The 72,089-nt window shown below is 34.6% G+C and overlaps 5 protein-coding genes across 6 annotated transcripts; 2 read left to right on the top strand and 3 right to left on the bottom strand.

The window, feature by feature from the left end:
* The first annotated feature begins 16,592 nt into the window (after window positions 1-16,592).
* Window positions 16,593-17,424, top strand: LOC125216900 (brassinosteroid-responsive RING protein 1-like). Its single transcript, XM_048118686.1, has one exon. The coding sequence runs from the start codon at window positions 16,650-16,652 to the stop codon at window positions 17,133-17,135; it is 486 nt and encodes a 161-aa protein (XP_047974643.1). The 5' UTR covers window positions 16,593-16,649; the 3' UTR covers window positions 17,136-17,424.
* A 6,243-nt stretch (window positions 17,425-23,667) lies between these two features.
* Window positions 23,668-24,291, bottom strand: LOC125210233. The gene has a single exon (XM_048109801.1). The coding sequence runs from the start codon at window positions 24,289-24,291 to the stop codon at window positions 23,668-23,670; it is 624 nt and encodes a 207-aa protein (XP_047965758.1).
* A 5,627-nt stretch (window positions 24,292-29,918) lies between these two features.
* LOC125214772 lies at window positions 29,919-34,681 on the bottom strand. Its single transcript, XM_048115923.1, has 8 exons — window positions 34,467-34,681; window positions 34,327-34,348; window positions 32,080-32,136; window positions 31,899-31,980; window positions 31,049-31,144; window positions 30,746-30,870; window positions 30,648-30,666; window positions 29,919-30,469 (listed from the first exon to the last, which is right to left on the bottom strand). The coding sequence occupies exons 1-8, from the start codon at window positions 34,564-34,566 to the stop codon at window positions 30,209-30,211; spliced, it is 762 nt and encodes a 253-aa protein (XP_047971880.1). The 5' UTR covers window positions 34,567-34,681; the 3' UTR covers window positions 29,919-30,208.
* Window positions 34,682-37,355: 2,674 nt separating this feature from the next.
* On the top strand, window positions 37,356-39,231 carry LOC125216368 (zinc finger protein CONSTANS-like). Of its 2 annotated transcripts, none has more exons than XM_048118058.1 (4): window positions 37,356-38,050; window positions 38,135-38,314; window positions 38,517-38,645; window positions 38,911-39,231. In XM_048118058.1, the coding sequence occupies exons 1-4, from the start codon at window positions 37,586-37,588 to the stop codon at window positions 39,004-39,006; spliced, it is 870 nt and encodes a 289-aa protein (XP_047974015.1). In that variant the 5' UTR covers window positions 37,356-37,585; the 3' UTR covers window positions 39,007-39,231. The 2 variants fall into 2 exon arrangements, with proteins under 2 accessions (XP_047974015.1, XP_047974014.1); XM_048118057.1 differs by having other exon boundaries at window positions 38,899-39,231.
* An 8,549-nt stretch (window positions 39,232-47,780) lies between these two features.
* On the bottom strand, window positions 47,781-49,957 carry LOC125211002. Its single transcript, XM_048110672.1, has 5 exons — window positions 49,829-49,957; window positions 49,041-49,236; window positions 48,608-48,745; window positions 48,108-48,176; window positions 47,781-48,032 (listed from the first exon to the last, which is right to left on the bottom strand). The coding sequence occupies exons 2-5, from the start codon at window positions 49,224-49,226 to the stop codon at window positions 47,946-47,948; spliced, it is 480 nt and encodes a 159-aa protein (XP_047966629.1). The 5' UTR covers window positions 49,227-49,236; window positions 49,829-49,957; the 3' UTR covers window positions 47,781-47,945.
* Window positions 49,958-72,089: the final 22,132 nt, after the last annotated feature.

The following is a 72,089-nucleotide window of genomic DNA, read 5'->3' as shown; positions in this document are numbered from 1 at the left end:
AGAAACTAGAATTCACATAGCATTTGCATCATACGCTCTCTCCTCTCTCCGCATTGTTTTTCTGTCGAAAGCTCTGTCCTCTCCTTCATCCAGTTCGGAGCTCATTTGATAGCGGGTGCTGCTTCATCAGAGACGTAGCCGTTTTATTTTTGGGGACGAAACGCCAATCCGAAGAGCACTACCGGGGCGTATCTCGTCTTGCGGAAAGAGGACTCCTCGACTCGGCTAAATACTTTACGGTTTATTGTTTTGAATTCTTCATTGTAATTTCGTTTCAGTTTACTTTTCTTTATTCCTTCTTTTGGATTGTATTACGCCCGACTAGTGTTTATCTCTTGTAATCACATAATCACCAACAAAAAACAATCGTGATATTGTCATAAATGCAATTAATAATATTGTTCTTTGATAACTAAACGTTTACTATTAAATCAAACTACTCCATACAATATCTCTATTTTTTTCATTTATTCACCGTTAGTGATGATTTGTTATCTTGCAATATATTTTTTAAAATATTTTTAGACATCTTTAATAAGGGAATTCAACAATTATTGTGAAATTTTAGGGCGTAAAATACAGTATGTAATAAAAATCCTAAAATTTGTACAATTTGCAATAGAACAGATGTATAATATGGAATACTACTAGAGTACTAGGTATCGGTCCACATTGACAACAATTAATGTCGAAGTTAGAAAAAACTAAAAAAGCAATAAAATGTTTGTTTGAAGAAGTTTTGACTAAGACCAATGGGAAAAACTTGCGATTAACAATACAAGAGAAAGAACTACTACTAATTTATTTCGAGTTGCAATTATCATGTTTTCTATTTATTGAACAAGTTTCTATGTTCTAGGGATCCCACATTGTTTTTCAATCACTCGCAACAAATCACTTGTACGTAATTAAGGGAATGGTACACATCATGTCTCATATGCACTATTCACTAATCTATTACCCTCGTTAGGCGGCGCAATATGCAAACAAGTATCTATCACCTCACATGCTTCTAGTTCCTAGACTTTTCAATCGACGCTCTGCTTCTAAATTCGAGTCAAAGAGATATAATATTACTCCATCCGTCCCACATTTGGAGTCACTTATTGTTATGGCTCGGGTTTTAAGAAAGAGTTGAAGTGTGTAATAAATGAAGTGAGATGATAGAGTTAGTTAAAGGTGGGTCCCTTTTGACTTTTGATTTTTGTTTTAGTTTATTTTAATGTAGATAATGACATTTTGATGTAATTTTGATGAAGAATGGGGTAAAATTGTATGACCAAATATGGAAAATTCTAAAAGTGACTTTTAAACTGGGACGGACTTTTATGGCAAGAAGTGACTCTTAATCTGGGACGGAGGGAGTATGCGCTAATACTGAACTAGGATATCACATAACTTACCACTCAAATCACGTCAAAAATTGTGAGTAATACTTAAGAACAAAAATTGTAATCGAACTAATTTCTTAAGAGCTAGTCATCCCAATACATTGATTCAAGTCCAATCAGTGTCTCTAGAATCTTAAACCATCATTACTAATTCATAAAGAGGAAGTTCTTCTAGTTATTCCCTTTAATCTTTAACAGATTGGTTTATGAGAATATCTTTTTCGGATAACATTATTTTATGTTAATTTATGTACTTTTTGTGCATCTATATGTTTATGTTAGATATTTGTACACGTATTATATTAATATAGTAATTGTGCGTGATATATTGTCTTATTGATATATGATCATGTTAGTACTTCAATGTACAACTACGACCACCCTATACTATTAAATCTTAAAATATACGGATGAGATTAAAATTTACAAATTTTACTAAATAGTAGACAAAATATGATCTGCAAAAGGATACGATAGTCAGTAATAATTTTTATGGTTTTTTTTATATCAATAGTGTATTACAAATATCAATATAATGACATGAAAATTTCAACACATATACTTGAAAATATCAACAAAGTTTTATTGATATTGTACACGCATTATATAAAAAAAATTTGGTGCATTTATTGATATAAAATTTGCTTATCAACATGTATGAAAATAAAAATAAAAATGATAAAATTTCAACATCCGATTATCGTCGGAACATATGCAATTGGTATCTCGTTAAAATCCTTATAAAAAAACCTTTTAATTTTGATATATTTTTTACGAAAAAATAATTTAAATCAAGAGAGTTACGTAAATTTAAAATTTTAAAATAATCTTGAGGACAGAAAAAGTAGTTAATTTTAACTACTATATATAAGAATTGTTAATACTCTTTAAGTTTAGTTTATAACTTTTATTTCAAACTACTACATCTTATAATATAATGACTAAGATTTGATCTTAATTTATGATTGCTAATTAGTTAGCAATTGATCATAACCCGTATTATATAATATGATAGGTGTATTAATATTTCAATAAGTTTTGAAATATATGAACTATACAACAAATATTGTCAAATTTGTCGTTTGAATATAAATTACTTTTAAATCAAAGAAAGTTATGAAAATCTTAAAGTTGTGAGATATTTTGAAGAGATTGAATATTTTTTGTAATTACTAAACTATCTTTATATTACTTGTATTCTAAAAATGTTTGTATGGACATATATGTGAGATACTTTGGACATCAAGTAGATGGGCCAATATAGGAAGAAAGGTGATGATGGAAGCACGCGCAAACCACGTGAAGGGACCTTTAAATTTTGTCTGCCAATGGAAGAAGAAGAGAAGCGGTGGTCCTTCCTCCGCCGCTTACCCTCGCAAACGCTATTTGTTTTGGCTTTTTTACATGGGAATTCAACAGTGTCTAAACGGTGACGTTTCAATCGATTTTTGTTCTTTACCCTACACATATCCTTTTTTACAAGAAACATCTCCCCTCTGGAATGGATTGCAAAAAGTTCAAACTCATAAAATATGTAGTGGCTGTATTGAATAACTTTTTTAATAGTTAAACACAAAAAGTTACTATTGCAACAAAGAGGATTGACCGCAACTTCTACTACGAGTAATTTGAAACTAGAATTCCTTGTAATGCAAAAGCACGCTAATAATTGATAAAATACAAATTGTAATAGATGCTGTAGTTTTATACTCCCTCCGTCCCAAGAAAGATGACTCATTTCTTGGGCGGCACGAGATTTTATGCAACTTTAATTGTAATAGATGCTGTAGTTTTATACTCCCTCCGTCCCAAGGAAGATGACCCACTTCTTGGGCGGCACGAGATTTTATGCAACTTTATTTTGTGTGTTGAGAGGAGAGAGTAAAGTAAGAGAGAGAGAATAAAGTAGAGATAAAGATGTTTCCATTTTAAGTAATGGATCATCTTAGTTGGGATAAACTAAAAAGGAAAATGGGTCATCTTCAATGGGACGGAGGGAGTACTATAAGTTAATTGGAAAAAATATTACTCCGTATGAAATTTTTAAACAGTAGTCTTATAATTGATATAAATGAATTAGAGAAGGTGTGCTTGGGAAGAACACTGAAGACAGAAAGAAAAGGGGAGATAGGCGACGCGGAAGACTGGTGTAGATTTTAATTTTTAATTTTTTTAACTAATAAATTTAAGGTGAAGTTTTAATTAGCCACATGTGTTTTAATTTTTAATTTAAAGAAAAATAAAAAAATCTAAAATTCATTTTATTTTATTTACTATTCTTGGATTCATCATTGTATTTCATTACATTTATTTACTCAGTATAACATAATACAAAATGAACCTAAGTGTATGCACAGTAAATTTCTTAATTATGTTTCATTCCTTTAAAATAAATATAATCATGTTTTTTTGGTGCGACCGTAGATATACCAAACCTGTTTTTGGCGGAATCGGACTAATCTACTCGATCGGATTTGCGAATTAAGGCCGAAAGTCCGAAAGTCTCCTAAAGAGTTGCCTAAGCAATTGAATACTATGCCACGATGCTAAATCAATAATAAAATGACACATATTAAAATGATTTTTAAAACAGAATCTCTGTTTTTTATCCGTAGTTTTTGCACGAGCGGTTTTGCTAATTTACTAGTGCCTCAAAGAATAAAAATTAATAGTTTGAAGCAATTAGCATCTTAAATTTTTCGATTAACTGGATTTCGGATTATATTTTCTGACTTTCTTAAATTAGAAATGGAATCATCAATCAGGGAAATGCGAAACCAATATACAATATTGAAAGTGATACGTATCAAACAATCAATAAAGAAAAAAAATACAAAGTTTGTTTGCATTTGATGTTGGTTAGAGGTCTATATCTTTATTAAACCTCACCAAAAAACTTTCATAAATTTTGGTTCATAAGGCAGGAAAATACAGACATTTTGTGGGTCGGTCATAAATATCATCTATTCTCGAATAAATTCTGTTTGAAAGAACAATATAGAACATGTCATATAATAAATGAGATAAAGTTCATTTGTACTATTGAAATTTAAGTCAATGGCCAGCCTACTTGCATACAAGTTAAAGAATCTGAAAAGAATAGAATAATGAGCGTGTATTGGTCTAATGGTAGAATGATTAATGACTTATACCATTAAAGATTGCAAATTTGAGTTTATTATAATGCGACTTTTAAAATTTATATTCATACCATTACGCTCGTTTTGCCTACATGGAAATCGTAAATGCACACATGGCCATTGAAAATAAAGTTAAACATAATAGAAATAGAAAATATAAGCAATTAAATATACTAAAATAATTATACTTTATAAGACAATTTTTAATAAGAAAATTAATATTAGTCAAATATGAAAAAATGTATTATGAGAAAAAATAGAAATAATAAATATTTTAAATTGTACTCCTTGTTAGCTTGTAGTACTTCCTTGTTTTAATGTACGTAGATTCGCCAATAGTTGGTAGCTTTTGTGTTTTATCTTAACAAAAAGACGTTTATATATATTGTCAGTCACAAGTAGGATGTTTTCTTTCTTTTTTTTAATACTTAAAAAATTGTCTAATACTCCCTCCGTGCCGCTTTAGCAGTCTCATTGACTTTTCTACTCTCGTTTTGTAAAAATGATAATAAATAATAAAAATGGAGAAATAATAAAGTAAAAAAGAGAATAACGTAGAGAAGATTCTTATCTACATTATTCTCTTTTTTTCTTTATTATTTATCCACTTTTACTATTTATTATCATTTTTACAAAACGAGCGTAGAAAAGTCAATGGGACTGCTAAAGCGGGACGGAGGGAGTACATTTTTTTGGTTAATTAAAAACGCTAATTTATCTTTCTAATTATATCACCTTCCATTAGTTCTAGATTTTAAAAAATGTCTTTAATATTTGTGTTCACCTGAAATAAAGCATGCAAATGAAAGCGTCCTAATAAAACAAAAGTTAAAGTGTAGCAAACAATTGTGTCCTTAAGTTAATGCATTTTTCTTTGCACTGTCAATTTTAGCTATTTAAAAAAAAAAATTAACTTAAGTAATTATGTCTCTTATTTTATGTCCTCATAAATTAAGCTTGTTGCAGTGTAAGAATCCAACTTTAAGAACTTAGACTATTTGACATACGGAGACGTAAAAGAATCATACAACTAATCTAAAAATAATAATCTTAATCATGAGTACAAAAATTTGGTGCAAAATTAGTAAAGGAAAAGATTAATAGAGAGAATAAAAATCGAAATGTTGGTAATGGAAAATAGAATTTAATTTAATAGAGCGAGAAAAGTATAATTATATTTTGTACACTATTTGTTAGCTTTTGTATTAGATTACCTCCCTCATCAAGTAAACCCCATTAATTAATCCCAAGGGGTATTATTTTAATTTCTGCTTCTCTATTGATGACCGATTGTTAGTAGGTTCAGTTAAATCAATGCTATAAATGTTATTCTTCCATTGTAGTCACTTGACTTTTATCTATACTTCTTTCAATTAACAAATTAAGAATCCCACATTAATAGACAATAGACTTTTTAAAATTAATTAACTTCTATTTTCTATTACAAAATCGATCTTAATCCAAGAAGGATATATTTTTATATGAAAGATTCCGAATGAGATTTTTTGTGTCAGTCTTATTAGTTCACAATGTGAAAATGAGACTTATTTTACTAAGATAGGGACATAAAATTGTTCCTTTTTTAAAAGAAATTATGGCATCCATAATACTTGCAATACAAGGAACGGTTTTCAAAACACCATAGAAAGTCATACTTATCCGTTTCCCATAAATTATGAACATATATAGTCATGATATTCTACTTTCTTGGTCGCCGTACTAGTTTAGATATCATATTTTTTTATAATATTTATACTGTTTTCTTAATTAGTTGACTTACATTGTATTTCATTTTGCCTAAAGTGGAAGGTTAAGTAACATGATAAGAAAATGAAAAAATCATTATTGATTCACTTTCATATTTGATTTTGCCTAAGTGACCAAGCGAGAATCTATTTCAGACTAATTTTATACTATGCTGGTAAAGAATATTTAATAATTAATACTATTTGTTGGGTCTAATCTAATTCATTATAGACCAAACAAGATCACGTGCAAAATAAATAAAAAAAATCCCTAAAATAGAGTTGGGCTTGTTAATTATTTTGTGTTGGGCGGCCTGATTATCAGCTACAAATGTTGTTAAGTTTTTCTTCAATATGGTAGTCAAACTACATGATTTTCCATGCACAATAATTTCGAATCATGATCACATTTTTCTTACTAAGTTTTGGGGTGAATTGACATGTTAAGTGGCACGTCTCCTAAGCACAACTTTGCGTATCATCCTCAAACAGCCTGACAATGAAAGGTGGTAAATCGAAGTATTGAGCAATATTTGCAGTCTGATAAACTTATGTGGATTCCCTTGCCCAAAGATTTTATAGTCTCCAATTTATAAAAAAAAAAAGCTAAAAAGAGCTTGAGTTAAGAGATTGGCGAGCAAAAAAAGTTCTACAAACAAACAATACAACTAAACAAACTCCCATGATTCGATTGGAATCCTATGATATGACGGGATTGCCAGAAAAGCAAAACCGGCCTTGATTGGCACACGCACATAAAAGCCTAAACCCTAGTTCAGTCATTCCTGAAAATTTGATACATATTTTTATTTTCATCCATCCCATAAAATTGATCACATCTAACTCATTTCCACTCTATTTCATTATAAACTAATATTTAAAAATAGGACTTATATTTCACTAATTTTTTCAATCCATTTTCTATTATACATTTCTTAAAATCCGTGAATGATCAAAAGTGACAAAATTAAAGGACGGAGAGAGTAGTTAATTTATATATTCATACCCTAAATTTAATCGTTTCACCCTGATTATTTTTATCCATTTATTTTCTTCCCACATTCCCTATAGTTCCTATTTAATTTTCTCAATATTAATTCACCTGAGTTAAATTTGAAGTTTGAACATCTATATTTATTTTATAAAGTCAATAATGTGTCTTATGTACATTTAAAATCTTCCAACGATTATACGGAGTAGTATTAAATAAGAAATTTAAAATACATGAAAATTGTTTAGGAAAAAATAAATATAATTATGCTTGGTTAGGCCGACCAGTTGGGCTGCAAAATTTAAAAATGCCCAACACGACCCACTTCAGTCATGGATCTAATTGAGCTAGGCCTCCAGTTGACTGGAACTCATCGTTTCTGGGTTAGGCTGGGTCAACCTCGCCAATTTGACAATTTTACTCTCAAGGACTTCATTTTATGTTGGTGCTAAAAAGCCAAGATAACTCCATCCACTAAAAATAGATATAATTATATATAATATAAATTTTAATATAAAATTAATAAAATCAGAGAGAGGGAGACAAGTAAGAGATGAGTACTATTAGTGGATTATATGGTCTACATTATTAATAGTATTTAAATGTTTAAAACTTTATGTATTTAGAAAGTAGTCTAATTTTGGTGGATGGCTCAAAGTGATAAAACTTATCTATTTTTTATGAACGATAGAAGTAATATATAAATTCCAATTTACGATTATTTTCCTTTTTCCGTTGTTCTGAATTTGTTGCTCTTCTTGTTGGGTGTTAGCCATATCCCAACAATACTATTTCTTCTTGTATACGATCACTAGATAGCTTGGAATTGTGTTATGAAAAAATCCTCAAATATTGACGAAAAGAGGAGAAAAATTCGCCCAACTCAGGGAGAGTGAAGGGAGCGAAAATTATATACTCGCTCCGCTTCCAAAGAGTATGAACTATTTCCTTTATCGTTCGTTTCTGGAAAAGTATGAACTTTCTAGTTTTAGAAAATTCAAACAACAAATTACCCTTACACATCATTTTATTTATAACTTATAAAATTGTCATTAACATCTTATATCATTACAATAGTGTCGACCTCACTCTCCACTAACATTATTGATCTATTTCCACTGTCATCTCTCTCTCTCTTACTTTTCCCTAAATTTTATTATAACCCGTGCCTATCCCATTGTTCACACTCTTCGGGACGGAAAGAGTGGGATTATATTCTTTTTTTCTCATCTATTCATTTATTTATAAAATTATATTGAGCCAGTTAGGAATCTATGGAGGTTGAAGTTGGGCCATGCCTATTTGGCTTTAATCAAAATAATGACACAAATACAAACTTTAATTAGAATTGATAACTCAGATTTTAATTTATACTAGTATTACACCTGTGCGATGCACAGACTAAATTTTTTTTAAATATTGATTTTAGATTGTAAATTAATTAAAAGAAATTAGAAACAATATCATTATATAAAATTGTAAACAAAATAACTATGAATTATACAACTAAAACATACCATAAGCTTGAAATAATTAATAACAAATTATTAAAATTTGGAGAGCACTGATTCACAATACATGAATGGTGACATTTAAAACATCATTTGGTTAACCTCTAAGAAGAAAAAATGAATCCACTTACAACACCTATAACAAAAGATTCTAATTACTATAATAGCTACAAAATTATTCTCGCCCCAAATAAACCATAAAAAAGACTCAGGTGTCCTATCAGAATTGCCATAAAAATTGGCCAACGGCGAATGAGAAACATAAACAAAAATATTTGCATCACAAACACAACTCACCTTCCCTTCCGATTTCTACATATCATCATCATATATAATCAATTTCAACCGGAAACAACAAAAGAGTTCTCTGTAACCGACTACCCTATAAACTCCGATGTACTCAAGAACTTTATCAAAATCGACGACATCTCACCTATAGATCTTGCATCCATGTATTCATAATACTTATGACATTTTTATTGCACATTTTCATTCTATGATAATATTAGGGCTGGCAATTTTTGACACGACACGATAACACGACACGAATTGGCACGAAATTAATGGGTTTGGGTAAGAGCTTATCGTGTTCGTGTCCTTATCGGGTCGACCCATTAAGGACACGAAAATTTCGTGTCGTGTTCGTGTTATCCGCTAACAATGCGTGTTCGTGTCGTGTTCATGTCGTGTTCGTGTCGTGTTCGTGTTATCCGTTAACACATAATATTTTAATATTATTATTCTTATTATTTCATTTTTCAATACTTATTTTCGTGTCATTAATGGGTTCGTGTCGTGTTCGTGTCGTGTTGACCCGAAACGGTTCGTGTCGTTAATGGGTTCGTGTCGTGTTCGTATCGTGTTCGTGTCTGAGGGTAGCGGGTCGTGTTCGTGTTCGTGTTCGTGTTTGAGGTTTTCTTAACGGGTCGTGTTCGTGTTTTTTGTTATCGTGTTCGTGTCGTTATCGTGTCGACACGATAACGACCCGACACGCACGATTTGCCACCCCTAGATAATATCACATATTTATAGCAAAAAAATACAAAGATAGATTGATTCAAATTTATACTAAATTATTATTAGTTCAATTCTCTACCCCTTTATCTAATTTAATGGGGACAATTATTGCAACTATTTTCTTCCTTGGGCCAATTTAAACGTCTTTAAGCATTTAACCTTTTATATATGTATAGATAGTAAACCTCACACTCACTCCACTTAATCACACGTAGTATGAAGATTATTCCTAAGATGATTCAAGCCTACATGCAATTACTAAACTCGACCCCATCGTTGAAAATGCGAAGCCTTTTGTGCATCCCGGGGCATGTCTAATAGGGCTCAACGGGCGTTCGGAAGTTGGCACCTGCATAAACTGCTGCTAAACCAAGTTCCTCCTCAATCCTCAACAGCTGCCCACAAACACACAACATCATGTGGTTAACTAAGTATTAGCCATGAGTTTGGCAGAATTTCGGCTCCTACTTGAACATCTCCATAACTGCAGCACAATCATAACACAAAATGCATATTTTAAAAATAAATAAATTAACTTCAATGGGCTAATGAGACGTAAGATGGTGGTGGTAGTTTCAAGTATCTCTTAGATTCAGTACATACTCCATTGAAGGTGGAATGATTAACCTCTTCTTATCACCAACACGCATACCTGAAGATATCATATTTTGAGATCAAGGTTATAAATCAAGGCTAAGGACATTGATATTTGATTAATAACAAAAGCAAATACACTAATAATAATAATCAGTTTCAGAAGTACATACCAACAATACCAACATTCCATCCGTCGATATATGCTTTATCACCTAAATGTAGATAGAACGAAAATGATGATAAGAAAACATCTCAAAAAAAATGTCATTTCGGCTTCTCTCTTCACTGAAGTCAGAATTCAACTGGGATGGATGGTATATTTGATGTTATTAATTAATACTGTAGCAGTTTATTGATGAAATGTAGTGGAAGACAGTTAATGGTAAGGGAAGAGTGCACAGATATTTGTGAATTCATAAATATCCTCCCACTACCACTTACGTCCCACGTTTATTAAAAGAATATTCCCAAAACTATGTCAAATTAAATTAATCAAAGAAACTACAACAAATTAAATTAATCAAAACCTTATTATTTTCATTAATATTACAAATTTTTTATAATGACAATATTGTGAATATTCCCAAAATTCCCCTTTTATATATTGTATAAATTTATTTATCTTTGAGGATATTATATGATTCTAAAACTAATACACTAAGAAAAAAATATCTAAAATTAAGAATCATTTTATAGAGGATTTATTTATGAGAGTTTATGTTTGAAAGCCTTTTTGGCCGGAAAAGCCCGATGGATTAACCTGAAGTCCAGTAAATTAAGATTATGGTTGAAAGTTTATAATCTCAAAAATTCATAACACAAATAATCCACATCTAAGCAACCCGATTATCCGAGGGATTGGTCCATACTCCGAACCCAAACGAATTAGCGCAGTTGACATCCTCACGTGCCACGGTGACCCACTTTTCTCACTATTGTCTCTGCTAATATCGTTATCTAAATTGCACTCCTTAGATCTCAAATATACCACTTCTCTATTTAGAAATAGGGCCGCTAATTGTTTTATTTATTAATATGGGGCTCAGTGGCTGCCCTCTAGTGATCATTATCCGTATCGTAATTTTTTAATTTAATATTAGCTGGTGATTTAATTAATAATAAATGTATTCGACTGTTCGTGAACAAGACTTGATTTCAAATCTAATATGCTATGGAAAAGCCAGATATGAGGAGACTACTAGTCTACTTATAAAACCCTTAATCACATTGCTAATATATAATTATTGTTCCAGTTCCTTCCATGATCATGTCCCTTTAAAGCATTATAAAAATTGATTAAGCAAATTAAGGTGAATTCGAGAATACACACAGCATGATGTGGTGGGTGAAGTTAGCTCTCTTATAGTAATTGATTACTTACTAAAGTTCCTCTCACATATATCGAACCAAATGAATTACTTGGAAGGAAATAGAATAACATCGACCTCCAAATTCTCATTTTTGCTAGGGCAATAGTTGGAATATGATTTAGTATCACTTTGTAAATAATATAATACTCTCCCCGTCCATTATTAATATAGTTTTTGTGAATAAATTGAATTTTAAAACTATTAGTTATTAATTAAAATTTTAATTGGATTATTGTTGGTTATTTTCGCGCTGACAAATAGAAAAGTGAAAGGAAAACATGGTGGACTGTGTTGTCAAATATGAAAAGAAACAAATTTTTGTGGACGAGAACGAAATTGAAAAAAAAAAACTATTACTTGTGAAGGAGTGAGTATAGTACATTGTAAATTATAAATGAATATATTTCCAATTTTTATTAAATTGTTTACTAGAAATCCAAATGCATATTATAATGTGCATTTATAAAGTCGAGCAATTAAAAAAATATTACCTACAATCATTTAATGACAGACGCATACAATATTGCAATACTATTACCAAGAAAAAACGTGTGACTTCTAGTATATGCTTGGGGTATTGATAGGTATGTCCCACTAAGTTCATGATTAAAATTATTAATATCATGTGGAAATGGTTGCTTTAAAATTGAATAATTTCGAATTTGAAGTAGATGATTACTAGGTATCCCATGGGAAGTTACGCCACCAACAAACAAATTTCCTAAATTGCTTACATCTATTGAAAAAGCAAAAGATTAGATGTGGACATTCCTCCAACACATACTCCAAATCATGAGTCAAGGAAACCACAAATCCATAAGAGCAACTCCAAGGGAGAGGGTAAATGGAGAGGTAAAGAGAAATAACTACCATTTTTACCTCTTCTTCATAAAATTTCATGCTCCAAGGGAAAGGGTATTTGAGGAGGTATTATACCTTCTTTTATTTTGAGGAGGTATCTTTACCTCTTCTTGATAGAAAAGGTATAAAGTTAGTTATTTTATTTGCTTTTTGAATTTACCTTCTTTCCTTGGAGTCCATTACTTTTTAAGAAGGTATAATAACCTTTTTGAGGAGGTAAATGAGAAATATACCTTCTCAATATACCTTTCCCCCTTGGAGATGCTCTAACAAAAGCGATATTGTTTCTCTTTAGTTTACATTCATTCTCATCTATGTGACTATGTCAATCTACATCACTCGATATTGTTAGGTTCGATTGGTAGTCATGATAAGATATGTCAAAATAAATAAAAAAATTCGTCATAAAATTCAAGATAAAAAATAGTACTTCTATATATTATAAAAATTAATGTAAAAATAAGTGAAATATTTAGTGGTGGTCTTGTTTTTAGTATGGCTGCAATCTGCATCCGTCCATTTTAGATGGATTAAGTCACAAGTTTGAAATCAACCTATAGTGAAGTAAAATTATATCGAATTAAATTGGAGTAATATTATTTCGATATAAATTTTTGAGACGTTTTTCAGTTCCCACTGGCCAATATATTAATTAAGCAACCAAAATTTTAATCAAGGTAGGTGGGAGAAATTTCACAAGCTGTTTATCACTAGGGTTTCAATATATAAAATTTTAATTAGTTAGTGGGCCATCTAAAAAGAGTCTACACTTGAATGGGTTTATTCTGAAAACTAAACGTGATTAAGCAGTGATTAAGTATTATAATGGAAAGTATTTTGTTAATTTAAAAGATGGGCAACGGCCTTCTCATCAATATTATATGCTTGTTATATTTGCTTCCTTAACTTCATCGTGTCAAAAATTCTCTTTAATATGTCACAATCTTTTGTATCCTACTCATAATCTCTTCCAATTGCATTCTACGCTCACATTTACTATTGAATTCTTGTGGCATCTCACTCTTCCACTATGCATCAAGTTGCTAATTGTTGGTCGAGACTTCATAGAGATATGCTCCATAAGCATTGATTCAAAGATTCTAGTTACAATCCTCATGTTCTTCTCGTGGAGGCAACCTCCCATAGCCCAATAGACGACAAAGATTTCATTGGGGCCCTCACCTTAGCTTACTATAATGTCTTTAACCTTCTTCTACTAAATAAATATGACAATAACTATTACTCCCTCCTATCCATATTAGAATTCTCATTTTTTCATTGGCGCAGGTTTTATGAAATTCTTTAATTTTGTAAATGAAAATGGTAGAAAAAATTAGTGGAATGTGAGTCCTACTTTTATATATCAAATCTATAATAAAATGTGAATAGAGTGAGTTAGTGGAATATGAGGTCCACTTGCCGCATAAAAATGACAAAATGAACTTCTAATGGAGACCAGAGAGAGTATATGATTATTTGGATATGAGTATAATCTTATTAAATAATGGAGTACAATAACTTACACCTGTATATGTATGCAAGATTGATTCTTACGTACTTACATCTTCTAAGCTCCGACTGATATGCTCGTCGTGCCTCTATGATGCGTGTCATAGTCGTTGACAGGATATCTTGCTCTGAAAATCCGGCCCCCCATGCAACTTCTAACTTGGAGCCGGAGAATCTACTCCCTGGCCCCGGCTTTCTTCTTCTAAGTTTGCACACATGCGTGATCACATCATGGTCCATGGCAAGTCCGGAATATATTTTTTTTTCAGAAAAAGTAAATAATAAAAAATCATGAAAAATGACTATATATAAATGCTATTAGTTTGACTAGCTTAATAGGTCAGTCTAGACATCGTCTCATAATCAAGACCTAGTTTTATAATTGATCGTTATTGCAAATATGTGACGTACTATTTATGACTAGTATTTTGGGTGAATATGAAACATATGCATGTTCAGAAATTTGGTAAACTAACAGCTACTTTAAAGTGGGAACGTGGATTTTGTTTATTTATAATTATAATTGAGTATTATTCTGAGCCAACAAAATTTATGATAATTAATTAACAGTGTTTAATTCTCGCGTATTGTGTAGTCTTATTGTAAGCTTGTCCATTTCCTACTTAATGGTAGTCTCTTTTAATGCATTTTTTTAATGGGTAAATTAATGAACATATACTTACACGTAGCACCACGATGTACTCAAACCCGAAATATTTGGCTTTTGATGCTTTCTTATGTAATCGCTACGTGGAGCACAAGCTGATGGGGTTTTTTTTTTTCCATATACCTGTAATTAATTGCAGTTAATCTAATTAATAATTAAAAAGCAAAATCTTGATTAATATTTTGAACAGACAGTGTCACAAGTCAAGTTGGCTGGATATTGGAATTTAATTCAATTAAACATATTCACGACAACAGTCAATTTTTTATGCACTAATATGTATATTTCACAAATTGTTGGTATCAATTGAATAGTATACAATTTAACTAATTAAGGCATGTTTAATTTCTTGTACAAATTTTTTTATGGATATATATTCGTCGAGAAACGAAAAAGATGGTGGTTTCACACATGCCTACCATCCAACACAAGTAACAACAAAACTGCAGAGTATATAAACCTATTACGATCAAGACGGCTGGGATTAATTTAAAGACTTAAAACAATAGAATATAAAATTTACAAGAGAATTTGATGAGGTTATATGTATGTAGCTTGGGTACGACTTTCGACTTGCTAGGTCCAAGTACATGGCAAATATCCTTTCGAATAAATTAATTAACACCTAATTTGACAAAGAGTACGACTTAATCTCATCAATTCTAATAATCATTTACCGATTAATAAAAAACAGAAAATCCTAATTGAGTTAGTGAATTAGTTAATTAGTGGTAGTTAATTATCTTAAACATATATATAGTTCCACGCGGCTAAATAAAATAAATTAAAAATTAAAAAAATAAACTGATAAAAGCTGTAAAAGGTTTAAAGTGGGACATGTTATTCCCGTGTGGTTAAAATATTCAAATATTCGTGAACACAATGTAAGACATATCATTAATTCATTATATGTCTATATAAATTTCGAGTGTTGGCGCCTCGATTCTGATCAAGAAGAAATTTGTTTTGTTTGTGTGGAGATATTTACAAAATGAGATGAACTCAACTGCTTGGATATGATTTTGTTTTTTCAACTAAAGAGTGAAACTTTGTACTACTAGATATTCTAATAATTATGAATTTAGAATAAACAATAGAAATTTGGTTTTTAGCTGTTTGTTCTATATTACAATAACGATAATAAAGTTGACTAGTTAATAATTGCACTTTATTTTGTGCTGTAACGATCACTTTTTTGGCTCCTTTTTAAAGCGTCATCTTTTTTCTAAGTCAGTCACACCTATAATTTAATATTACTCGTAATACTTGTTTGCAATAGTTTATGTTGAATAAGTTCTAAATAGCTAATTGAATATGTCTATGTTGTATCTCTGTAAATAATTGTAACATTAGAAATCAAATACTGAAATAGAGAGAATAAAACTCCCCCGCCCTTCTACCTATTGCATAATAAAATCTAACAATCTGCGAAAAAGAGAGTTAATTTAATTTAAATATACTACTAATACTCATAGTCTTTTATGTTTGGAATAAAACACTTCATAGAGAAAGTGAATTATAAAAAGGGTCCCTCAACTATAACCTGGAGTGACATCTAATTAATGAATCATTTAATTTTTGGGGCTGAAAATAAATGAAAGCACGCACACGTTCAAAATTGTACAACAACTAAGACTCCATGCCCACTTTCGTCATTACTTCACGCACACGTTCAAAATTGTACAACAACTAAAACTCCATGCCCACTTTCGTCATTTCACTTCAGCCCTTCCATTTCTATATAAACACACAGTGAAATTTCATTTCAACTTCCAAATATTTTTCACACAATACACGCACTAACAGAAACCAAAAACACCCAAATTTCGCTCATTTTTTCATTCTTGAGAATGGGATTTCCAGTTGCATACACTGATCCAATTCCCAAATTTGTGGTATATATACTGATGGTATTAGGATTTGTGCAGAAATTTGTGTGCGCTCTGCTATCTTTTTTACGGCTGGGGAATTTTCTGGAGCCGGAAACGGCGTCGTATGCGCCGCCCGATTATTCTAGCGCGGCGCTGATCCGCGAGCTGCTGCCGGTGGTCAAGTTTGCAGATTTGGAGCAGGATCTTGACTCGCCGGAGAGCTGCGCGGTGTGCCTGAACGAATTCGGCGGCGAGGACGAGATCCGGCGGCTGAGGAACTGCCGGCACATATTCCACCGGAGCTGCGTCGATCGGTGGATGGACCACGATCGGCAGACGTGCCCGCTCTGTCGCATGCCGTTCATACCGGAGGAAATGCTGGAGGCATTCGACGAGCGAATATGGCTTGCCTCCGGCATCTCCCACCTTTACGCCGACTATTCGCTAATTACGGCTGGTTTGTAGATATTCCAACAGTCCGCGATTGGGAGTCCCAGTTGAGTTGGAGACGAATTTTAAAAATACCACAAGAAAAGCGGATGATAAAATTAAAATGTGTCTCATTTTTATGCAGTAGTAATAAAATGTAAGTAGAATGAATTAGTGGAATGCAGACGCACCCACATGGACTCGTAATTACCGACGTAGTGAGTATTTTTTTTCTTCATTTGTTTTGAAATGTATATATTATATGGAGGAAAAGTTGAAAAATTATGGCATTTCGAAATGAAAGAAGCACAAGTTTTTTTTTGAAGATCAGTTTCTTTGTTGGATGATATGATTTGAAGAATCATATAGTAGTTGTATAAATTATGTTTTTCACGTGAGCCCTGAGAATAATGCATTGAACAAACTAAGTGAATGAATAGAAATATTATAGCACTGGTTACCACGTTTACACATGCATGTAAATATGTAATTAATATGCAAAATAATCCCTTCTTCCATGATTAAGTGTCACTCTTTGACTAGGCACGTGTTTTAATAAATGTAAATAAAAGTTGGTTGAAAAAGTTAGTAGAATGTGAGACCCACTTTTTTATATATGTTTTATGGTAAAAATGAAGTGTGATAATGTATTGGGGGACAAACCAAAATAGAAAAGAGTGACAATTAATCGGGGACGGAGGAGTAATATTGAAAGGTGGTTGGTGACTTAGGTGAGACCAACATATTCATGGGATAGTAATAGTCAATTTCATAGAGAAGTTCTGAATATGGTTAGAGACTGTATTTCGAAACGAAGAATTGTGAATGTGGGTCCAATCCAAGTGAATAACATTAGTGGATGTGTTTTTGTAATGTGATTTAGCATATTTGTTATTGAATAATGGTAATAAAAGTGGTCCTACCTAATTAGAAATAAGTTAGTGATCTAGCGCGCGGTTACGCCGGATATTGTCCTTCCTCTTTAATGACTCTCTATTTTATTTGTGCTTATCCTAATCAAGTTGTAATTGAGATCATTTTCTCATCTATAATGATGCAGAACAATGATAATAAGATGTTATTGTGTAAAGAAGTTTATGTATATTCCTTTATAAAAATGACAAAGTGATGGAGTGGTGCAAGAAATCTAATATTTTTCTTAAATATGTGTAAAGATGTCAATAATATGGAGTAATAAAGATTGTAACGTGGTGACCATGAGGTCACGGGTTCAAACTCCGCCATTCGTTGGATGATTTTTTGCCTAATCCACAAACCCAGTCGAACATGATTAGTTAGATTCGTTCAGTATACATGTGGTTAAAACAAAAAAAATGTAATTAAATTGTATAACACTTTGATATAAGTTTAAGTTTAACTAATTAGGTAATTTAATATATATTATAACTGGATAAGAGCATCTATTACGGTTGCCTAATTTGACTAATTTACAAATTTGGCATTATTGTGCATCTATTACGGTTGCCTAATTTGACTAATTTACAAATTTGGAAAATGGTCAAGAGGAGCAATACCAGAATTAAGGGTCTAAAGGCGATATGAACTACGTAGCTCAAGTAAATGCGGCTAGCAGTTGGAATCCAAATGAAAATTGGAACCCGAGAAGATATAGAGATGCACCCTAAAAAGACCACCCTATTTTCAGATGATGAGAGGTTAAACCAAATCAACCTATTCGAGCTAAAAAGAATTGTTGGGAAATTTTAATATGGTCCAACATAATCGTCTAAAGATTGTATAATATTTATGACTATTTATTGATTGACCCGATTACGTGATCTACTAAGGTTATATAACTTACAAGTTACAAGGTAAAAACGATTATCTATAAAAGTATGACTATTGAGCAGATACTACTTTGGATAACTTTAATTTTGCTATGGGTGAAATTAGAGTTATAATAAAGTTAGGGACTTGTTCTCTAAATACATGGTTATGATCCTCAAGTGCAACCTATAGATAGGTCAATAGATTCTCATTCCTATTGATCAGACGTATAATACTAATTCACTTATTACAGAGAATTTGTGAATGCGTTGACACTTGAAAGACTAATTTTCATACTTCAGAATCATCAAGAACATCAAACACCAAGAATCTGAATCCATATATGCTTTCGTTTTATGTTTATCTATCATATTCGACATGTATGATTTATATAATATTTCATGTGAATCATTAATTTGATTCCAACACGAACTCCTAACCACGACGATAGGGAGATCATGTTAATTTTAGAACAACGCTTATTTAGAGGGCCTGGGTCACGTGCGTAAAAACGAGTTGGTGAGGATAAAATGGTCATTCTTGCTTTTTACAAACTTCATACGTCAGTTACCTGTGAAATGAAACTATGCTATCAAATGGAATAACTTTTTTATTTGCTCCTTATCGCGACTCTTTTACCAAACGAGCACTGAACATAAATAAAAGTAAAACTATGAAATTTGAACCGGAATTTTTACTAAACCAGTTTGTTTGGCACTAAATTGCAGCCATAACGTGGCCCTATAAATTTTCTGTTAAAAAACCGTGATTTATTTAAATTTGTGAACTGAGTTCATGAATACGGGTGGGTTTAATTATCTGCCTTTTTTTGCATTTTGCATTTTCCTGCATCTAACTCTTGAATTTTCAATGATTGGGAAATATTATTAGTAATGATCAGGAATTTTCAGAAAATCAGTTTATTTATGTTTTCTGACATTATTTGACATGCCAGTTAAAGTTATATTTTTCGAAGCAATATTACATGACATTCACATAAAGTTGAATGTGAGCAACAACTTTTCTAATTGGAAATAATGATTATATAATCAAATTACTAACTTATGACTGTATCTATTGACTATTGTTGATAAACTATATTAGTGAATGATTTCGACACATATATTGCTGCTACACTAGTTTATTTATAAGAAATGTAGAGTTACTTTAAAAAGTTAAATAATTTGGGAGGTAACCAGTTTAATTTATTTATCGCATTTCGTAACGTGTGATATGAAAATAGTACAAATTGTTTTCTGCTAACTTAATTTTAATTTTAGGTTTCAACCCCATTTTTATGGTAAATAATGAATATTAGTGGGTGAATATAAACACTACCTCCTTCTTTTAAACAAATATGACTGGAGTAATACATATTTTAATACATAATATAAAATAACAGAAAAAATATGTTAAAATTGAACTAAACAGGATGATGACCGAATGAGAGACATATATAACTTGTGTCCGCAGATGATTCCTCATGAGAAATTTTCCTTTGCAATGAGGAAATTCAAATGAGTAAATTGGGCCAATGTCAGTGGGCCTCAAGAAAGGAAAAAAATTAAATACAATGGGCTCATGAACTGGAGTTCAAAATGGGCCGATAATTGCCCACTAAAATAAAGTTTAGGCTGCCAATTAAGTTCAGTCTATCAGCTCCTGAAATGAGCCTACACTTTCAATGATGAATGAAGAGCTCCTTAAAACGAATCTAAACTTTCAATAAAGAAAAAGAAATGACTCATTGGTACAAGTTTAAACTATGAATGATGAATTGAAGAAGGATGAATTGGTACAGTCATAAACTATTTATCAAATTGAAGATCATACAGGTTGCGTAACGAAATATTCGATAAGTACTTAACATGATAGGGGTATTGGAAGATACGATTAAGTTACAATAAAATAGGAATAGATTTATTTTGATTTAAGTATTTAACCTTATGGATATGCCCATATACTTTGTAGGACTAGAATTAGATTAGGATCATGAGCCGGGCGAGAGATTGGGGGAGGGGAGGCGGAGGAAGGTGAAGGAAGAAGCAGCGTCGCGGAGAAAGCTGACGGAGGCAGTGGAGAGGACGAAGACGGAGAATGAAGGGTGGTATTGGGGATGAAGAGTGCTAGTTTAGTGTTGGGGAAGAAGAAGTGGCGGGCCGGCGGCGGATGAAGGCATGTGAGGAGGCGAAGAGGGGTAGTTTAGTATGAGAAAATTGTTTTCAGCCCTACTCCCATTCAACCAAACACTCCAAATTGGGCTATACTACTTTCTTGGGCTCAACCAAACAACTAACAACTCTACCCACCCACTCATGAAAAGCCCATTTACCACATACCCCTGAAAATAATTTTTTGGCCTACCAGACGGGCCCTTAGAAAACACCAAAGCACTTACAGCGGAAGAACTTAAAGAAAACAGAAAGAGCAACTTGAAAGCGATAAAATCCTAGTTAGACTTATACAAGAAAACAAGAGCACATAGCCTATGTCGCAGCCAGCGACAACTACCAGCAATAATTGCCCAAACCTAAAACTAGAAAGTTGTAAAAGTTTTAGGGACCAAGCCAATTTACCAGAACGAGTATCCTTCGTTAAGGAATACTCGTCTTACCTCAAGGCCTGTACCAGAGGCCGAGTCTTACTCTGACGAGCCCACCTCCTTTTAATTTGCGACTCGGTGTGCCCGAATGTTCCCCCCGTGGCTCTGATAAAACTGTAGGGATGAGACCATTCGGGATTCACTGATTACCGAGACCTGTTTTATTACACCGCAAGTCAGACATGTTCAATCTCCCAAGAACACAGGCCAATTACAATCAAAGATTAGAATCAAGATATCTATTACAAGCTAAAGCTCTATTATCACTAGTTAGATTCTCCACAGAATCTAACTTGAATCTAGGCACCACTTATAATAACCCTGCACATTAACCACACACGTTGGTAACACCAAAAACTAGATCCAAAACAGATCTAAGTAAGCTACTAAGGGAGACAGAGTCATGAAGATGTAGGATTTTGGCTCAGGTTGCACACGCAACTTCACAGGACCAAAGACCTCCCCTATCTTCACCAACAAGTCAAAATGGAGCACCGTGAGACCAATCGAACCCCAAAGCCTAGGGAGCCACCGATTGCTACTTCGCACCGGCCAACTTCCACACGAAATCACCACCACGCCTTTGAATCACCGCCTAATCCTCTAGGAGTCACAGATCTCTCTGATCACAAGAAATCCCTCGAAGATCTTCACCCAATCGACACAGATCTGGAACTCAACCGTTCGATCTCAAGTCAAACCGATCTATCAACACAGAGGTTGAAGGATCTACGCTCTTCACTCACTAAACCAGAGGGAGAGAGTGACTGGAGAAGAAGATCGGCGAAGATCAAAGAAGGGAGAGAGTGACTGGACATCGCATAATGAGAGAAGTGAGATAGAGTATTGTTTATCTCAGTAAACAAACACAACCATCAATCCAACGGTCAGCAGACGCAATCCTCGTGGAGGTGCCACACGGCAGCAATCGGTCACCCCCATGTAAGTAACGGGCCACAAAATTGGGCCATCACAAATAGATCTGGGCCTCACAATTAATTCAGCCCAGTAAATTAATTCTCAAGGTCAATCCCAATTTGGGTCCATTTGTCTCACAACTACCTCATTCTTTTAAAACAAAAATGGTAGGAGTATTATATATTTTAATACATAATTGATAAAGCATGGAAGTATATTGAAATGGAACTAAACATGATGATGACCTAACGGGAGACATTTATAACTTGTGTCCGAAGATGATTCCTCATGAGAAATTTTCCTTGGCAATGATTTGGGTGATGACTACACAAATTGAAATAAGCCAACTTAAATATTGGGCTCAGGTATTGGCATGACTTCCAAATATAGATCTTTAAAAAGTACGTTGAGAAAGAGAAAAGAGAAAGGAGGCGTTTCTAATGAGTAAATTGGGCCAATGTCAGCGGGGCCTTAAGAAAGGAAAATAAATAAATACAACAGGCTCATGAATTTGAGTTCAAAATGGGCCGATAATTGCCCACTAAAATAAAGCTTAGGCTGCCAATTAAGTTCAGTCAATCTAAAGATATGGAAGCTCCAAAATGGGCCTAAACTTTCGAGGATGAATGAAGAGCTCTTTGAAATGAATTTAAACATTCAATAAAGAAAAAGAAATGACTCATTGGTACAAGTTTAAATTATGAACGATGAATTGAAGAAGCTCTATGATACAAGCATAAACTATTTATCAAATTGAAGATTGTGCAAGTTATGTATCGCAATGTTCAATACATTTTGATATTTTGCCTTATGGATATATCCATATACTTTGTAGGATTAGAATTAGATTAGGATCATATTCTGCCTATATAAAGAACCTTGATACGTTTTAAGAAAGATAACCAAACATATTACAATGAAGTCTTAATTTAAAGTTTTGTAACAAGGGTATGTATAGAATGATGAGGAAATCTTTAAGAACAATAATAGCCAACACATTGAATAACGATTAGACTTGCAAAGTTCACAAATAATACTATAATAGAGATCTCTTTTATCCTTACATTCAATCACAAGAAACAGATGGAATATTACATACTCCACATAGCAATATGAGCAAAGAGATGAGTTTTAGTCTTCCATACACACTCACAAGAAACAGATCGAATACACAACTTACTGGAAAAGCATAGCAATACCCCTATAATAAGATATATTGTTCTCACAAGCAATGAGACAAAAGAGAGAAAGCAGACATACTTAAATAGTAGCGGTTAAGAAGAACCATATCCCGTACTTGAAAACCATCTGGCCAATCATGATTGCGGCCTTCTTCCTCCAAGCCGCCGACTCCTGTGTTTGAACGGGCTCCTCGAACAAGCACGGCTCCTCGAAATTGAAGCTGATGTTGAGCCTTGCGTCTCGAGCACCCGCCACCACGAAGCCATGCTCTACAACACCCCCAGCCCAAGAGTTGAAGAGACTTTGAGCTGAGATCTCGACTTGCCCCAGAAACTTCCGGCCTCGTGTGCGGGCACAATAGAGTTTTACCGCCACCGTTAGTGGTTTCTGAGCTCCGGTGAAAGCCGACTCGCATATCATGTATTTCACAGGGAAATTCCAGCTAGGGTTTACGCCTCCGAGTGAGTCAACGTTGGTTTTCTTGGTCGTGTGTTTTTCAGCGTTGAGAGAAACCTCGGCGTAAACCTTCATCCTCCCCAAATTCCGGATGTCATCCAGGTTTTCAGCTGAAACAACGGTTAGAGTGAAATTTCGGATCTGCTCCATTTGGAAATTGAAAAACATTGTGAGCAAGCTAGCATCAACTGAATCCAAAACCTTGAGTAGGGTATAAATATAACGGAAAAGTCTTGGCTTGGCCATTTGTTAAATACTCCATTTCACTAGGCGCAGCCACGTGGTTGGCCAGAATTGTTCATCATCTTTTTCAATTTTGGGTTTTAGATTAGATACTTTGTGAACTGTGAATGTGGTTGAGGGGATTAAATATGACTACAGTAAAAGTTGGATGTAATTACACCATGCATATAAAGAGTTCTACTAACGTTTCAAATTAGTACAAAGGTTCTAAGTTCACTGTCGTACAAAAAATTTAATAAGTGTTTTAAATTTATACTTTCCGTCTAAATCATTTAACACTGTTAACTTTTTATTATTTTATATTATTCCCTTCAGTAATTAAAAATTCCATTACTTTTCTTAATTGCTGTCGAAAACTAGACTGTGCTAAATGAAAATGATCCCGGCGATGTGCTTTCAATTATGTTCTTCTGAATTGGTGTTATTAGTCTTGTTCTTGTTTTCCTAATTTCTTTCTTTGTTGTTTTATTTTATTTGAATTTTACTATTTATGAATGAATTAGCCATAATATTAGAATACATCCTTAGGTGCTACAGAAGCAACAAAATTTCCAGTATCTAAATGTAACAAGCTCAATGTGTACTATTCTCTGGTAGAATTTAATTAGTTAAAACAAGTAAGAAGCAAATAAAAGACAACATGAAAGGAGCAAGTCAAAATTAAAATGAACATATTTGTCTTAAACATACTGCTATAGAGAATTTCCATGTATTGTGGCCGATGGAGGTGTTTGCATTCACTAATGAAAAAGTTGATGAGGAATTACCACTAGTCCAACATAATCAACTAAACCAATTCTGCTAGGAAATATAGAGAGAGAATGCAGTAAAAAATAATAAAAGTTAAATTTAGAACACTAATTAAATTTATTGTATGTTATATGGAATAATTTTGAATTTGAAACACTAATTAAATAAGTGTTAAATAATTTAGATGGAATGTATCCATTTGAAACACTAATTAAATTTATTGTATGTTATATTTGAATTTATTTTATTTTTACTAATTTAAAACATTGACTAAATATTTTATTTATGTATGATGTAATTATTCATAAAAATTGATAGGATCCTAAGAATGTGCCTTAATCCTAAACAAGTGTCATAATTGCATTTTTATTTTCATAATCATTTCGTATTGTTAATTAATCAATGAAACAATATCATTTCATAAACAAAAAAATTAGAATTGTAAATAATAATGTTTCATTCGTCTAACCATAAACGAATCATTTTTCCTTCTTAGGATGTCTCACTTCTACTATAAGTGAATTATTTCTCTTTTTGGCAATATTTTCATTCTATTGCTCTTTTCTTTTTCAGTACTCTATTTTTTTCTCTAATATTTTACTCTCTCCACTTAATTATTTAAATAGTATTATTTTTTAAAATCATGTGCTAAAAAACATCTCACTTATAGCAGACAAAGAGAATAACAATTTGTTACACAACTAAATTTACAAAGTAAATAAATTAAAAATTAAATCAGCACAAACAAATACAATGATTATATATTCGAATCTCTACTACAAAATAACATCGTTTTAGTAATAATATATGCAATTTAATACTTAAAACATCATCAATTAAAAAAAAGGAAAAGTTAAGTGGTTCCAAAAATAAAGCATGAAAAAACAATAGATTGATAGAGCCTTTCAACCAAAAACAAATCGTTGGAATTGTTTTGTAATTAACATAGATTAATAAAAGAAAATGATAATTGGAGATTCTCTTACTTTTCATTTTTGCAAGATTGGTGACGCGTAGCTGATATGACCAGAAAGATTGAGGAAATGAAAAGTCTCAAGTCATTAATTCAATTTTTCAGGTCATTATATGTGAAGTGTTGTGTCATTGTCAATGAAGTGTTGTGTGGTTTAATTATATGCCAAATTTTGCTAATTTTAAATGTTTCTTCATAGTACTCCTATTACTTTAAAAAATTACAATTGTATTTTGTAATATTTGAAATTTTGTAACAAATGATACCTCTACTGAATGTAGGCTAAAGTAGACACATTAATTTATTAGATAAAAACTATAGAGTGAAGTGAGCTATGCTTGAATAGAATAATAGAACTGAACATAAATAAGAAGTCTTGCGTCAAGTTTTCATGACACGTTGAAACAGTCAAACAATGTGTGCTTATGTTATTTAAACTCAAACAAAATCTAATCTATCTACCAAACTCCATTCTTTAGTACAGTATATACTTTTATTCTCTTCTTTGCCTATATTTATGCGCAAAAAATGTAGATTTATTAAATGCAACATTGCACTATCTTTGTTAGATTATGACCGAGTCTACATCTACTTAAGGCTTAAGCTGATATAGCTATTTTGTGACACGACTAAATTGATTCCTGCAAGTGAGTGGATGATCCACTGCTGAGGCGAAAACAGCAGAGGTGCGGTGTGAATAAATGATTGTGTTTCAATCCTTAATTTCTAATAGAGCTACTTTAGTTTTCTTCTACCTTATAAATTCAACTTTATACAAAATAAAGATGCTTTGTATTAATTGTGCTTGAAATTTCTAAAATCACAAATAATTTAATATAGTATATAAGCTTATAAATTATCCAATCCTGCTACTATAGTTATATAACATTATATTAACTACATGAGGGATCTTTCAAAATTTATAAATTATTTTATATATGAAATTATATATTTAAATAACAATAAATTATCACATTGTACAAGATTATTGAACGGTAAATAATCACATACAATCTTGAAAAAGTATAACACCCCCTTTGTCATATGGTAAATGAGATTAGTGGCAAAGCTAGAATTTTTTTATAAGAGGCCTCCCAAATTTTGGGTTTCGTTATCATCAAAAAAACTACAGCATAAACTATATGGGTCGTGGGAAAAATGAATAATGAGAGCGAAATTTCAATTCAAAAGATTTGCTTTTTGGGAAAACGATTTTGGTTAGAGCATCCGCAATGGTGCTTAGGCCAGCCATTCTCTCATCTGCCACGTCAGCAACACTAAAAAAACCACCTGCCACGTCAGATTTAGGCCAGCCATAGGCCAGCCGCAATAAAAACAATTCAAAATATACTACATTTACGGAATTAAAATTACGATTAAAATACGGAATTAAATTTAGACACGTGTACGGGAAAATTCATTAATTGCATTTAAAAAAGTTACATAGATAAAAAAAAGTACATGCATAATAAAGAAAAAAACTATCGTCGTGCAGTCCTCCGTGCCCACAACTCTTCAATTATATCCTTTTGGAGTTGAATATGAGCATCCACTTGGCGCATGCCGGCAAATTCCTTGAGTCGACCGGCTTCATCGAGAGGTACCCCCGTCGTACACTAGGGGTGGCCGCTCCGTGGCTTGGACCGGCTTCATCGCCACCGACCCAACTAGCCGGGCTTGTACGCCTTCGTCTTCGACGATCATGTTGTGCAGATAATGCAGGCGTACATTATCTCGGAAACGCATCCGACATCCCACAAACGCGTTGGGCCCTTGATTGCCGCCCATCGAGACCGGAGCACACCAAATGCGCGCTCCACGTCCTTGCGCGCCGACTCCTGTCGTTGCGCAAAGTAGGCCTTCTTTTCATCACTTGTTTGTCGGATCGTCTTGACAAAGACCGGCCACCGAGGGTATATCCCATCCGCCAAGTAGTAGCCCATATCATGCCGGTTGCCGTTGGCCACAAATGAGACGGCTGGACCGACGCCCTGGCACTTCTCGTTGAAGAGGGGAGACGAGTTCAGGACGTTGAGGTCGTTGTTCGACCCGGCTACCCCAAAATACGCATGCCGATCCACAGCCCGGTAATCAGCTACGGCCTCGAGGATTATCGTGGGGTTCTTTGACTTGTAGCCGGTCGTGTAGGTCCCCTTCCAGGCAGTCGGACAGCTTCTTCCACTCCCAATGCATACAGTCTATGCTGCCTAACATCCCGGGGAACCCATGCTTCTCCCCGTGCATCCGCATCAAATTCCGACAATCTTCGGGAGTAGGGCTTCAAGGTACCGCTCACCGAAAATGCCGATCACGCCCCCACGTAACTCCTTCAGACATTTCAGGGCTAACGACTCACCGATGTGGAGGTACTCATCCCACATGTCTGCCGCGCCTCCGTAGGCCAACTGCCCGATTGCCGCCGTGCACTTTTGGATAGGGGTGTGGCCGGGTCTGCTAGCCGCATCGTGCCTGAAGCGGAAACACATATATTGACGCTCCAATGCCCTAACGATGCGCATAAACAACTCCCTGCGCATTCTGAAACGCCGCCGGAACATGTTGGCGGGAAACCGCGGGTACTCTGCGAAGTAGTCCTCGTACAGCCGCTGATGTGCAGCTACGTGATCCCGATCAATCACCGCTCGGTGGTGGACAACTCGTGGAGGGCGAGGTATCGCCTGCTGTTCCACCATACGCATGTACCGCTCCATCCCGCGGTTCATGTAGGCCTCCATAGCCTCGTTCATCCTCCGTTCGTACTCCTCGGGATCCCCACCACTACCGCTACCGCTACCACCCGCGTGATCCATCGCTCGATGATGCTCTTGAACAGTAAAGTTAGAGAGAGAGAAAACTCGTTAAAACAAGTGGTGCAAATGAAAATGAAACGAAAATCGCGTTTATATATGATTTAAAAAAAAAAAAAAAAAAAAAAAAAAAAAAAAAAAAAACGAAAATCGGCGCGCCGATCGCTGGCCGATCGGGCCTCCACAATGGCGGCTAGCGTTTCGGCTAGCGACGAGCGATCGGCGAGCCCACGCCGATCCGCTCGCCGATTTTGCGCTGGCCGACTGCAATGGTTCGGCTAGCCGATCGGCCAGCGTGACGAATCGGCTAGCCGGTCGCTAGCCGACCATTGCGAATGCTCTTAGTGTTGTTTAGTAATTAAATTATGAGAGAACAAAATAAAAGGAAGAAACGAAAAGAAATAAGATAAAGTAAATGAAATAAAAAAATATTATTCTTTTGACAATAAAGAAAATGCATCATGTTAATTGGAATGGTCAAAAGAGAAATACGATTAACCATTAACCATTATACTTGATATTTAGCTTCATTGGAGTATAATTTTATTGGTATTTTAATATTTTAAGAGTGAAAATAGCAAAATATTGAAACTAAGATTATTGTTTTATGGAATGATAATGATAATCTATAATCTATAAATATATAAAGCAGTTATAGTTTTTTATGGGGAAATTTTGAGGGGAATACTTGGGGGGAATCGTTCACCAATTTGCGAGAAGTATGTAGGATTTTTTAATTGCATTATCAAAACTGCCTTCTACATCTTTAAAACCGATAGTTAATAGTAGCATTTCGATACTAAAGTTTATTTTATCAATAAAGCAACTTGAAAGAGAGGTTTTCAGCATTAATTAAAGCAACCTGAAAGAGGGGTTTTCAGCATTTAAGACTTCAACCGAGATCAACAAGAGAAACTAAACACAAAAGCTAAACCGAAGAAAAGATTAACTAAATTGAGACTCTTATACGCAGTAACCGCTCCCAACGGCTCTATTCATTTTAATTCACTACCAAACCAGGCACTTTAAAATCTTGGTCCGAAATATAGGTTGCAATTGCTAAGAACAAAAAAATACATGATGCCTAGTTAGCCTGTGCATAAGTTGAACCAAAACACATGATTTCAAGTCAAGGCTTTACAAAATTAGGTCTTACACCGCAAACAAATGTTGTCCAGTAATTTATAGGTACAAACACAAACAACGAAGACGCATGCAACACTAAACAAGGACTCCGAAACATTGGTACCAGCAAATTAAAAAAATGTGCAAGACTATTTAATCACCGATATGAATAACTATCCACACCTTCATCATGTACTCCAAGCACTCTGTCTCCAACCAGTGACCCAACAATACAGAAAATCGATTTCCACTTCAGAAGTGAAGCTCACCTCTGATAGCCTGCAGGGGGGTACCCGGCAGGAGGATAGCCACTGGGAGGTGGGTAACCAGCACCCTGTGGAGGAGGATAATTATGCTGACCGTGCGCAGGTGGAGGATACGCTGGCTGCCCATATGCAGGTGGGGGGTATCCGACAGTAGAGGGATACGGCTGATCAAGGCGTGACATTTGCAGCATAGGTGGAACTGTCATCGGTTGTGGGCCAAACTTGCCATCACGCTTGTCCATTTCAATCTTGTGTTGTGTCTGATATTCAGAAAGGGGAAATAACATTTTCAGAGAAGAGCACATGATCCAAAACTATCAATGTCGGGGTTTCTAACTGATGCATCGGCAACAGCTTCACCGTTTTTTCAATGCAGTTAAGCTATCAAGCGAGTAGTTTAAGATATTAAATCTACATATCTACTGGTATGAGGCTTACCTGCATACATGCACAAACCCTGCAAAAAAACCGAATATGCTCAGTAGGGGATACATGCTAAAGATTAACATTCATAACATATGATATAATTTTCTTACGTGCAATACACCATATCAGACAAGCAAGACAGAATCTGAGAAGCCTCTGAGATCTCTTCACTTCCAACAATCATAGCAACGATGGAGAAAATGCAAGCAATTTGTTGGAGGCAAAACATGAAACCCTAGATACATAACTAGCAGTTGATCAAGCTGTATACCACTCAAGAATTCATATCCAGTAAGGTCGAATGGAAAGTGCAAATGAGATTGATTGGTTTTGTGCACACACAGAAGCTCATGTGTGTGTGGGGGGGGGGGGAGGGGGGGAGAGAGAGAGAGAGAGAGAGAGAGAGAGAGTACAATGATGCAATTATCACACTGAGTTGTCTGTATGTTGAATTCATCTTGCAACAAAAACCGAGTAGAGGCAACTGAATTTCCAAAGCACAGGACAACCTGAAATTGCATTGCAATTTATTTTAGACTTTTAGTATCTGAAATGCTGGGTCGCAGGAGTGAAAAAGACATACAGGAGAACACAACAATAATTGCACTTAATATACATTGGAGAAGAGGGAAAAGAGACTCAGAAAGCCATTGAGCAACAAGATTATGAGTTTACAGACCTCAAAAAATTTACATCACAGTCAGAGACTTAGAATGAAGTTTTTTTTTCCTTATTGTAAATGAAAATAAATAAATAAATAATTATGAACAGTTGATACTTTCAGGAGCAAAAGATTGTGGATGGATTATAACTAAAGTTCTATACTTACAGCATAAATTACCAAACCCTATTTAAACATAAATGGTGGATAAATAAAAAATATAGAAACAAGTATCATAGCTGGAGAAATTTTCAGTAGCTTTATAGAATTGCTGCTATAATAATATCACTAATCTCAAAGCTCAAAAGTTTGTGAATTGCAATTGATTCTTCCAAAATTACTTGAATCATCCTCATGATACATGTACATAGATCATAGAAAGAAACCGATGCGAGCATAGATGAGTATCAAGGCTCGAAAAAAACTATTTATAGGATGCTAGAGTTGAAAGGAGGGTACTCATTCCTCAAATAGCTAAAGATAAAATAGGAATGATTCTTCATGCTTCAGGGAAACTCTATTGACACAGAAAAGAAGTTCTATAACAGTACAAAGCATCTTGGCTCATTATTACGATAAAGATCCTCCAAGCCTGATATTACCTCAGTTGCAAGGCAAAATTGTGGACAGCGACTTTCACCACATCGCCCACTGCAAGGCATATATCCAGCACAGCACACATACCTATCACAAGATTACAAGAAATGGAAAAACCATTATATATATATAACGGAAATAGGTGGTAGTGATTACAATCTAGAAGATGGAAGGGATTTTAATTACCGGGACATGTCATTGTAGAGTGCTCTTTTGCGGAGCATATAAGACACGCAGGGTCCACTGTAATTTGGAAAGCTCGAAGAATTACTTAAAATTCTCAAAATTAATTTTCACACATGAGTGGGTGCAGAATCAAAGGCAGAGCAAAAAAACTTTTTTTAATGATTGGCTAACTATTATGAGATTGCAACAAAACCACACACCAGATGCACGTAAAGTAGTAGGTACTGGAAAAAATGAAAATTAACATCACCAACATAAATCTTAAACTGGGTCTAAAATGCTCTTAAACATACTTCTTGATACCCTGTGGAGTCTTACTGATTAAAAGATGAACAAACAAAATTTACAGTTAACAGTTCTGCCTGAAGGGACAATAATTTATAATCCCAAACCTTAACAGTTTGTGATGCAGGAATATCCAAGTGATCAAAGGATGAGCGGAAAAAATTACAGATAACACTTCTACCAAACATGTCCAAGGGATAATAATTCTAAACCCCAAATCATTAATAGTCTGTGTATAAATTGTCTGGCTAAACAATTTGAATGACGAAATACAAAGTTAGCGTGTAGAATTACATAGATACTAAAAATGCACATACAAGCAACTTTATGACTATAATTAGTAATTGCCATGATTGAAAAAACAAAATTATATACTTTAACAAATAAACAGTACTTATTTTCCAGTTCCTCCAAATTTAAATTGCTTCACCTGCCAAATGTTTCCTAGGTAGTTTACTAGTTTACTTAACATACAAACTTAGGACCTCTCAGGGTCCATCATATAGCATAAATGCCAAGCTCGTAATGTTTAATTTATACCATATAATGTGGCCCCAATATGAAATTCCCTACAAGCATTGAGTTGGAGCCTTTGAGGCTAAGTGATCACATAGATAATCTGTGTTTATTCCCTTAGTCATTTAACAAGCTTATCTTTGATGGTAACAAATTTGCAGAAACAACTACCAGGAAGGTTCAGGCAGTTTCTTAGATATTGATCTTCTAATTAAAAGTATATGAACAGGGAAAAAGAAATTTAATTAATATGAAGGTCAAAGGTAAGTGTATAAACCAACAAAATCAAAGAGGCAAGAGAAATTAAGCAATATCATCATCCTCATTACTCAACAAAAATTGTCGAGAAACATGTCAAAACCTTTGCCTTGTCATGATGGCCAACAAAGCTCAGCCATCAATCACGACAAATAACTGGCCACAAACTCAAAACTGCGGTTGCCACACGCACTAGTGCACTATCTCGATTTTCATATCCAGTGTGAGGCACTTCCGATCCTCAATTCGACCACCAACCTATTCCTTGTTGTGAGGTCAATGTTTTCCCCAAACCGATCATCCAAAACGGAGAGGCATAACTCATTTTTGGTAGAACAACCCATGCCCCAAATCTCAATTTTTCAACAAATTCTAAATTTAAGTGACTGAGAAGGAAACAACGGCATTTGCCGTTTTACTAATGAGGTGGAAAATTGAAAAATACACCTAATTTTACTTATCATCCCCTTCGCACTTCCGACGCTAGAAAATTCTCAGTGATTCATCCATAATTAATCAATTTTTCAAACTTCATAACATAAACAAAAAAAATCAAAGTTAAGGCTATATACCAAACTCTGCTGGAAGTTATAATAAAATTTAACCCAATATTTTTGCAATGACATTCCTCACATGTTAGCCATAAACCATTAGGGGCATTAACTTTTCATGATTAATAAGTTGAATGATTTGAGTTTTATATGAGTGAAAATAATATTATCTCAAAATGATAGGTATTCTGAAAAGCCTTCATAAACCAAAGTTTCAAGCCATCTACTTAGTAAACAATGGACTAGTCTATACCATTTTTATCTATCAATGTTAATCCTCAAAGATAAAACACTCCCTCAAGAGTTAAATTGATATTGTTGCCATCAATGAATACCCTAAATTAAGCACCAATTCAGTTAATCCTAAATTAAGTACAAATTCAGTTAAGTAAGAAATAAACTAATCCAAGTCAACACTGAGTCACAACAAAGTCTCGAAACCTAAATTAACTGATTTGAGCTGTGAAAACTTGGCATAAAAAACCTTTAATGAAGCATATTATTCAAAACGAAACTCAGATCTCAAAAACAAATAAACACTGAGCAGAAAAACTAAAATCAGATTGTAACTTCTTAGAAACAAATACAGTCAGGCAAATAAAATACAAAATCATAAACGATGAATCAATACGCTTACCACCAAAACGACAAGCAACAATCTGCCAAAAAAGCAAAAAATAAAACAAAATCAGTAGCGAAATAAAAGAACAGAATAGAATAACCACGAACGAGCTAGGCGGAGGGATTGAGGAACTTATACATAATACTAATACTTACATGGAGGATCATTTTGGATGGTGCGCATAAGATCGGTGTGCCAGAGGTTGCGATAATTCTGGCGCTGCTGCATCTTGTCCATATTCGCCTGAGACCCCATTTTTGCTGCTGCAACGAAAAATCCCCCTCAATTGAACTCCGTTTTCAATTTCTGGGGAAGACGTAGAAGAGGAAGCGTTTTGCGAAGAAAAGTGAGAGAAATTGACAGCTGGGAGGGCTGTTTCTACGAAGTCGCTTCTTTTATTTTTATTTATTTTTATATTTTATTTATCATGGTCAGCTTGAATGGTCAAAGCTTCGATAGCTTATTAATTATTAGAAGATTTTAAGATTCTGACTCTTATTTTCGTCGCATAATTAAGTGAAAAGATACAAGTTTTAATACAAAATCGATAAAGTCAAAAAAAAAAAAAGAAGAAGAGAAAAAATAGATAAAGTCAGAAGGAGGACGAAAAAAAATACTCTCTTCGTCCATGAAAATTCGTCCCGGTTTGACCGGACACAGATTTTAAGAAATGTAATAGAAAGTGAGTTTTATAATAAAATGTGAGTAGGAATGAGTTAGTGGAATATGAGATCCACTGCTAAAAATGGTAAAAGTGAAATGGGACAAATTTTGGGGGATGGACGGAAATGGAAAAATGAGATAAATTTTGATGGACGGAGGGAGCAGTGAAATTAGTGTCAATGAATTCTAAAGTTCATATGTTAAAATTAAGAGTTTCTATTTTAGAAAACAAACTAAAAAAAATAAAATTAAGAAACAGTTGGAGTATTTTCTATATTAATTTTTGGATAATATGTGAGTAAAGTTATAATTTAAGTAGTCCTTGTGACCTTGTCTAACTTAAATAATTTAAGTAAAAATTCAATTTATTTTTTAGCGAAAAAAATTTATAGATATTTTATTCATTATAAATGCTCATATAGATGTGAATATAGTTAAGGTAAAACAGTTTGAAAGTGAATTGTTTAAGACTTTAATAAAAAAGAGATAAATTTAATTTTCAACTATTTTAACTAATAAAAAGACATAATACATCTATTCTTTCAATTATTTTAATAAAATAAAAAAAATCAATCATTTTAATATAACACGATAGAAAAAGAGGTAAAATCCTACAGAACCTTTTTGTTTGAATAAAATGAAACATGAAAAAGGTAAAACAATTGTTTAACCAAAACAGAATGTCTTGATTGGCTAAAATAGTTTCTCATGTTACTACTAAAACAAAACATTTAGTACTCCACTAATTATAAAGACTTCACTCCAACATCATTTTACTACTGAAACAATAGATTTATTAATTATAAAGACTTTCACTTCAACATCATTTTATTAAGCTCAAACATTGATTTATCAAGAAGATACATTACCAAACATAAATATTTTTAGGACTTATTTGTGTCTTAACAATAAAGTGAAATAGGAAAGCGTCTCAATTATTTTAGTCCTACTAATGGGCCTCTGATTATAGTTATTTGTGGGTTGATCCAGTATCCTCACTAAGCATTTGGATACAATTTAAATGTAAGCCCAATATAAGAAGTGCCTGAGAATAAAATTATTTCTTTCATATATGCATTTTCATTTAGAAGCAGAAATTATTCACATAAATCGTCCCTATACAAACTTATCATAAATCCTTAGTTATTGTGGAACAATGATCATGCCGTGTAAAACTAAATATATAGCATAATTTAATAAGATTAAACATATAATAATGATATACACCATTTGTTATTATTTTTATGTGACATAGTAAATCAAAATAAATTATCTAATCACATATCTATATATTACACAAAATCAACAAATGCCAATAAATGGATAATTACATATTTTCTCCATTTTCCCAAAAAAAACAACAACAAAGATAAAGAGAGATCCTAGAAAAGAGCACTTTGTTTCACACAAAGGTAAGACATGCAAAAGTTACTACTATTACCTTTCATCTAAAGCATACTTTTGAATGAATAGTAACATTCAGCCAAATTTTTGTACTTACAACTATTATATAGACGTACTACTTAATTTTTACATTGGTAGAGAAAAAGTCCAATAATCCACTAAAATATGTTTCATAGTCAAATCAAAACATTATTTGAACACAAATCTTCATTTAAATTTGCAATCACATTACCATACTAATGTTTTTACCTACAATGACAACATTCCAAACTCAGGATTAGTATTTATTTTGTTATTGAAACAATAGCAAATTACATGTACTTTTAAAATAATTTGGTTTTTGTCGTAAACTTTAAATTTTGTATGAAAAGTTATGAACTTTAGCGGACTATGTAAATTTTCCATCTGACCCGGCCCAATAGATTTCCAACACAATTAGTTATATCCTACGTGGCGCGCCGGAGGTGTGACTTGGCAAAACTCCACCAATTATGATTGTTTCTCTTCTATCTTTGCAATCTCTACCATAGACTTATCACAAACATACAAGTAGAACAAATGAAAACATACAAATCGACATAAACATACAAATAGAATTCCACAAATCGAATTCAACATAAAAGTAGCATTAATTCCACAATTCGAATTGAACCCAAATTTATCGTTTACCAAGTCACGCCTCCGACGCGTCACATAGGATAAGTTTTTATCGGAATCTATGTGTTCGGGTCGGATACGAAATTTACACAATTTAATAAAGTTTATGAGTTTTCATACAATATTTACAGTTCACGTGAAAAAACAAAATATGCTGAAAGTTCATGAATTTCCTGACAATTTACCTTAAAACAATTAAAGTTATTTTATCCGGGTTGTATAGAAATAAACCAACAATTGAGGGGGTTCACTTGCAAATCCGGTTGTCTTTATATACAATAACCGGATTGTCCATATCTTCGTCGATTCTCTTCTACAAGCCTACTCTATTCAATTCATTACCAATTCACACCTTCCCACCGTAGCAGCTAGTGCGTGATGTGCGTGTGAGAAAAAGCAGAAAAAACTACATTCCTACACAGAGATTGCAAAATGGAATTCTTCAACTAAAATTGTGTAGAAAGTAGCAGCAGTCTCAAATTACACACTCCACAAATTTTTGAATTTTTGAATTGTTGAATTTTATTTTTATTTTTTTTGAATCACTCCGATGTCTTCCGAGCTCTACATGTTCGACAACTCCTACTTCTCCGATCCATTCTCGCCGTTCCCCGATTCCGCCTTGGGAATATTCGACGAAGCCGCCGATGAGACCGCCGCCAATCTGCACCAATTGGCGTCGTCGCTGCTGTCGTCGTCGCCGCCGAGCGTGGAGCTGCAGAATCTGTCGCTGTCGCAGTTCGCCAGCGAGGTGAAGATGGAGGAATGCCAGCTCGGATTGCCCGCCCTCAACAACAGCAACAACTCGTTCTCACCGCACCAAACCGCATTCAAGCTAATGCAGAGGAGCTACAGCAGCAACAGCTTCGACAACTCCCGCGACTTCTCCTTCCGCCCACAGTTCGACTCCGTTCTCGAACCTTCGCATGACCTGCAGGCGCAGATCATGTCCTCGTCGGAAACCGCCTTCCAATCGGGCCATATGAGGAGAGTTTGCAGCACCGGCGATCTTCAAGTTCGATCCTTCACCATTACTTTTTTTTTTTTTTTTGCAATATTAGAGAAAAAAATAATGATGAAATCAAATACTCTGTTTTAGAAAATGAAGTCGGATTTCCAACCGAGAAGCGTGCTGTCTTCGAGCGCGCTGACCGTGGAGAAATCGTTCATCGAGGAAGCCAATTTCAAAGTGGGGCGTTACAGCGCCGAGGAGAGGAAGGAGAGGATCGACCGATACCGAGCAAAGAGGACTCAAAGGAATTTCAACAAAACTATCAAGGTCAAAAATACTCTCTCTGTCTCACAATTGTCAATCATATTTATTTTTTTAAAATAACTTTATTCTCTATTTACTTTAATCTTTTTTTTACTCTGTTGCTCTCACTTGGATATTGTTCGAGTTGGAGTCAATGAGGTTGTCTAAATAATAAATGCTTGCTTGTGTTTTCTTATCTGAACTTTTTATTATGTGATCTAAATAGTATGCATGCCGAAAAACGCTAGCGGACACGCGACCGAGAATACGCGGCCGTTTCGCGCGGAACGATGAAACCGTAGAGATTCCAAAGGCATCAATGTATCAGAGATATGAAGATGACGATGATCTTTGGGTAATGATATTCCCCTCTCCTTTTTTTGTCAATTTTTTGTAAAAAATTGCATAAAGATGAACATCACTTTTCTTTAGTCGGAAAGTATGGTTTGTCGAATCTTAATCAACTTACCAACCTTGACAATTGACAAACATCGATATCAAATAAATTTTTACAATGATGTCATGGCAAAATTTATAGAAGAGGGTCATGGTCCTGGTCCCCTATCATTTTGTGTACATCAATATATAATAAGTTATCATGATTTCAGACAAATATGCAGATGGAAGGGCTACACGAAGAAGAGGAGGAGCAAGTAAACAGAGGCTTTTTGCATATGTCGGATTGCAATTATCAGTACCAAAATTATAGATTCTGAAATCTACAATTTGATTACAAAGATCCAAAGTGACCAAGTTGAATAAGTTGATTAGGTGCGGCTAAATGTGTACTATTTCAATGTAATAGTAAGTTAGATGTTTCCTCTATGGTAATTTCTCTAGTTATAATTTAGATTGATGAGGCTTTTTTTGCATCTTAGTGTCATCTCAATGTGTATATATTGGAACCAAAACATATTAATAACAAGTTGAGGTTTCCACCATATTATGATTTCTGTAGAGAATACTTGCATAGTTGCATATATTCTCCTTCTGTTGCATGAACTTTTTGCAGCACAAAAATACATTCTCCTCTGCTGCTATAAGAATCAGGGATGCTTTTTATTACTCCATCTGTTCTAAAAAAAATAGACTAGTTTTATCATTTTAGATCGTTCTTTAAAATTAGACCAAGTGTAAGTATGAAAAGTTTTTAACCAGTTAACATTACTAATAATGTAGAATCTACAATCTACTAGTACTACTTTCAATATCGTTTTCTCATCTCTCTTATTTTTTCAGACTCTATCTTACTTTACCAATTCCATATTAAAATTTGTGACATTTACAAATTTTTCTATATTTTAAGGGCGGAGGCGTTTCATTTATTTCGTTTGATGAATCAAACCTCCAACCTTGGAGTGAAAATGTCTTGAGGACAAGGAGTTCAATATAAAATTTAGAGAATCTTTTATAGGCCACTTTGCCTAGATGATCAAGATCATGTTCTACATTTAATTGAATAATAATTGTTGCTTCATATCATTTCCCTTTATTTTTACAGAAATTCCTAGGGGTAGTTTGGGGGGTGTACATATTTGTACTACAATTTCGTAGTTAAAAAACTGGGAAGTATGATATTGGGGAAGACAGACAAAAACAATATGATGCATATTAGATAATTGTTTGTTATTGTATTAATAGAGCACCCAATTTTGATTATCTTCCGTACAACCAACTGTTAGAGGATGATATTTTAATAAATTATTTAACATTATAAAGTAGAGAAAGTTAGTGGAACGTGAGATCTACTTTTATATATTGTTTTTATAATAAAAAGTGAAAATTTATGTATTGTTAGGTTTCCCAGATAAAATTGTACTTCCTTCATTCTATAAAAAATGTCACACATGTGGGATGACACGAGATTTTAAGAGGTTTTGTTTTGCATGCTAGGGGGAAGAGAAAATATAATATTTATATTATTGCGAGAGAGAATTTTTTCTAAAAATGGAAATGTGACATCTTTAGTGGAACAAAGTGAAAAAGAAAGTGTGATATTGTCAGCTATTACTCCCTCCGTCCGTCCCTAAAGTTATGATCTAGGATAAGTTGTGAGATTATTTTAGTTGAAGGGAGTTGGCTATTACTCCCTCCGTCCCTAAAGAACATGCGTTATGGGCTCGGCACAGATTTTAATGTAAAATTGGTAAAGTAAGAGAGAAGTAGAATTGTTAGTGGAATTTGAGTCCTGCCTCGTTAGAGAGAAAATACTATAGACTAAAAAGTAAAGAAGTGCATATTCTTATAGGATTAAGGAAGTACTATTATGACATTGTGAGATTCAATTTGATGAACCAAACAAACTATATATTTTAATTTCGAAATACAATTTTGTAAACGTAACAACCTCATGCATTATCTCCTTTCGGATTGGTGCACGTCAAACTTTTCACGATGAATACATTTTACCCGAATTATATTTACAAACAACTTACAACAAAACAAAAATACCAATAATGAAAAATAAAATTGAGGTGAAATCAAACAATCTTTTCCCCCATCTTTTATCGGTTTGTTGATTTTGGGACGGTAAAATTGACATTGTCTAAAAATGTAATACTATATACAAATATCAAATATGTCGGCTGTAACAAGCCCTTTACAATAGCTAGATTCTTTTTTTATTATTATTATATATATAAAAAACAACTAGCTTTACTTGAATTTCAACTTGGTCAGTTGCATAATCACTCCAGACCAGCCGCAAGTGCAACAAATTGTTATGCTGCACTAAAGAAATATTATTAGAATTACTAACAAGTCATCATTGTTTTACCCCTAATGATTGGACATCTTTGAACCAAATTAAAATAACTTAATTGGATTTAATAAGAATCAAGATTTGTCTCTACAATTTCTTCTTCTAGCAGCTTTCGGGATTGGGTTTTTTGGTTGTAAAAAAATAGTTTAGTTTTGGTCAAAAGATTTTGCAAGGCTAGAGCCTATGAGAAAACTAGTATTAATATATGTGTAATAATTTTAAACCCTTTTCAGTGCTGTCTAATCATGATTTCTACTATGATTTCTAAATTTATAAGGGCTCTGTGGCTGGGGTTGCCACTTTTCTATTGGTTACCTCCAATTAACTTTCTACTAAATTTTCTAAGACATTAATTTCAAATTTACAAGATGTTAACATGTAATAGAGGATCTTGATTCTGTGAAAGACCGAATCTCGGCAAAGTCAGGATAGCGCATAGATTTTAGGAGTATCAATCAACTCTAACAAATAGTGGCATACGGGGAAAATTTCAATCAACCTAATGTAAATAAACACGAGCAAGATGGATCATCATCCACGGACAAAGGCGGAGCCGCTTGAGGAGTATAAGACGAAAATGCTCCCTCAAAATATTTTATTTATATACCAATTTATCTTAAATTTTTAAAAAATTTCAATTTTCTTCACATATGCTCCTCCGCCTTAAATTCATACTCCCCCCGTCCCATGCTACTCGCACTTTTCATTTTAGGCCGTAAATTTAGGATTGATTTTTTTGTGTAATTAAATTAGAATTTTAAGTGTAATGAGACGTCACTTAATAAATGACCTCTTAACTTAAACTAACTTATTAATTAAATGCATTAATTTTAACTTAAACTATAAATAATGTAAGGAGTTTGTGACGTGCCGAAAAGTAAAAGTGCAAGTAACATGGGACGGAGGGAGTATAATTTCTTAATATACATTCTGAATTGAATTCCTTGCTCCGCCCTTTTGACCATGGAGATAAAGATTGAACGGTATCTTATGATGCTATATTTGTGAATGAAGTAGTTGGACCCATGAATGAACGATTAACGCGAGCATAACCGTTGCTAGCTCATCCTTCTTGATTAGGTTGCAGCAAGGTCCTTCGCCTCTTCTTCATTTGCAAGATCGAGTGGCTAAATAACTCATAATTAAATATTAGCATTTTATTAAATGGTATAGATAGAAAATATAGATATAATTGGTAAGATTGTAAGATTAAAATAAATAATCAATCCAACATTGTGGGCAATAAAAAATCATGCAATTGAAAGATTAGAGTGTGAGTAGTCGATTTATCCATCGCAAGCCTAATAATGCATATCAACCAAATATTTAATTATGTAGAATTATGTTATCAATATCTTTTTTATTCAAATTTAGTGTCATCGCAGTGATTAAGATTTATTAATTGCTTAAAACGAAGGATATTTATCAGGGTCAACTTAAGCTTAAACTACAGATTAACATTTAAGGTCTCAAATATTCGAATTCGATAGTATAGCATGTACAAATATGTATTATAACACAAAAAAACAAACAAAAAAGGAGATTCTTGTTTCAAAGCAAAATACTCTTGATAACAAAATCCAGAAACAGAAGCCTTTTCTTTTAAGGCATCTTGAAACAACTTTTTTTAATAGGTAGCGCACTTGTGATGGAAAGAGGAATTAATTTTCTCTATTATTTACTCAAAAGTGTTATTTTGGTTGTCTCAAAATATGAGTAAAATATACAAAACAATAGCTCTTGAAAAAATTCTTTCAACACTTTGCCCAAAAGTTATGACCCATTAGATTAATGAAAGCACACTACCAATACCAAACCAACCTTTTAGATGCAAATTGACACCTATCAAACATCATTCTTATAAAGAAATTCTAATGAAATTCCTTAATTCATAATTCGCGTCACACAACCTAAGTCGCATATAACATTTTTTTTTCAATTTACATTGAAACTCATTTAAATTTATAATAATCCCGCATCAATTTGATAAACATCTTTCTATTATTATGAATCTGATTCGACAAAATTGGAGATTTGATCTTTATTATTACACACCATTCATGTCATTATAGTTTTATCTTGTACAACTAATTTTTCTTTTAATTGATATAGTATATCAATATTACAGTTTATGGAATTTATTTTTGCTTTTAAAGGGAGGAGTGTGGAAGAAAGAACTCCCATTTTAGTTAACGAGGGGGAGCAGATTGCAAAAGCAAGTTTATTTAATTTCATCTAAAAGATTCCAACTACCATTGATTCCAAATTTCAACTTTTGACCAGGACATTATTCCAAGCTTATATAATATATGTATAATGTCATTTCTGCCTACACATCAAGATATATGATTGGGCCATTGATTAAATTAGTAAACTCCAAATGGAATAATTTTAAAATAGTCATATATATGCTTTTCAAGTGGCCATTTTGTGTAAGTTGAATTGAATATGAGAGATTGGTCTTCTGGCCTAGCTAGCTGTCCTTCTCAAAAATTTATTTAGGTTAATAGTAATGATAAAAAAATCATAATGTAAACATTGTTCACGGGTGGTGCACGCCTCATTTTTTCATAGATTTAATTATTCAGGATCATCTCTATAAACTAGTAGTACTATATTAAGACTCAAATTATTTTTATTGAATTGATTGAAGCACTAAACTACTTAATTCAAAATTTGATTTGCTCTCCGTGCATATCCTTTATTTTATATTCTTTAGGCTTTGTTTGATACATAAAAATACATAGATTTAAAATTAAACTACAATTTCATCAGCTCAATTCACAATTTGAATTTAATAGGCGTATAAAAAGTCAGTAATTTGAATTCTAAATAAAAATAAAACTAAATACATTCATACATTTCGTACTCATAACACAAATAACACACATAATACATACAAACAGACATCACACTCACTTTCTCTACACACTTTAAAAAACCACTCTCCACACACTGCAGACACTCACAAAGACACTATACATACACACACACATTTACAGGGGTGGAGCTAGGATTATAAATGAAAGGGCCCAAAATTATATGCGAGGAAAATTTGAGAATTAGAGAAGAGACAAATATAAGGAAATTTAAATTTTTTTGCAAAATTGAACAATAAAATAGTACTCCCTCCGTCCCAAGATAGATGTCACACTTTCATTTTTAGTTTGTCTCACAAAAGATGTCACATTTCTTCTTTTGGAAAAAGTTCTTCCTCACATAAATTATAAAATTATATTTTCTCTCACCACTTAACACACAAAATAACATCTCCTAAAATCCCGTGTCATCTCTCAAATGTGACATCTACCTTGGGACGGAGGGAGTACTACATATGTAAACATATTTGAGAAGGGGCATTTAGAGCATTCACAATGGGAGCCCTCCCAACCCTTTGCGGGACGGCGGCCGAGAAGGCTCCCATTGCAACCGCCGAGCCGTGGGAGGGCTATCGCAGGCGCCGAGAGCACAGGCATGCCCAAACCAGGATGGCGATGGGACGACGCCTATTGCGCACCGACCGCTTGAGCCTTTCCGTTTTTATTTTTAATTTTTTTTATTTCTACTCTATATATACAACTCAATACACTTCATTTTTTTAATATTTGATAAACATAAACAATTAAAATAAATTAAATTGGAGGACTTTTGGGAAGACTGTGATGATATGACAGGAGTATTTTTTGGAAAGGTTGTGGGAGGGCTCTCTCTATTGTGAATGCTCTTACCCCACCTTCTTATAAGGTGGCTCCGCCCTTGCACACTTACAAACACACAATACACACACGGTATACACACGATGCAAACACATAGTGTGCGCATATTCAAACAATACAAATACTACACATAAACACACACCACACATTATCAACACACACACACAATGAATACACATATATACTGATATACACAACACAGACACAATGCATATGCATAATACGCACGCTGCACACACACATTGCATACTACACACACAATAATACACACTCTGTGCACAATTTTTTAAAATTCAGTTTCATATTATTTTTACTAAACAACAGATTGGTGTGCCAAATGAAACTTTAATTAATGGGTAACATATAGTCTATCCTAATTTGGTGCCCATTTAACAAAAACAATTTAATTTATTCATAAATAATACTCTCTCCAATAATTCAAAATAATACATTTTTATTTTCCTACCCATTAGAGCCAAATAAAAGGTCCATGATAATTTTACACATAAAATATGTTTTTATCACACAAATATAAACTTAAAAATTGTGAACAAACTAAGGTGTAAAAATTTACGTTTCACTTATGGGTTGAGTGCATCTGTTGGGACTTGGGAGCCGAGTTTTATGCTCAATTTTGATTGTCTATCTTCCGCGGCGGCTGTGATTCCTTTTCTTGGGGAAGATTCCGCCATTAATAATAATGCACCTCCACAATTCGAATTTGTTTAGTTACGTGAGATTATTTGTTAAATAAATGTTATATGATACATGAACAACATTATTAAATACCGTTTAGTTCATATTAATATTAATTACTAGGATATTATTTTATATATTTTATTTAATTCAAATACTATAAAATATAGCATAAATTACATCAAAGTTTGATTTGCTTCATAATTCATTCAATTGAAGTTGTCGATAAAAATGAATAGATTGCTCTTTATTTGCAAAATTGGTGATATATGTTAATACTAGTGTTTAATATGTTCGAATCAAAATAAATAGTACTACTAGTATGTAAAACAACAAATAATGGTAGCATGTAAAATACTAACAAGAGTTATGCTATAGTGGATGCTCATATATAACATATGTAACTTTTTAATATCTACGGACTACGCGTAACCTCCCAATATCTATAGTTTGAAGTTCTCATAGATGGATGTTATTTAATCTAGTAGAATCTAAATATTTTATTCTTTTTTATTTAGGAAGTGTTAAGAAAAAGCTCATGTGAAATTATGAAAGCATTGCAAATTTAATCACATATTTCATGACTAAAAGCACTAAAGTGTGAAACCCCTAAGGTTTATTGTAGTACTACTTATTTTCTTTTATTACACGAAAGCAATGCACCCAAAATATAAGCATTCATTGAACTTAGTTAATTAATAGAAATAAAATCAAAGATGCTATGATATTTATGAAGGAAAAATATCAGCAGGCAAGGAAAAATATTTTTCGTGGTTGAATTAAGAGAATTTTATTTGCTATAATTGCACGCGAAATTCCCATCCAAAGTAATATACCATACATTGAACAAGCTATATTTAAGAAACTGAAGAAAGTGCACATATATGGCATGCTGGTGGTGGGGTTTCCACACCAAACTATATAACATAACATCTATGTATAACATATATAGATTCAATCTTAATAATGATTATGTTATATCTTGTCTATTTATTTGTGATTCAGCAAAGTCAATCTCAACAATATTTGTTTAGCTGACATATATAATCCACTCTTAACTGGTATATTGACTGCGGTCTCACTTCCTTTGACCTTTAGTAAGTCCCAAGAATTGTTTTTGAGTACTACTCCTTCGTCCATTATTTAAAAAAACATTTTGTCATTTTGGATTATGCATGATTTACAAACTATTTATTTTATTACTTTTAGTAGGTGGACCTTATATTTCATCAATTTTTACGCTCATAATTCAATATAAAACTAATTCTTTAAATGAGTCTCACATTCCATTCACCTTTTTCCTTTATTTTTCTTCACAGAGTTAAACAATTTCTTAAACTCATGTTAAATCAAAATGGCTCTTTAAATGGTGGATGGAGGGAGTAGTGATTATGTAAGAAATTTTCACATTGGGCTAAAGCCTAAATTATTTGTTTAATTTAAAAGAGGAATTTCAATTGTAAATTACTATACTTTCGTCAAATTATCAGTTTGTATACCAACTTTTTAAAATTGTCGTGCAAATTATTGAACTACTACTAATCTGTTAAGATTTTACAACCAATTAAGATTTTAGCGCTGGCACGATTCAATCGAAAAAACATCTTAGTCTAGGTGCCTAAACAATTTCGCATTATTCTAATTTAAATAAGAATTTGTTTGATACATGGACCTAGAACTGAAACTGAATGGAAATTAGAATTTCATATGATTGATTGAAAGGAATTGAACAAAATATAGTTTGATAATGTTTATTATTATTACCCGAAATATTGCGCAACTTCCTATTTGGGAGTAATATTTTTACAAAAATAATCTTCCATTTACCGAGCAATGACTAATTGAATATAATCGGAAACTCGAACAAGTTCGTCAGCATCAAGGAGTTGGTTGATTGCCAAGTGAGTTTCTATACTTGGTAATTTTCGTGCCATTTACTAGGTAAATACTCGGGAATATCCCGAGAATTCAATTATCGACTATATGCTCGGTATGTTCTCACCAAAAGATCGCTTCGGAGTAATTTTTTTTATTACTGAGCAAGAATTGCTCACAAAAGCTCATTTTCGCCAAACATCATGAAGTTTCAAAAATATCTAATATAACATGACAACAACTTATGCTTTCTTGATTTCTTTCAATTACACAATATGATCCATGAGACAATTGGATACTGCTACTATTATTCTAATCAATGTCCACAATCTAGTCAAATTGTGTTTACTACTTAAGCAATACAATGTTTTACCCACAATTGAAATAGAAACAGACAACTCATGCTATGAAGGGGTATGGTATTAGATTGACTGAACAAACCCCCTAATGAATGGTTAGCAATCCATGTTAGAATACACATCCATACTCATGCACAGCTATTCTCTACCTCAGCACTGAATAATTAGAGATTCACTAAAATTTAGTTGAACAAGTGCTTTGAATGTACATATATTACAGGCACTGATGAGGCAACCAGACTCTTCAATCAGTCTCTCTTCTCTTCATTTTTTTCCAACTGCAATCTCTTTACTTCTTTACTAAACTCAACGATGATTTGCTTCTCGTCCACTTTCTGCAGAAGCAAACAATCTTGACTTGAGTAATTTAATCCTTCAGAATAAGAGGGGCTGAGTGCAAAAGAGAAGACCTGTGCCATAAAATGCTGCTGGGCAGCATTGCTCAGTTGTTCCTTAGTAGGGTTAGAACCAATATCAACCTGCATATATTAATGGGGAAATTGAAAATTAACAAATTGGAAAGTGAGAGGAACTAAAAGGCTAAGGGAGATAGAGGAATAAAACCCACAAGGTTGAATCTTTGACAGTATATCATCAATGATTCACTACTAAGCTTTGCCAAATCAACTCCCTAAAATGCAATATACGAAACTCAGGCCAATATTTACTGAAGGAATCACGCGTTTCATAAGAGAAACAGACACTATTTAGCTGTAAGTAACATAGTAAATGACAGAAGTGGTTTGCCTAGATGAGCTGGGGAAGACATGAAAGCATTCGATAATCTACCATCGTGCAATATATGGACATTCGATCAGGATTATAACATGATATAAAACAACATTTTGATGTGGTTATGAAATCTATAAGCAGACGAATCAATAACTTTTGCATGGAAACTTGACTGAACCTCTCTGCAAGTGCTATGGTTCGTATCAGAGCCACTGGCTGAATCATCAATATCATCGCCTTCTTCCTTTCCAGTAGGTGGTTCTAATACAGTCAGAGCATTCTTTTGAAGCTTGACCACCTCACCATTATTCAGCTCCTGATCATGTCACACACATTAGCAACAACACAAACGCTACGAAAAACAAAGGAAAAGTGGCAAAAAAAACTCCAAGCTTCTGGCTAATCAATTATAGTTACATGTAGCATTTCAAAGCCAATCATTTCAATTCCTTATCTTATGCATTTATACATAATAGAAGGCTAAAAACTAATGAATACCAAAGCACAGAGCAAGTCAAGCATTCTCCACAACTAGAAAACTAATGAATATTCATTCTCATGATTTAGAATAGAAGGAAAGACATAAATTAGGAGCAAAGATGGAAATGTACCAGCCAATGCCAACCACCAAGACCACCGGCCTTGGTGACAACTCCTTCCATACCCACCAAATCTTCCCTTGTTCTGTTATTCCCTGTGGTAGTAACCTTTGTATTCCTGGGAAGACCAGACGGCAGCTCCTCCTCGCTGTTTTCGTCGCGGGAAGGAGATGAAACCCACGAAGGGCTTGAATCCATAGCCAGTATCCTAATTAGCAGCAAGAAAATACTGCATATCATGACAATCCCTCTTTTGATCACTGTTGTTACAATCAAGAAAATACAGATAATTCCATGTGATTTTTTTTTCTTTCAGAGCCCAATTTCGCAGCATAATGTAAACCAATCCAATATTCTGAACTGGTGAAAATCAAGAATTACTTCAACTAACTAATCTTGGAGCTCAATTTCGCACCACACTGTAAACCAATCCAATTTTTTGAACCGGGGAAAATCAAGAACTACTTCAATTAACTAATCTTCGAGCCCTTTCAATACCGAACTGCACGCAGAAACTTCGAGCTCCGAACAAAGTTAAGAGAAAAATTGATGAGTCATAAATACAAAAATGGCATGATTGAATCAATGCATCTTCGTTTTCAAATGACAGAGCGACTTTCATTGAAAACGAAAAGAAAATAATTGAACAGGAAAGAAATGAACATCAGGCAAGACATTGAGCTGGAGGACTCCAATGCCATTGAATTGAAGTAGATTAATCAATCAACAGTCACAACAAAAAAGAAGAAAAAAAACATGAGGAATTAGAAAATCGAAGTAATTGCATTCGCGAGCATTACCGTTGTTTACGGAGGGAAAGCAACGGACAATGGCAATGGAAGACGACGAGAATTAAGCATACAAAACTAAAATGGAGAGGGTAATTAAATTTGAATCGCGGGAGAGAGGATCAAAGTATATTTGGTAACGACCTGCTTCTACTAAATTGCTGTGAATAACTAGTTTTTTTGTCACTTTAGAAATTTTGGTAAGTAGCATCGGCCCATATGCCCCACCTCAATATTCAGTAACCATTGTTATATTGAGAATTTCTGTTAACGTTTTTTTTTTTTCATTCGATACATCAAATCTTGAAATCTAACAGTCCAGATTATAATTTAAAATTTATAGAAAAGATCCAATTTTCATTTTATCATTATCTTATGTGTCAGTGTATGCATATATAAAATATTTTTGTGTGTTGTTGATGTACTATTTTTTAGCACTAAATAAACCTGCAAGTATACAGAGTATATATATAGTATAGCTAAAGGTCAGTATCGGATATCGAACACGGAGAAGGCAAACACAAAGTGTCTATCCTCTACTAAGACTCAATTACTATCTGGAAGAACAGAAGGTTTTGGAAAACTTTGAAAACAAAAAACAATAAAAAGCAATTAACAACTAAATGCGAATAAAACGCAGAGACAATCGATAGAGATAAGGGAATCCCAGGGATGTGCGTTCACAGTTATGGTTATACAAATTCCAAACTACAATACCCTAGCACAGTTATTACTTTGATAGGACGAGTCACCTAGCTTATGCTCATGCGATGCAAACGTTGATTACAAGATTGCGGTTGTGAATCCTAACACGTAACTCCAAATAGCTCCTAAGACCCTTGAAAAGTTCTCACTCTCAATTAACAGTGCCGTTTTAAGGGAAACTAACTGTAGCGTCTACTAAGTGGATCTAACTCGCTAGAACTCTCTCACAGTTATGAAGCAAGTTATATTAAATCTGTGTCACTCAATCATGAAGCATCAAGATTAACTTAGGGAAGAAATTAAGTAAAAACAAAACGGATATTAAATAAAAAATTGGAATTGTATAACCAAAGTTGTTACTAACACATCCCTAGAATCCTATGAGTTTAGTTACACATGATGAAATAAGCTAAACACATAGATTGAAGGGAAAACAATTGGAACATAAACCTAAAGAAAATAAAACCCGTAGGTTGAATCCTTGTCGTTCTTGATGTTTTTGAAATCCTTCTCCAACTCCTTGCACAAGTGAAGTACTTGTTGGGGTTTGGTGTCCCTTGCACAACGAAAGACTTGTACAAAATAAATAAATCAGACGTAGGATCTATTTGACCGATTATGCGATTAATCAATTCACATGTTAAACAGATAATTGCATGCTAGAACGCAAATAATTCATGCTCATAGAAAATAAATCCTAAACATGATTTCTACGGTTTAGAGTTATCGATTTGATTCTCCAAAGAATCGACGATTGCTCGCGCCTTCTCCACGTAATGATCTTCAATACTAGACCACGGATCTTCTCTCTGGTTCCCGAACTGTATCTCGATATCAGGGTGGGCTGATCTTATCAAAATACTAGAACTCGAATAAAGAAGACAGAAGAAATCCTTTTGGGAATAGGAATAGAATTCGAAATTCTCCTCAGCTGGAGATTTCGAAAATTTCAAAATTACAAGAAATAAAATTGTGATTGTTCTGTCTCCTTTATTCTCCTATTTATATTAAGTTCCTTATGGGCCCAGACAGGGATCTATGGAAGGTTTTGGATATGGGCTCCCCCAATTAGCTTTTTACTAATTAAATTGAACCCACAATTTAATACAAGCTTATATTGGAATATTACGAGCAACCACTACAGAAGTAATATTGAACTCTCCCCATCCAAATCCGAAATTACAAGTAATCCGGGTTTCCGTTATTTATTATTTATTTCTCGCGCTTAAGATATAAATGTCCATTAATTAATTAATGTCTGCTATGGACTTAATTAATTAATATCTTATTAATTCCAAGAGTGGACTTAGCAAGAAATACTTATTTATTATTCATAGAGTAATAAAACTCCAACTGGCAGATTTTCCGAATAATAAAACCTTGTTCGAGCTCCTCTTGAGGACATTATCAAACGAGACTCACCTCGTGCACGTTTCAACATAATAGCAATCCTAGCACCGCTAGATATTAATCACCACTACCCAATATATCGGGATTATTGGGTTGCGAAAAACCCGCTCCATTTGATAAGTCAAAGTAGTGCATAATCAATACCGTATGCTCAATGCTAACATATGTAGATTAAGAAATAGTATTTTATCAAGACCTAGTCTTTCGGTAGATAGCATAAAGACACGTCTTGCTGTTAGATCCGTTCAGTGCTATACCACACCAATGTCATCTTATTTCAGTAAGACTTAGAAATATGCGGACTGACATTGCAACATTTCACGATAGGTAGTCTAAGCCTATCTAGGTTGTGAAATTCTTCTTTTTCTTTTGCAAAGCATTGCATAGATCTGACCGTGTTACCTTAAAGTGGACGACGCCCACAACCGGTCTACTAAGCAAAAGACTTAGACTTTGTTTACTTCTTATGCATTTAAATGTTTGTGAAACATCTTATAAATGCACAAGCAAACACAATGTAATAATAATAGTGATTCTATTCGTGCGAGACTGCTCGAATAATACCGAATCGGGTTAAAAGTGGATTTTAGAGTTTTACGTATACAAGCAAGATTCTATTCGCGCGAAACTGCTCGAAACATGCTTTTCAGTATACCAAACCTAACAGTACTCTAGCTTTTGATCTCTATGAATTATTTTGCAAGTAGAAGCTTTCTCCTTTTCATGAAGCTTGAGGTCTTATTTATAGGGAAAAACCAGTCCGTGTTATAGAAGGAAAAGATCTTCAAAATATGGCAAATCTTGGAGCAAATCTAGGGCATCTCGGATTCGTCGCCTTTCTCCGGCGGGCCGCAGTACCTTGGCCGGCGGTCGCCGCATTGGAGTCCAGAGAGTCTGTTTCTCCGGCGGCGGACCGCCGCATGACTTCCGGCGGTCACCGGACGAGACTTCTCTTCCAAGCGTATTTTTCCGAGGCGGACCGCTGCATTGCAATGCCCGCCGGGCGCCGGCGGTCGCCGCATACCTCCGCGGCGGTCGCCGTATGACTCCAGATTTCCGGACTTCGCGTTTTGGCTCCCCTTTTCGGCTCAATTATGCACATTTCTCACAAAACACGTCAAAATACCAAAATAGACAAAATATGCAAATAATGGACGTGTAGAGTGACTTTGACATCAATACGGACCAAATAATGGCCTTAAAATAGTGCAAAATCCGAGCGTATCAACTCCCCCAAACTTACATTTTTGTCCATCCTCGAACTAAACAATAAAGACACAAGAACAGACGCACGGAATGCACAAGGACTAGACGTCATAATTGCCTCAAAAGATGAAAGAGCAAATTAAGCATGGATTAACGCAATCAAATCAAGTAAGGTTTATTAGTGCACTTTCATTACTAACTCGTGGAACACCTTGAATTCACGCACTCACATGTGGCAAACTTTCAAAGATGGAAAGTGTTCTCCAACTCTAAAAGTGTATAAAGGTAATGTGTATGTAAGCACTCAAATCATGCATCATGCAAAGTTTACCATAGGCTTGCTCAAAGTCTAATCCCTCCTCTACTGGATGTGATTAAGCATCAAAAGTCCGAAAGGTCTTTATCTTTGGTTGTAATGTAGGCTCTTTGGTAGGTGATGAATATTTGGCTAAAAAGTGACTAAAGATAAAAATATCCCAAGTAGAGTAAAATTGACTCCACTTTTCTAAACCCAAGACACTTTTAACTTTTTAAATTTCTCCTTCAACTCACTTTCCAATCCTTTGATTTATTTTTATTTTCACAACCTTTCACACTTTTTCTTTTCCTTTCTTTCTTTTTCTTACACATCCTTTCTAAGATTAAGCACATATTTAGAAATTTCTCAATTTCACAACTTGTACTTTTCTACATTTTAGCACGCTACCTTTTTTTCAACTTTTTCCTCCTTATCTCTCCAATTTCTTTACAAAATAAGATACCAAAAACTAACTAACCCAATGAATTGTCCCCATTTATTTGGCTTCCAAAGAAAAGGCTTAAAGGCTCAAAATTGGCTCCAAAGGGAAAAATATTTAAAATTTTGAGAGGGTTGAAAATTTGGGTATAAAAGTAGGCTAGAAAAGATGGCCTAACATCTTCCCTTATCAACTTAAACACTATGTAAACTTAGGCAATACTAGGAGCAAGTTCTAGAAACATATACATGCATGTAGATAAATCACACAAGAATGAAATTCAGGCTCAAATCCTCACAAGGTATAAAGCATGATTCAAGGTGAATAAGCAATTCACTAATTATGCACCTTTTCACCAAACCATCAAATCAAAACATTAAGCCACACTTAAACATAGATGGAATGTAATATAATTGGCAACTCGGTCTAAAGTGTGTCCCTAAGCATGCGTGTTTCTAAGTTCTTCATGTTAAGTTCACGACATGGATTCAAGAAAACATTTTTAGAACACAAAATTCTCCTACGGGGTTTTGAAAAACAAGAATAAAAACTTAAAGCAAAAAGAAAACCCTAAAACAAAAACCTAAACTCACGGTCCACCACTTCATCCCCCCAAACCTAAGATAAGTTTGTAGAGTCGGTAGGGACGTGAGTAAACTACTTAAAAAAAAACGTACCTTGAAAAATTTCGCGTCGAGGCTTGACGGGCGAAAATCGAAAATTTTCGAAAAATCGCACTGGAAATTATGCCCAGGTGGCGGTCCGCCGCGGCATGTCCGGCGGTCGTCGCGCAGCTCCAGATTGTTCTAGCGAGCAGCTGGCGAACCGCCGCAGCACATGCGGCGGTCGCCACGAAGAGGTCAGAACCTGCGAAAATTTTTCAACGAACAAGAATTAAACTAAAACCAAAAAAATACTTAAAATTAAAGCAAAAATTGTCAAAAACATAAAAATAAATTGTTTTAAAACATCCAAAAATATGGTACAAAGGCTCATGTAAAGGCATTGAGCTTGACTTCTTTAATCTTGAGGAGGAGGAGGGAAACGGGCGTTGAGGTCGTCGAATGCACCAATAAGATATGCGATGTCGCCACTCATGGTTTGGCGCTCTTTTCGCGCCTCGGAGGCCATCCTTTGGATCTCTTCAATTTGTTAACGGCGATGGACGTCTTCCAATCGTTGCTGCTCCCAAAATTGTTGCTCCACCGTGCGCCAATCGCCTTGAGCCGTCCATCCTTGGCGGTTGTAGGCGTTCTCCCTTTGTTGCTCCGCCCAACGGGTGTCCCAAGTGTTGGATACGTTTTGCATGTAGGAGTAGATATCTCCTAGTTGGGCAGAGGTGTTCGCTTGAAACTCATCATCGAGGTTCGGCCTTCCGCGGCGGCGGTTCGCTCGAGTCCGGCGGTGATGGCCCTCCACTTCCTCTTCTTATTCTTCTTGGTGATGTTGGGGCGGCGGCGGCGGCGACAATTGACTCTCTTGGGCGTGCGAATGCTCCCCTTCTTCAATGTAGTGATCAATAGCATCGAAGACGGAGTCATCATCGGCCTCAAAGATGGGGATGCGAGCCGGGATATTCCTCTTCCTAAACTCCCCATTGATGGGGTTAGCCTCAATGGCTTTTCGGTACGCCGGGGTGTTGAGCTTCCAATTGACTTGGTTCGCCCAAACATCGACCTTAGTCAACTGCGGGATGAGAACGGGGAAGTGATCCCCCGCCACTTGTAGGAAAAATCCTTGACCCAAATAGTCGGTCTTCAATAGCCCCACCGAAAAGAGCACCTCATAGGTGATAAAGCGCCCCCCACCATCCTCCGTCAAACCGGCGAACGATATGTCCAAGTGCTCGGCGATCGCCGTGATCAAGCCCCCAGAACATATAACGCCTCCGTCCTTCTTCGTGATCCGTTCCACATAGATAGTAAAAAGGGTTCCATAATCGAATCCCTTCTTGTTGAAAGGCACCACATCACATTCAACTCCGTTTGAGAGACACTTCCCCCATCAACCCGCGCAAACATGAGTTGGGTCATCGCGAGGTGGAGGTATCTCAAAACCCGGTTGCGAATCGAAGAAGATTTGGCATAGCCCGCGGCGTGCTCGTGCTCATTCGTCATCGCACCCCACACCTCATCGAAGTCGTAGTCATTGTCGGCCTCAGGGTTGGGGTCGAAGCAATGGAACACCCCACAAAGATCCTCCATGGTGAGCGAGTACCATCGGTTGCCTAGGCGGAAATAGATGCTAAGCTGGATGTTTTGCCGGCGGTCCTTGGTGACCTTCAACGAGCTTAGGAACTCAAGAGTGTACTTCCTGAAAGATGGCCACTTCCTCTCGTACATGTATCGAAGGCCGTTCCCATCGCCCACGTCACACAACGCTCAAAAGTCCTCCGCGATCCCCAAAGTTTGGAGGGGGAAATCGTGGGGGTACCTTGAGGGCGCCGTGTGGGACAAATTCTTAATTCATGCCACTCAAGTACTACGAATAGCTCAACATCGGACCCCTTACGACTGCAGACTGCACGATAAGGTTGGCCAATAATTCCGCAATCAAGGCAGTAGGCATGATCAAGGATGTATTGGTAAAAATTGATGATTTCATCTTCCCCCCTGTTTTCATTATACTTGATATGAAAGTTGATAAAAATGTGTCACTAATCCTCGGCAAAGCTGCAAAACCTTTTCGATTCTGGTTGAACCCTAGTTTTGCTGTTGATACTTAGAAAATTGCTGATTTTGTTTAGGCACAGGTACATGTGGACGTAACTCAGCAGCAGACCGAGGTGAAGATGCCTTGAAGCAATCTTCATCAGCGCATCAATTGAATCGATTGGTCTTTGGAAATATGGCGTTCAATGTCCAGCACCAGAGCAGGAACCTCACCGCGGTAATCTACCCAATCTTCTGAATTATGCATTATATTTGCATTCAACAGCCTGGTCATCTCATCTTCCACCTCAAGATCACAAACTGATATCCTGCACAGACGGTCCATCTCCAAATGACATGAAACATGTCTGGATTGATCAGGTGGTGCGAGGAAAAGAGCTTCAAAGTCGTTGAGATGACACTTGAGTCTTTAAGGAGCCCAATGTCAGTAGTATCTTGTTAATGTATCTATAATCAGGATTGAGGCTGCCATTGTAATTCACAGAAGCTCCATCTGTTTTCTTGTTCAAAAAAAAAAAAAAAAAATCCTCGGCAAAGCTCTTGTATCTATATTTGTATCTTTATTGTTTTGTTCGAGGAAAAACAAAAATGTAAGTTTTGGGGAGTTGATACGCTCAAATTTTGCACTGTTTTAAGGCCCTTAATTGGTTTGTTTTCAATGTCTAAATCGCAATTCATGTCTATATTTTACATATTTTATCTATTTTGGTATTTTGACATCTTTTGTGAGAATTGAGCATATTTGAGCCAAAAAGATAGGAAAAAGTCAAAAAGGGAAGTCTGGAGCGTTCAAGCCGTCCAGCGGCCCGCTGCATCATGCGCAACGACCGTTGGACCCTTGCGACCGCTACACCTATAACGGCCCGCTCAGGAGAAAGTTGTGCTAAAAATCTGAAGACGCCAAGCGACCGCTCGAGAAGCTCTCGAAGCCACTAGACTAATTTGCAGCGACCAATACAACACATGCAATGGCTGCTACACAAATGGGCAGAAGCTACGGACAACGCACAGCGACCGCTGGCCAAGGTGCAGCGGTCCGCTGTGAAAATGCGGCGCACGATTTTACCTAGGGGTGAGCATTCGGGTTTCGGTTCAGTTTTTTGCCAAAATCGAACCGAACCAAAAAACTGAATTTTATTGAAAACTAAAACCGAACCGAAACCTAATAACCGAAAAACCGAAATCCGAAAAATCGAAAACCGAATTACAAAAACCGAATAAAACCGAAAAACCAAAATTCTATAAGATTTTTAAAAAACTAAAAAAGCTAAAACCAAAAAAATAGAAAAATTGATTATCATCCATCATCAAGAACAACCAAAAATTGAAATAAAAAAATTTAAATTCCATTATTAACTAATCTAATCAAATGGGTACACATGAACTCATCAACAATAATTTTCCACAATTTCCACAAAATGAGTACACACTAAACAATAAACTAATCAACAAAAATCTTAAATTTCCATAATTTCGAGCTGGAGCTGGAGAGATTTGCATTTAGGGAGATGCCAGATCTGGAGTCGCCTGCGTGGAGGCTGGATAGCGGAGGTGTGAAGCTGAAGGCGAGTGGACAGCTCACGACTGGAGGTTTGGAGGTGGAGAGATTTCTGGAGATGGAGGCAGATTGGAGAAATATGGGAGTGGAGGAAGAAGAGTAAGGAGTGGAGGCGCGGAAGTGGGTGGGGAGTTTATTTTCTAGGGTTTAGTTTAAATATATATACATATATTTAGTATATATATTAATAAAATTCGGTTTTTCGGTTTTTTTTATGTCCGAACCGAACCGAACCGAAAAACTGAAATTTTCAAAATTCTAAAACCGAACCGAACCAAAAAACCGAACAAACTGAACCGAATTTTAAATTTTCGGTTTGGATCGGTTCGGATATTCGGTTTTCGGGTTTTTTGCTCACCCCTAATTTTACCTACATTTTCTCCAGATTTTACCAAAATTAGCCAACGTTTTCCTTATACCCATAGGACTCGAATGTTCCCATATATATACCTCATCAAACCTCTTCACTCAACACACACTCATACCTTAATTTACACACTTTTTGCCTCAAAATTCTAGAGCATGATATTTGAGAGTTCTTCGCTGTGTAAGAGGTTGAAGACGGATTCAAGTGAAGATCAAGGCTACAAGGATTCTACCTTTGGGTTTTATCGCTTTAGTTCTTATGTTTACTTTGCTTTCCATTCATACTATATTTTTAGATTATTCTATCATGTGTAACTAAATTCATAGGATTCTAGGGATGTGTTAGTAACGACTTTGGTTATACAATTCCATTTTTCTATTTAATATCCGTTTTGTTTTTAATTCGTTTCTACCTTAAGTTGTTCCGTAATACTTCATGCTTGAGTGACACATTCGATGAAGATTTAATATAACCTGCTACATAATCGTGAGAGGAGGTTGGCGAGTTAGATACACTTAATAGACACTACAATTAGCTTCCCTTAAAACGACACTGTTAATTGAGAGTGATGACTTTTCAAGGGTCTTAGGAGGTTTTAGGAGTTACGAATCTAGGTTTGACAACCCTAGTGTTAGTAATCTACGCTTGTACCGCATGGGCATAACTAGTGTGACTCGTTCTATCGAAGTATAAAATGTGCTAGGGTATTGTAGTTGGAATTTGTATAACCATAACTGTGAACGCGCATCCCTGGAATTCTCTTATCTCGTATATTTTATCTCTAGTCTTTGTTGCAATTAGCTATTACTGCTTTCAAATTTACTTGTTTTCAAAAAGTTTTCAAAAAAATCTCTGTTTCTCCAAATAGTAAAAGAAGCTTAGTAGAAGGTAGTTAGTCGGTGATATTATTTTCCCGTATTCCGGTACTGACATTTAGCTATACTAGATCTACCCTGTATACTTGCAGGTAGTTTTCAAATGATTACAATGACTCCTATTTATAATGCTAATAATTAACTTAATGAACAAGAAAACAAAGATACAGAAAAGATATGAGAATCCCTAAAATATCTAAACAAAATATAGAATAGGCTCGTATCAGTGTGTGTGTGTGTGTGTGTGTTCAATTAATAATTTTTTTTAAAATTTTAATATATGACTCCCTCCGTCCCAAGGAAGATGATCCCTTACTTGGGCGGCACGAGATTTTATGTAACTTTATTTTTTGTGTTAAGTGAAGAGAGTAAGTAACAAGAGGGAATACAGTATAGATAAATTTGTTTCTATTTTTAGTAATGAGTCATCTTGGTTGTTACAAATTGAAAAAGAAAGTGAGTCATCTTCAGTGGGACAGAGAGAGTATAAAATTATGATGATATTAAATTTAAATATAATATAAAATAATATTTTTATAATTTTGTTCAAATTTAAAATAAGAAGAAAGGAAAATGAAATGGAATGCTATGACCATTCCTTAGCTAAATTGATGGATGGCTATTCCAATATGGAATGGAATGGTGATTCCTAAGAAAAAAACATACCAAATAAAGAAATGGAATGGAGGTAGAAATGTCATTCCATTGCCCATTCCATTTTATCATACCAAATAGGGCCTTAGACTTCTTCCTTTATTACACAGTAAAAATTCGTTATATTAATTTTTTTGGGAACATTGCACTTAAAAGAATTTACAAAATGAAAAAAATGAACTATGAACCAGATTTAAAATTTATAAAATGAAAAAGAAAATGTATGAATCAGATTTAATATGTAGGAATATAATTGGGATCCACAGACAACAAATTAAATGGAGGCGCAATTCTCAACTAACGAAAAACAAAAGACATGGATCAGAGTGACATGGAGTATATACTACTAGTATTTACAATAATTATAATAATATAATTTTCAACACCACCAGCTCGCAATAATTTACCCAACTACTAAACTATTAAGTATTAGCTATAAAATTTACCCAACAATTAAACTATTAACTAAGCAAAGTATGTAATGACCACCGTCCACCATTCTGGATGCAGTTATAAGACGATTAGATAATGTCATATACTAAACTAAATTCTTTTAATAGAAATATACTAGTAATATACTAGATCCCAGGCATATATGACTTATAGTACTACATTTCGGGATAATAACATTTACATTAATAAAATTATGAAACATGTTAGGAGCTTTTCTGCTTTATTGACTATGAAATAAAAATATAGTGTATTTGATAATAAGGAGACCATGCTTGACTTTGATCTATTCTATGTTCTGTATAATTTTTCTACTACTATAAGATATGCTTGTACAAAAATGAATTTGGCGTGAAAACATACCGAGAGGAAAATTGCCAAAACTTGATGAATTGGAAAAATAATCATTTTACTATCTTCACGTCTCCGTCTCCTTGTTTGCTAAAAAATATGGGGATTTGTTTTCGGGAAGTTGTATCGCACTTACTATTAAAATCCCACAAAATGGGGATGACCAAAACTTGCACGGAAACTATTGTCGTTGCATAGTTACATGGAGGCTCACTATAGATATAGAAAGGACCATGATTGAAAAACTAAACTAAATCCATACTCTCGGCTAGACATACTCTACGCAATGACAAGAGTTTGCACTCAATTTGTGAGAGTTAGATGGGGAAGACGGATTGGGGTTTTGGAGAAGCGGGGGGGGGGGGGGGGGGGGAGGTTTTGACCGTGAGTTTCGGAGAAAAAGCATTTGGGAGTGTTGGCTCTTTTAATTTCTTGTTTGGCCCTTTTAACATTGGTGGGTTAGGGAGTATTAAATGGGGCTGCTTTGATGGACCATCATATTGATCTAAGTGTTGGGCTGATGGAGGAGGGAGCTGGCTTGTCTTGGGCCGAAGATATAGGAAGCTCGGGTGGCACCTCGAAATAAATGAAAAAGAAGAGAAGCATGGACTCGAAGAAGGGAGTTTTATGCGGACAAAATTGCAGTCAAAGTGAGGAGAATTCAAATTCAGAAAATTAAACGAATGAGGTGGGCTTTCGAACTAAAGGTTTAGTGTGGGCTTTCGAACTAAATACTTTCAAGAGCTTTAGTTTTAATATATATCTGATTCGAGCATCATTTTATGTGACAGAATTCATTTTAGGTGGGATTGAAATTATTATATTTATTCCAATGATGACGTGAAATATGCGATTAAAGTGAAAGTGATGTTATGTAATATATGTGTTGATTTATTGAGTGATATTGTGATTTGCTGGACTTGTTGATGTGACTTGAGATGATGCTCGACCTTGACAGAAAAATGATTTATGTTTCAAATACGTTTTATGAGAAAAAATGGAGTTTGCAAAGGGTACGTCATGCCATGTTTTTGTTTTGAGAAATGCCTATCTGTTTATTTAGCATCGGAGTTGTCCCTACTAGACCTATTGAAATCAAATTCGGGTCTGGCTAGGGAGTGAGTCCCTACTCAAGCTAGTGTACACCATTGGTCCGGTGATTGAGTTTATGGCCATATTCTCGTTTCACATGTTGTTGAGGTTGTTGATGTTGAGTTTGTTTAGATGATGATGTTGATGATTGCTTAGTAGGGAGTGAGTCCCTACTATTAGTTTAATCGAATTCAGGTCCTAGCAAGGGTGCGTCCCTATATGGACTAGTGTACACAATGAGGACTGTGAGTCATCGAACGCGTTGGCCGGTTTTCATGGTCGTGAGAAGTGGCCACCTTACACGGCACCCTAAAGAACATATATAGCAGTTTCTTAAATAACTTGAGGAGAAACGGTTGTGTTTTGAAATGATGAAAAAATTGATTTGAGGATTGTTTGAGATATTTTTAGTGTCTTGGGCATTTTCAAAGTTAAAACTCCGAGGTCACTCAATGGCGGCATGACAAAACTATTTTTATAAAATTGTTTTGGCATTTGTTCAATGGCATCAAGTACTCAGATCTGCATTTGTTTTCCATATGTGCAGGTTGAGCTGTAACGAGTGCGGTCGGTATTGAGCATAAAGGTGAAGAATGTCTATCAAATGTTCAGAATATGTTGTGCCTTCATGCATATCAGTATTCTACTCTCGAAATGCTTCCGCTGAATGTTGTTTCTTTGAGTTCATGTATTGTTGAGATATTATCCTTTGAGTTGTCAATTGTTGAGATGATACTCTGATATTTATTCGAGCTATTACCATTTATTTCAAGCAATGGTATTGTTGTGTTGTTTTCCCCTTTCTTTCCCGCTTCTTTAATCCACACCAGTCGCGATTTAACTGTGTTTTCTATCCAAAGAAAATGTGGGCGTGATAGTTGGCCCTTGATTAATAAAATCCAAAAGGTTTTAAAGTAACACAAGTGACAGACGAGGTTTTTTTAGGGCGGAGACTCTTTGTGTGTGCGTGTCAACTGGCCAGGAGGGTGCCTAGACCTAGCTGTGTCATTGGGTCTGTGCCTAAAACCTCTTGTCAACAAAAATACCTCAATCCACTTCTACTGGTTAGTATAGTGGAGTAAGGGTCGATCCCACAGAGATGGATGTAGGCGAAGTGCAATTGCAAAGACATTTTGAGAGTGGTTGGTTTGCTACCACGCTTTTGGAGTTGAGCTTTAATTAGGCATGAAATGTAATGGAACCTATATCTAGAGTAGGAAACTTGAACTTGAAAACGAAAATAGAATATATACTTAAACTGACCGGTAGGTGAAAATGAGACCTATACCCCACCCTGACGTGGGCCCTAAATGCTGCATGCTAAAAGAAATTAAAATGCATGTGTAAACTAGGGTGCGAGTGTACATGTGAAAAGCTACTAGACGAAACTTACTAAAAATGGCTAGACAAAAGGCAAAGGGAATCAAAAGACATGCTGACAGACTGCCTGCTGGGTGTGCAGAAAAGCTGTAAAAGTGCAAGTACAAAAGCAAAAAGCAACAATAGCAAAACAAGTGGTCCCATTCTTTGATTGTGACATTTTCTTCTTCACCAAGCTAAACTAACAAGATCTAACAAACTCCATTGATGAATTCTCAAGCTCAAAAAATCGTAAATGCAATATTTAACTTGAAATCAAGAACGAAAGATTTACGCATACTGGTCAACAGGACAGAGTGACAGAAACAAACAGAAACGAATTCCATGCAATTTTGTGAAACTTAAACCGATTAAAACTTGTAAACACTATAGGAAAGACTAGATCTAACTAAGCTAGGCAGGAATAACATAAGACATAAGCTAAGACAAATGAAACACGAAATAAATCCAACAAGAACTCCATAGTCCAAAATGTAAACTCAAGCAAAACAAGATTAAACTACAAACTAAGCTTGAAATTTAAGAACTAAAACAAGTAACTAAGAAATCTTAAAAACAAAGCAAGTAAGAGATTGTTTGGCTCCTCAGAAACTGAAAATAGAAGAAATTCTGGAACTATGACGGCTGGAATGATTCATGCATGATGACTCTCGGCCGGCTGGTGGCCGGAATCTTCATGGCAGGCTGCTGGATTTAGAGAGTGGAACAAAGAGCTAATGGAGCTATTCTCCTCAAAAAAGTGAGTAGTGTGTGATGATAAAGTGATGATGAAGTGATAAGTCTCCTTATGTTCAACTCCTATTTATAGGGTGGCTTGCCCTAATTTCTAGGGTTGCCTCTTCATGCGAAACAACAACTTTGCCCCTCTTTAGTAAGTGATTGTTCTAAGCAAGTCCTTCCTTCTCGTGTCCCGTACCGTGTCATCCATCCTGGCCAGTTTGCACCTTTTCTGCCCATACTATCCAGTTTGCACTCTTATGCTGCTTTTTCACTTGAATTTCTTCTGACCCTTTCTTCCTGATTTAGTACCTCAACCTGCACACTTAGCAACTATTGTGCAGATATTACCCAATAAAGCACGTTATACTGACCAATAACAAAGGCCTAGAACGAGACTCATCAACAAGATAGTAGTTTGAAGTACTACTAACTTTAATATAAGCATTTACTTGATATACGGACCTATTGACAAACGTTAAACGTTACTAAGATATACGGACGTACTGACAAACGTTAAATGTTACTAAGCGGACGTGGTATTACAAATTTGCAATACTAATAAGCATATAGAACACTTATTAGGATATAGTAAAAAAGTGACAAAATCAATTAAAAATATATTAATATATTAAAATATATCTCAATTATTATTATATAAAACTTACTAGGCGGCATAAAATGTTTGTAAAACACCTAGTGCGACATTTTTAAATTTCACAAATCGTGTGCATAAATCATTGAATCATTGGTTGTTAGCCTTTGATTAATGTGATTTGTGAGAAGACGGCGTGACCTTCCAATGCTCACAGTAGTCATTACAATATTCCTCGCAAATGTTTGCATGACTCGTACAACCGAATCTACATGAACTTACACAATTAAAGTAATAATCGTCCGCCGCTGCATAATTAGTAACAAATATAAGGACTAATAAAATTGTAACCACATCTCCTATTCTTGAGGATTTCATGTTTGCTAGCAATTACTAATTTTTCTATGGAAAGGGAAATCTTTGATGATGAATTTAATCTATATAATTTGCGTTATATATACTTTTCATCCACCTCTCATTTATTTGCGTTAATGCAACTAATTAATATTTAGGGGGTTATCAAATTTAATGCCTGAATTAAATTAATGTTACAACATCTATTCAACGTTGTGCTTTTGATATTAACTTTGGGGTACATTTGTCATTTTCTATCGTTTGTTGTAATTAAGGAATTTACCTATTTTAATTTTACTTTAATTTTACAATATTACCCCTCAAGTTAATTGCGGAATTAACTATAATACTTTCAACTAAATACAACAAAGAAATGCTTAGATATTCTAATCAAAATATTTCATTTTCGGAGATTAAAAACATATTTCATATCATTCTTTTTATAGTTTTAACAAAAAATATAAAAATGATTTAAAAGAAAAGAACATAATAAACAAAAGATAGTGAAAATATTCGTAATTAAATTAAAATTAAAATTTTAAAAAAATAATACGGAGTAATAGATTATATTATAAAATTATATGTAGATTAATTTTGCTAGTACTATATTATATTTTTCAATACATAACATTTTTTATTTGTAAAACAATTCTTATTAACTTATTTTTTCATAAATTTATTTAAATTATTCTTTTTTACCAAAAACTAATTTATACGCCCGCCGTCCACATAAAATAGACATATTTATATATGGTACGAATTTTAATGTGAAAATGGTACAGTAAGAGAGATGAGAAAAAAAGTAAGAGATGAGTAGTGTTAGTGGATGTGGACTCCACATTACTACAGTATTTAATGTTGGGGATTGTATACTTGAAAGTGCAGGATTTCTCGGTCAACGGGTGTAAATGCAGGGGTGTATCCAACTGATCAGGATGAGATTCCCGACCTAGCTGTGTCGTTGACACGATAACCGGAACCTGGTATCAAACAAATTTCCTCAACCCACTTCTATTGGTTAGTATAATGGAGGTAAGGGTCGAATCCCACAAGGATGGACACGTTCGGATAACTGTGGTGATATTCCTGGGTGTTTTTGGTTAGCTACCACGCTTTTGGGGTTGGGATTTTACCTAGGCGAAAAATAAAGACGGTACTCTACTGACTAGTAGGCGTGAAAATAACAGGCATGTGGTTGTATTCGCGAAAATAGGGGACAAGGTATCTCAGAGGCATGTGAAAAGTAGACAGTTACTAAAAGAGGAAAATTAGACAACAAGGCATATCTGGTGGCTGGTTGGCTTTCTGACAGGTCTGGAAGGTACAACTGAAAAGTAGGAGACAAAAGCAAAAGTAACTTAAAAAGTAAAAGTGGTCCAAGGCAAAAGTTGATTTTGGCATTTTCTTCTTCACCAAGCATTAACAGAAATCAGATGAACACAAACTCCATGACTATACTCAGATTTATAACTTCAAACTTGAGATCTATTGATTAAAATATTTAACTTAAGATGAACAGCTGAAATTGAAAACTGCCTCTACTGACTAACATGCAAGGTGGTGATCACAGCGCAAAACAGGAAATTCATGCACGAAAACTCAAACCGAAACATAACTACAAAATTCGATCAACAACTACAGATCTAGCTTACTCGAAAGAAAATACATGCACGCACTTAAAGATTAAAAGCGATAACTAAATCTAACCTTCCTAGGAAGAATGAAGCAAACTCAAACCAAAGAGACATTCAGAATAGAAATTTCATAACTTAAACGTTGGATCTTCACCAAGTACTTCAAAATGCAACAAAGATAAATGTTTGCAACAAATCTAACGAAGAAAGCAGGTAAAGATTAAACTAGAAAGCGAATAACGATTGTTTTGCCACTTCGGGCGGTGATACTGCTATACTACTACGACAAACTGGCTGGAACGGTAGAACGATGATTTCTCCGGCAGACTCATGGACGTCAAGTGACCATAGCTATGGCGAGAAACGAGAGATTGGATAATGCTGAAGGACTGATCTTCTATAGAGAATTCTACTAAGTGTCTATGAGAACCGAGAGCTTGCGAACTAAGAACTCGAACTGTTTTTCTCTCTCCAAGTGGCTTCTTTTATAGGGAGGCTTGCCCTTGCTTTTAGGGTAGACTTCCTTCATGATTTGACTTTTCTGCCCTTGTTAATGATCATCCCAGCTATCCTTCTTCTCCATCTTGAGCCTTTTCTCTGGCATGCATCCTGGTCAGTATTGCATCCTTCTAGCGCTCTTTTCACTTGCGTCGCCCGAATCGTCTCCTACTGACTTGGATCCCTTAATCCTGCAAACTTGAGCAACTGTTTTGCAGATAATACATGCATTTCACGACATACTGACCAGTAACCAAGGCTTAGAATACGACTTATCAATCCTAAAAGATGCTTCTAGCGTACATGCCTTTGTACAGTCAACTCATGCATGTATACAAGAAACAAAACATCCACTTGTTACCTAATTATGAAAATAAATAATATAATATAATGGTTTATTATTGCAATATAATAAACAAGTCTAAGGCTTCTTACTAAGAAGGTTAAAGTAGGGGAATACGATGGCTTCCATGTGTTCACCAGTAGGGGACTTGACCGGATCTAGTAAGAAGAAAAACGTATTCACAACCTAGATAGGCTTTGGCAACCTATTGGTATGGTTGCAGTGTTTGTGATAATTCTCTCTTACCTAAGAAGAGATTAGTAACACCGGTGTGGTAAAGCATTGAAAGGATCTAATACGAAATGTATTCTTTATTGCTATCTACTGTAAGAATATATTTTAGAAAGTTTAGTACTCCATCCGTTCCATAGAAGTAGAGTCATTTTGCCATTTTGGTACGTTCCATAGTAGTAGAGTCATTTCCTTTTTTGGTAAAAGTCAACACATTTCTTCCCACATACTTTACTCTCTCTTACTTTATTCTCTCTACATCTCTCTACCTTTTTCATTTCCTACTTTATTCTTTATTTACTTAACTCACCTAATACAACTTTTCTTAATCTCCGTGCCGAAAAGAAATGCCTCCACTACTATGGAACGGAGGGAGTATTTTCTAGTCTATGAAATTAATATCAATATTGCTTATTTAATCAAACGCCACTTTGACCTATCAATATGGGAGAGTTTGTACGTAACTCAAATATGGTATCTTGGGTGGTAGTAATTGAATAACATGAAGGGATTGGAATATTATTTCATAGAATTCGCGTGCACAGTGTGGTATGATTAAATCCCTAAGGATGATCCCCAAGAGGTGCTTGAAAAAGGAATTTATTATTCAGAAATCTGCGAAGTTGAAATTTATTCCACGAATAATAAATAAAGTTTCAAACTAGAAACCTCTTTGGAGAATTAATTTAATTCAAGTCACATAGCAGAAAAAAGAATTAAATGGACGGATCAAGATAATCTTAAACGCGGAAAATATTGTAAAATAAAATGGACCCAAGTTATTTGTAATTTGGTGATTTAGATGAGAGTGCAATATTATTCTTTAGTGGAACAAAATAGTATTCCATTGATAATATATTAAATCATGTGTCATTTGATTTAATTAAATATTTATCTAATGGGTGAACCCAACATCTATTTCATTCCATGGATCCCCATTCTAGCCCAATAAGTCGTTTATAAATAGTGGTGAGATGTGGAAACCCTAGCACACAAGACAATACACAACTCACACTCCACAAAACCCTAGCCGCTGTCGCCGGCTCTCTTTCTCCCCCCTTGCCTCGGTTTTCATGCCTTTGCACGTGGGAGAATTAGGGTTTTGGTTTTTGTTCTTGTTCTATCCTAATTCATAGAATTAGGTCAAGGCAATTTTGTATTTGTGTGGTGTTCTTCCTAGACCTCACCAAAGCTATTGTTGATCATTCAAGATCCGCCCACACGGATGAATTATCAAGGACAAGGGAATAGAATGGAAGATTCGTGGTCGATAAACAAAGGATCTCCGGGTGGTGCAGCTAGCAACATCAATCCTTTGATGGATCGTAATGTAACAATCGAATCTACATCAAATATGTATGATTATGTGTTTTTGATGTGTTATATCTATAGATCTATGTTATTTGCATGAAATTGGAATCGAATGCATAATCACCTAAATAAATCTGTAAGGATTTGTTTGTTTTCCATGTCTTCCGTTGCAGTAGTTCCAACATTTAAATGTTTAAAACTTTCCATATCTAGAGAGTAGTCTAACGTTTGCGTAACACATTCTTACGATGATTTATTGGCTTGCAAAGTAACCGAAAGAGGATTTGCATGTTAGAATCGCTTACTTAACACTACAATTAATTCTCCTTAAAATGGTGCATAAATTGAGAGTAAGAACAATTGAATCTTAAGTTCTTTTGGAGTTGCTAATCTAGGATTGACGACCCTAGTGTATTCTACTTTGTCCCGCATGAGAAATATTTATGTGACTCGTTCTAGTAAAACATGAACTTGTTGGGGTTTGTACACTAAAATATGCTTCAGGCATACATGTCTTTGTACACGTCCACTTGTTTACCTAATTATGAGAATAAATAATATAATATATTGGTTTATTTATTGAAATATAAATAAACAAGTCTAAGGCTTCTTACTAAAAAGGTAAGTAGGGAATCTGGTGATTTCTCATGGGTTCTCCAGTATTATTTCCAACTTCGTCTCTTATGAGGGGAGCTGGTCCAGCCCTTTGTCAATCATCACACAAAGAATATAACCCAGAGCCTCTCTAGCCTCTCTTTTGGCTACTTCTTTTGATTTTAGTACATACAAGATTGAAATAGCATAAGAAATGACTTGACCGGATCTAGTAAGAAGAAAACTGAGTTCACAACCTAGATAGGAATTGGCTACCTATTGGTATGGTTGCAGTGTCTGTGATAATTCTCTCTTACCTAAGAATAGATTAGTAATACTGGTGTGGTAAAGCACTGGAAGGATCAACCCAAAATATATTATTTACTGCTATCTACTGAAATAGTATACTTCAGAAATTTAAATATTTCTTCGTCTGTGCAAATAATATTAATATTGTTTTTCGCAACTCAATCATGGTATCTTGGGTGGTAGTAATTGAATAACATGAAAATATTAGAATATTATTTCATAGAATTCGTATGCCGATGGTGGCATGATATTATCCCCAGAGGTGTTTGAAAAATGAATTTTTTATTCAGAAAACTGCACAGTCGAAATTTTATTCCATGAATAATAAATAAAGTTTCAAACTAGAAAAAATCTTGGAGAAATAACTTAATTCAAGTCACATAGTAGACAAAGAATTAATTTAATGGATTAAGATAATCTTAAACACGGGGAATATTATAAAATAAAATGTAACTCAAGTTCTTCGTAATTTGGTGATTTAGATGAGAGTTCAATATTATTATTTAGTGAAACAAAATAATATTCCATTGAATAATATATTAAATCATGGGTAAATTGATTTAATTAGAATTGTGTCTAATGGGTGAGCCCAACATCTAATTCACACCATGGATCCCCATTCTAGCCCCAAACCAAGTCGAACCTATAAATAATGAGAAGAGATGGGAAAACCTAGACTACACAATTCACAACACCTCTAACCCTAAACCTAGCCGCCACTCAAGTGGATTCTCTCTTCCCTTTGCCTCGATTTGAATTGAATTGAATTTCCATAGAATTGAATTGAAATAAATCGTTTTGTGTATTATTCTTCCTAGATCTCATTAGACTATTGTTGATTCTTCAAGATCAGCCCACATGGATGAACAATCAAGGATGTGGGAATAGAATGGAAGATTTGTGGTCGAGTAATCAAGGATTACCGGGAGATAAAGCTTAAAACGAAAATCCTTCAATGGATAAAGAGGTAACAATCAAATCTACATCAAATAACACGTGTTCTATGTTTTTGATGTGATTTTCCTATAGACCTAGATTAATTGCACAAATTTGAATTGAATATATAATCACCTAAATAGATCCGTAAGGACTTGTTTGTTTTCCGTGCCTTCCACTGCGGTAACCCCAACAAAACTGTGTTAGAGTGTTGTAGTTGGAATTTGTATAAACCATAACTGTGAAAGCACATTCCTGAAATTCTCTTCTCTCATATAGTTTCTCTTACGTTTTCAATCTGCAATCTGTTTATTTGTTTTCTTTTATTTTACAGTTCTTAGTTTTTAAATCACAACCAACTATGTGTCCAAATAGTGAGAAAAGCCTAGTAATTTATAGACAATCTGTGAATGTATTCTCTGTGTTCGATATCATGTACTGACCCTTAAACTATACTATTTCTACTTTGTATACTTCACAGGTGCAGATTTAATGTGCGCTCTACTGAATTTATATAGATTCTTTGTGCGTGTGTGTGTGTAGTGCTTCAACTTGGCGAAGAGGGTACCTATGTTGGGTTACAAATCCATCCCACATTGGATGAGTGAAGGAAGTTGGTAGGTGTATATAATTCCTGTCCAACCCCAATTAGTTTGAGGCCTTTTGGGAGAGACCACAAAGCAAATCCGTGCGGGCTTGACCCAAAGCGGACAATATCAAACTAATGTTGCAGTCAATATCCTAACAACCTAGACCTAGTTTTGGCAGTGAAGTCGACGATCCTAATGTTGCATTCGACGATCCTAACAACCTAACAAACTAATTTCAAAAACTTCAACCCACTTCCATTGGTTAGTATAGCGTAGTATGGTTTGATCCCACAGAGATGGAGATGACGTGTATAATTGCTATGACATCTTGACTGGATTTGTAACAGCCCGCCGTCCTAGGGTACAATAAATGCGGCGATTGCTACTAAAGCGGACTTAAAAGAAATAAACATAGGCTAGGGTTACATTTAAAGAGATTTGACCAAAGTATTTAAAGGAACTATCAGAGCGATAAGTCAACGGTTTAACCTAGAAGCTTTAATAAGTAAAAGAAAGATACCATAAACAATGATCAAAATCAAGGGTTCGGCATGAATTCAACGAAAAACCACAACATGTATCAATCTTCTTAAACCAAAGGGAAACAAGTTCAAAGTGACCCAAAGCTACTAAAGAGTTTCAAAAGTTCAGCGGAAACGACCAAGAGAAAGTGCAGCTATGCATGAAGACACAACTACGCTTGA

Source organism: Salvia hispanica, chromosome 3 (assembly GCF_023119035.1).
Source record: "Salvia hispanica cultivar TCC Black 2014 chromosome 3, UniMelb_Shisp_WGS_1.0, whole genome shotgun sequence".
NCBI lineage: Eukaryota > Viridiplantae > Streptophyta > Magnoliopsida > Lamiales > Lamiaceae > Salvia > Salvia hispanica.
The sequence above is the reverse complement of the archived record's forward strand: the minus strand, read 5'-3'. Positions and strand labels throughout refer to the sequence as shown.

Excerpts from the sequence above, each read along its gene's own strand:
- LOC125216900 (XM_048118686.1), top strand. The coding sequence starts at position 16,650 with ATGGGATTTCCAGTTGCATACACTGATCCAATTCCCAAATTTGTGGTA.
- LOC125210233 (XM_048109801.1), bottom strand. The coding sequence starts at position 24,291 with ATGGCCAAGCCAAGACTTTTCCGTTATATTTATACCCTACTCAAGGTT.
- LOC125214772 (XM_048115923.1), bottom strand. The coding sequence starts at position 34,566 with ATGGGGTCTCAGGCGAATATGGACAAGATGCAGCAGCGCCAGAATTAT. Across the intron at positions 31,981-32,079 it reads CTCTACAATGACATGTCCCG|GTATGTGTGCTGTGCTGGAT; the intron begins GTAATTAAAATC and ends ATCTTGTGATAG. Across the intron at positions 31,145-31,898 it reads AATTTTGCCTTGCAACTGAG|GTTGTCCTGTGCTTTGGAAA; the intron begins GTAATATCAGGC and ends ATGCAATTTCAG.
- LOC125216368 (XM_048118057.1), top strand. The coding sequence starts at position 37,586 with ATGTCTTCCGAGCTCTACATGTTCGACAACTCCTACTTCTCCGATCCA. Across the intron at positions 38,051-38,134 it reads GCAGCACCGGCGATCTTCAA|AAAATGAAGTCGGATTTCCA; the intron begins GTTCGATCCTTC and ends ACTCTGTTTTAG. Across the intron at positions 38,646-38,898 it reads AAGATGACGATGATCTTTGG|ACAAATATGCAGATGGAAGG; the intron begins GTAATGATATTC and ends TCATGATTTCAG.
- LOC125211002 (XM_048110672.1), bottom strand. The coding sequence starts at position 49,226 with ATGGATTCAAGCCCTTCGTGGGTTTCATCTCCTTCCCGCGACGAAAAC. Across the intron at positions 48,746-49,040 it reads TTGGTGGTTGGCATTGGCTG|GAGCTGAATAATGGTGAGGT; the intron begins GTACATTTCCAT and ends TGACATGATCAG. Across the intron at positions 48,177-48,607 it reads ACCATAGCACTTGCAGAGAG|GTTGATATTGGTTCTAACCC; the intron begins GTTCAGTCAAGT and ends TAATATATGCAG.